General features: G+C 35.9%; 1 protein-coding gene and 4 pseudogenes across 2 annotated transcripts; 4 read left to right on the forward strand and 1 right to left on the reverse strand.

The window, feature by feature from the left end:
• Positions 1 to 16,332: 16,332 nt before the first annotated feature.
• Positions 16,333 to 17,548, reverse strand: LOC149253208 (putative receptor-like protein kinase At1g11050). Its single transcript, XM_089454402.1, has 3 exons — positions 17,100 to 17,548; positions 16,923 to 17,025; positions 16,333 to 16,548 (listed from the first exon to the last, which is right to left on the reverse strand). The coding sequence occupies exons 1-3, from the start codon at positions 17,546 to 17,548 to the stop codon at positions 16,333 to 16,335; spliced, it is 768 nt and encodes a 255-aa protein (XP_089310528.1).
• LOC149253209 (uncharacterized) lies at positions 17,489 to 19,494 on the forward strand (annotated as a pseudogene). Its single transcript, XR_016266147.1, has 2 exons — positions 17,489 to 17,627; positions 17,919 to 19,494. The product of XR_016266147.1 is annotated as an uncharacterized LOC149253209 (transcript).
• A 4,994-nt stretch (positions 19,495 to 24,488) lies between these two features.
• LOC149253210 (beta-glucosidase 22-like) lies at positions 24,489 to 29,112 on the forward strand (annotated as a pseudogene).
• A 21,096-nt stretch (positions 29,113 to 50,208) lies between these two features.
• On the forward strand, positions 50,209 to 51,084 carry LOC149253211 (pentatricopeptide repeat-containing protein At2g13600 pseudogene; annotated as a pseudogene).
• Positions 51,085 to 51,143: 59 nt separating this feature from the next.
• Positions 51,144 to 51,695, forward strand: LOC149253212 (pentatricopeptide repeat-containing protein At2g03880, mitochondrial pseudogene; annotated as a pseudogene).
• Positions 51,696 to 72,089: the final 20,394 nt, after the last annotated feature.

A 72,089-nucleotide genomic window follows, 5' to 3' on the forward strand; every position in this document is an offset into this window, starting at 1 on the left:
ACCAAATATCTCAAATAGATCCTGAAAGAGTACGGCATGGAAGATTCTAAACTAGTATGTACCCCAATGGTAACAGGATGCAGTCTTAGCTCAAATGATGAATCAGCAGCAGTACATCAACCAACTTACAGATCCATGATTGGCGGACTGTTTTATCTAACAAGTACCCAACCGGACATCATGCATGCAATGGGAATAGTTGGAAGATTCCAAGCAAATCCAAAGGATTCACACCTTCAGGCAGTCAAAAGGATTTTCAAATATCTTCAAGGAACACATAACTTTGGTTTATGGTATCCCAAAGATACAGATCTTACACTTCATGCATATACAAATGCAGATTGGGCAGGAAGTGTTGATGACAGAAAAAGCAGTAGTGGTGGTGCATTCTATATGGGTTCCAGGTTAGTGGCTTGGTTCAGCAAGAAACAAAGTTCAATTGCATTATCTACAACTGAAGCAGAATATGTGGTTGCTACATCTTACTGCACACAACTACTTTGGATGATGCAAACCTTGCAAGACATTCAGATCCTATGTACTCCACCCATATCCATTCTATGTGATAATACAAGTGCCATCAGTATTTCAAAGTATCTAGTCATACACTCCAAGACCAAGCACATACCCATCAAATATAATTTTCTACGTGAACAAGTACAAAAGGTCAAATTGGAGTATGTTCCCTCCAAAGAACAGGTTGTTGATATATTTACTAAACCACTACTTAGAGAGACATTTGAATATCTCAGGCAAAAGCTAGGAGTATTTGCTGCATCATCCTGCTGTTAAAACCTATTTTCTTCATAGAAAGGTGGTTATACGCGAGTTTCATAAAGCGTAGTCGCATACATATGCAGGTTTCTGTGGGAACAATCACGTATATGTTGGTTTAAAGAAAAGCAGTGGGATAGACTCAGGAAAAAGGGGTCTGCTATGGTTCTACCAATTATCTGTTGTGTTTGATGATGGTTTCAATCTGCTGATAACATGTGGAAATATATTGGTCCTCATAAAGTTGTTGATAACTTGATGTATATGATGCTTTGATATCTCTTACTGACATATGCAATGATCAGATCTGACAATGAATAGGTGGAATAGGAGAACATGGTTGATGATATTTTGGGAACTAATGATGGACATATACGGGTTGCTGGTTTGGAAGCTGTTGACAGATGTCGCTGATGGTGCAGATCATATGATAGTTGTTGATGACTATCAGGGTCTTGTTTCAGATATTTGGTCTCTGTTATATATGTCTTGTACATTTTTTAATGTAATGGTCATGAAAATACCTAATTTGTAACCCCACTATGCATGGGATGGATGATGTAATGTTTCTTGTTTTTGACATGTATAAACAATTGATATATCCCCACTTGGTTGGGTGGATGAGTCAAATTTGGTATATCCCCATTTGGTTGGGAGATGGATGTATGTATGAGTCATGGTGATAGGAAGGTCATTTGTGATGTATGTATAGAGTCATGTTCTTCTTTTAGAACATCTTTTTGCAGACTTTGCTTATGCTTAGGGGGAGCATGGACTTGATCATGGGAGCTCAATCAGCACACTTCAGCATATCAGAGAATTCATCATGCACTCAGGGGGAGCATGACCCTTTTCCCTCGATGACAAAGGGGGAGAGTGACTTGGTGTGGTTGTTGCCATCAAGTCCAAAGGGGGAGATTGTTGGAATTATGATGTATGTGTTGTACTTGATGGAAACCCACTTGTAGCAGAAAAAGTCACTTGTACATGGTAACTAGATGAATCTACAGGAGATATCAGATGTGACAGAATGAATGGCAGTAGTATTTATATATGTGATGAAATGTAGGTCATCTTCAAGGAATCATTTCAGAAGGCAACTCACAAAGATGACAGATCACAGTACAGCAGGTTAACAGCATAGAGTTACAGATCAGATTTCACAGAATGAAGAAAGAGAGGTATACGCAAGTTCACCATTGTCCAAGTCCCATATACACGCATGTTCACTGTATACAAGTCACGTATACATACACACACACTTTCACAAAAGGAAAAGCGTGTATACCTTGGAAAACTAAGTCTTTGGTCCGAAGTATTTGGTCCATGGTATTGGTTCAAGGTATCGGTTCTGAGGTATTGACCCTAGGTATTTGGTCCAAGGTATTGGTCCTAAGTGGTTTTGGTTCATGGTATTGAGAAAGGCCTAAAAAATATAAAAGGAGGAGAAGATCATTAGGCCAAGGTGTGCAAGTATCGAATATCTGATGAAGTGTGAGATCTAATTGCAGGTTATTGGCTTATGGTGTTGTGCTTGATCTGAACCAAGGATGAACCTTAGCGTTTGATGAAGGATAAAATCTAATGATGTATCAGGATCTGAAGGCTTGAATTGAATTATCTTTAAGTGGTTTGATCATGTATCTGAATAACTAGCACATGCTGTAGTCTATAAATATGATGATCTAGGTATGACTAAAGTCTGGAATAGTTGTAATGTTTAAATCATCATTTACAGATTTGTATGCAGGTTCACTTTAGAGAAGAAGTGTATACACGCTAGTTTTGCATATCAAAGCAGTGTATACATCATAAATTCGATCTGCAGATTTGTACACTAGTTCGCTTTGAGGAAAGCGCGTATGCACGTAGGTTCGACACATGGAAGTAGCGTATAACTTATAAAATACGTTTTAGTTACATCTGTTTGCTGTTGCAGTGTTCTGGGTTCTGGATTGGGTTTTGGTTACTGTATTTTGGTAACAACATTCTGAATGATCAGATTGATGGGTTGTCAAAATGATTGATTGATTCGGTTGTGGTTAGTTCAAAAGGAGATTGGTTGATGTAGATATATGTGATGATTGAATGATGTTGTTGATGGATCCAATCTGAAAATTTATGAAACATGGTCCCTGGAAGAAAAGAGAAGGTTGTAGCCTTCTGCAGGCCGTCACCTACGTACTAGTAAACATATCAGCTAGTACAAGAGCTAGGGGTTGTAGCTCCCTTCCAGTAGAAGCTGGAGAATGAGAGAAGGTTGTAGCCTTCTACAGGTAGAAGCCTGTGCACTGGTATAAGACTGCACCGGTACAAAAATTGTAAACAGAATTTTCTTATTATTAAAAGAACACAGAGACAATAACAGCAGGTGGTTTTCACCCACATTGGGTTTCCACCTTATATCTTGGTGTTCATGTGTGTTGCTTATGTGTGATGCTTTATTCTGGTTTTACTGCACTGTCTAATGAATTCCTGATATACTGGTTTAAGTTCACTGCATGATAATTTGGGTAAATCAAAAGATCTCTGCATATACGTTGGTTGCATTAAGTACACTTGCGTATACACGCTAGTTCACTATGCTGAAGTAGCGTATACAAATCAGTTTTGAAAATTAAATCATTGATCGGATAATACTGATTCACCCCCCCTCTTAGTATTATTTCCAACATTAATAACCAAATGAACACCCACACTAAGAAGTCTTGCCCAACATTCACCTTGGAAGAAGTGTCCCATCAACCGTTTTCCTTTATTAACTTTTATTACATGGAATTTTCACCAAGGATGTAATAAAGATACAATTTTGTGTTTATACTAAGGAAACCTTTCAAACCGGTTGATGAGAAAAGTAGGAAAAGGCGTAATTAAGATCAATGTATTTTTGCAATAAATTTATATAACTAAGTAGATGGATAAAATTACCATTTCGTTTGTCTCTAGTATTGTTTAAATTTGAGTGCATGTTTGTATAAGAATATCCCACTCCAGCCAGAGAGTCAAGAAAAAGTAAATTGGCCACTACCAATTTGTTAATTTACCCAAACATTTGGTTATGTAAACAAACAATATAACAATGTAACAAGGTGAAGATTGTTCAAGCATGAAATTCTAAATTTTATTGGATATTTTGGGAACATTTAGGATTTGATGAAAATGAGCAGAGTTAATGGTTTGACTAAGTTTTTTCTTTTACCTATTGAATTTTGAAACATTACTTTTGATTTTATCTATTTAATTTTGAAATATTCTTAAAACTTAGAAAATCTAATTATTTGATTTTGCTTTTTCTTTTGTTTTTATATATTTAGTTTTGAAATATTTCACTTTTATATATTTTGATTTTGAAATATTCCTAAAATATATGATCAAAAAATTAATCTTTCTAATACTCATCATTCCAGAAAGCACATCAATTTCCTAACGGGGTTTCAATAACTTATATATCGGGATAGCATTCATTACACACTTGGCAGATTTGCACAACAGATAGATAATCAACCTTGGAATGAAATTTTCTATGTGCTTGAAGCATGCCGCTGCTAAAACGAAAACAACCAGCTCTGTTCCCCCACCAAAATCCATTTGAACCTAGCAATGATCAAAATAAACTGGCGTAGTTGCGGCATAAGCAACGCCATTTCTTTCCATGGTATGACAAACATCCATTCCTTCTAACTTTGCTACAAATAAGTTCGTTTTGCGCACCAAAAGATAAAAACCAAGAATGTTAACAATGAAAACTCAATTTTTTCAAGTGACCAACCATTTCAAAATAGAGAGAATATACATTTTGGCGGTTACTACATTTTCCAACCAAAAGTTGAGGAACCGACAGAGATTTCCCTGCCTGCAAATATGGTTGTCACTCAATATTCAATTCAACATTGTTATAAACAACATATAATAATGAATGAACAGAACAAACCCAATTCTTTATTCAAATGTTCAAAACATTTGAAATTAAAATTAGAGAAAGGCCCTGCGCATTCCAGAAAGAAAAAGTTTGGAGTGTTTTCAGGGGCGAATAACATTTGCAGCAGGGTTACATCAAGAGACACTAGGCCCAACATCCCCAAGAGATTGTCACAAATTGTCCACCATCTTAGCAAGCATGCTACTATCAGAAAATAGATCAGAGCTAGCTAGTTGTTCACACCCTTCATTTCAACTACCTTCCATTATAGAAATTATTCCATCGTTTCCAAACTACCCATGATTCTCACTTATTTCAACATGGACCTTGTAAATACAATGCACTGAAACAACACAAAATGTGATCAAAACCCCATAGAAGTGGACAAAAAAATGTGGAACAAATCATGTGCCAAAATGAATATTTCAAAACAATGTTTTTGTCGAAAAACACCAAATGTTCCATACTCACAATGTTCAACACCACCAAGTTCACCATTTGCTCCAATTTCACAGTTCAACCCACGAGGTTCAAATCTAACTGAGGATGTTGGTTTTCCTACCCTTGAACATGAGTGAAAACCAACATCTGTTGTCAAAACATTTTGCGATAACAAAGGCAAGAGAAAAGAAAATTGCTTGATAATAATTATTTTTCCATAAACACCACAAAATGATAAAAAAGGAAAAAGCTTGAACTACTTGTGCTACTCCAACAGAGATAGTACAGAAAGATTCAGGAGTACTCACAAATTTGACAATATAATTGCTACTTGGAACACCACAAACCCACATTTCCAGTGGATTGCTCCAAATTTTCGAACATGCCAGGAACCATATCGCTATCAACAAACAGACCAAAGGTCGCAAATTGTCCATTTGCATCGGCGCATTCATCTCGAAATGTTGCATTTTATCCATTGTGTTCAGATGACTCTTCGTTGTTCGTCATATCGATGCTCTTTTACAAAATAAGAATGCGCAAAAAGAAGTCAATTTTCAAAAAAGTTTCACAGATAAATTATTTTCCACAATCAACATCAACAAAAGAAACATTCAAACAAATTATCATTCCAAATAGAATTTTGCTATTGTGATACTCACAATTATCAAACCCACCATCTCGACGATTTACTGAAGCTATTTCCGTTCGTTCGTAAGAAGCTCTTTTGCGAGAATTTATCGCCTCCTTGTTCTATTGATACCATTGTCGCTATCAACAAACAAACTAGAGGTTGTAAATTGTCCATATGCATCAGCTTTCTCATCTCGAAATGTTGCATTTTCTCCATTGTGTTAAGATGACTATTGGTTGTTCGTCATATCAACGCTCTCTTATAGAACAAGAAGGTGCAGAAAGAAGTCAATTTTCACAAAATTTTCAAAGAGATTATTTTCCACAATCAACATCAACGAAAGAAACATTCAAACAAATTATCATTCCAAATAGAATTTTTCTATTGTGATACTCACAATTGTCAACCGCACCATCTCGACAATTTACTGAAGTTATTTTCCTTCATTGGTAAGAAGCTCTTATGCGAGAATTTATAGCTTCCTTATTTTGTTGATACCATTGTTGCTGATATTCATTTGTTCTCTCACGAAAGGAAAGCAAGCGAGCTCTTTTAACTGCACACTTGCTCGTTTCCTTGATCAACATTTCTACAACCAATTAAAACTCTCGTATCTCACATTCTTTTTCATAATCCTCAACGACAGTAAACAAACCCATGTTCACAACATAACAAACCCCCAATATTTTCCAAATACAAATCTAGAAACGAAACTAACACTTCCTAAACACATAACAAATATAGGCAAAAAACTGTGAATGAGATGGAAAAAAGCAAACCATCTATAAAAAAAATTAGAAAAAAAAAGTTTGAAGGTCTTTCTTGCCAAACACATGCTTCCCATAAATGCCTTTTTCCTACAAAAGCTTTAAGAGTGATTGTAGAATATTAGAAATAGCATACAAAGTAATATTTATCTCTAAAATAAAACATTCAATGTCAACATAAATGTGTTTTAAGTAAAACATCACAATTCAAAACACAATGGTTTGAAATTCATAATTGAAAATATTGGAAAAACTGTACATTTCCAACAATGTCTAATAATGTCGTACGAATCAATTGTTTTGAGAAATCTCAACAATCGGCCCCTGCGTTTATTACTCCCTTTACAGTTCAACCTTGTTTTCTCTTATCAGATTTCCTTTGTAAAAACCTGAACACTAGTATTTCCCCTTTTTAATAGAACCGCTCTTGATTCTCCTTAGATCACAACTTAAATGATCCAACAGTCCAGATTAAATCGCATAACCGCAATCACTATAGTTTCAGGTTCTTTTTCCTTCGGAAGTGAAGTGTTGTGATGTGATGGGTCGCAATTGCATATCACAGTGTTTCCACAGTTGGGGTTCCGATAATACACAAGCCTTCTTGCAATGCGATATTTTGGCTATCGCACTTCACAACTCCTTAAGGCCTGCGGTCCGACCACACACCGATGTTTTACTGCGATGTGATATTACAGTGATCGCTCATCATAAATCTTCAAGGCCTAAGGTCTGCCCCCTTACAAACAAATATTTGTGATGCGATATAAATGATCCAACGGTCGACAAGGTTTCACACCGTTAGTTCGAACTTGGATCAACGGTTGGGATTTTAAGCGGGTGTCACGAAGTTAATAACATTAAAGCCCTGTGATTCCTATTAACTCTGTGTTTTATATCGTGAAGCATGAAAATGGAGAAACATTCAATTATGTCCCAAATATAAACAAACAACGGCCGAAATGAAATTTCATACAAAATCGGTATATAAACATACACACGGCATCAATCATTTAATATAAAAAAATGGTTACAAATTCTAGCCTTTGGCTCTATTACAGTGATTAAAAGACCTCTGCTTCAATCTAAAAATACATGCCCTAACTTGACTCTTGCTTCACTCAATCCTCTCTCTCTCTCTGCCCCCCCTCGGCCCGTCTACATTACATTTTTCTTCTTTTTATCAACTCAATCGTGTCTAACAACTCAATCCCTATTCTTGAACACTCTAACAACCAATCTCTATTTTCAAGCTCTATCACACACCTATGCTAACAACTTGTGTTTGAATCTAAAATAAGACAACTTCTACTTATTACAATAAGTGAAATACAACTCATTTCTTGAGAGATCCAACCCTCTTGGTAAAAAATGACTTTTGACCACTCAGGTCAGTGAAATTTTCACATTGCTGGCTAAGTCCAGATGTTGCTGCATCAGACTCCCAAGGAAGAAAGAAATCATCCTTCAGACTTTTAGGGCCTACTCCATACTTCTGCAACTTTGTTGTTGTTAACCAACTAGCATCCTCCGCTAGTTGTCCTTTCCATTTGACTAGATATTGGAAATAAGTTTGTCCTCTAGTTCGTTTGGATACTCTTTCCTCCAAAACAGCATCTACTTCTTTCTTAGTGGTCTTTGGCATTTGTTCTTCCTAGTTCAATGTTTGAACTTCATCTTCTATAGTTTCCTCCTATAGCTCTATTTTTGTCCCTTTGTATGGATACAAACCTGCAATATTCAAAATAGGCGATATTTCAATCCCTTCTAGTAATTCAATTTCATATGCATTAGCTGAAAACTTTCTTACAATTCTACGTGGTCCTATCTTTTTCATTTCCAGTTTATTGTAAGTCTTAGCAGGAAATATTTCTTTTCTCAAATGTACCATCATTAAATCTCCCACTTGGAATTATTTCTCTCTTCTTTTCATATCCACTCTCTACTTTTATTTATCACTGCTTTCTTGCAATCTGCCTTTGACATCTTCTTGAAGTCTTTGCATTTGCTCTGCAAACTCTTCAGCTTTTGCACTTTTTGTCTTCTGTTTACCCAAATTTCTGAGCTCATACACCCCTCTTGGATTCATTCCAAAAACAATCTGAAATTGACTCATTCCAGTACTTCGATTTGGAGTGTCATTATAAGAAAATTCAGCCTGAGCTAGTGCTAAATCCCACTGCTTAGGATTTTGATACACTAAACTTCTCAATATGTTCCCAAGCTCTTGTTTACTACTTCGGTCTATCCATCTGTTTGAGGGTGGTATTCTAAATTGAAACTGAGGTTATATCCTAGTTCCTTCCAAAGAGTTCTCCAGAAATATCCTACAAACTTTGTATCTCTACCAGACACAATACTTATAGGCAATCCATGTAATCTTACAATTTCTGAAAAAAATAGATTAACTATGTGTGTTGCATCACTAGTCTTCTTACAAGCAATGAAATGTGTCATCTTGGAAAATCTACCTACCACAACATAAATGGAATCATTACCTCTTTGAGTTTTAGGTAATCCCAAAACAAAATCCATGCTTACTACATCCCACAGTCGATCTGGTATTGGCAATGGCTGATACAATCCTATATTTTGGCTTCTCCCTTTAGCATGCTAACATATCCTACACTTCTCAACAAATCTCTTAACATTAGCTTGCATTTTTGGCAATAATAAAAAGCATTCACCTGAGCAAAGGTTTTATCTTGTCCAAAGTGACCAGATAATCCTCCACTATGTTTTTCCTTTATTATTTTTTCCGTCATAGAACATTTGGGAATACACAACTTGTTGCCTTTAAACAGTAAGCATCCTTGGATGAGATAATCTAACCACTGACTTCTGTTATGAACTATTGGATTTTGAACTGCTGTATAGATATCTTTGAAATTTGCATCATCTTTATACATTTCAATCATTTCTTCAAATCCTACAACACCAACTTTGAATTCTTGCACAATAAAACTTACCCTGCTCAACGCATCAATGACTTTATTCAACTTACCACTTGTGTGCTTTATCACAAAAGTAAAGATCTACAAAAACTCTACCCACTTGGCATGTTCCTGGTTCAATTTCGGCTGGTTATTTATGAACTGTAATGCATGATTGTCCGAACACAATATGAATTCCTTTGGCAACAAATAATGTCTCCATCTTTTCAAGGCTTGCACAATAGCGTAAAACTCTTTATCGTAAGAAGAAAACTTCTTATTTGCTTCATTCAATTTCTCGTTGAAGTACCCTATTGGTCCTTTTTCCTAACTCATAATTATGCCAACTGCAACTCCGCTAGTGTCTGTTTCGACTTGAAATACCTTTTTGAAATCAGGCAAAGCTAAAATCGGTTCCTCTGTGATTTTCCTCTTCAACAATTTAAAGTTCTTGTCTCCTGCTTCTATCCACTTGAATGGTTGATTAGTCTCCTTAATTGTTTCAAGAATTGGTGCACAAATCTGACTAAAACATCTGATAAACTTTTTGTAAAAACTTGTAAGACCATGAAAACTTCTTACCTCAAATATATTTCTAGGAATAGGTCAGTTCCAAATTGCTTGGACTTTCTCTGGATCCATTTTCAATCCCTCTTTAGAAACTACAAATCCCAAGTAAATCAATTCTTCCTTCATAAAACTACATTTCTCCATATTTATTAGTAGCTTCTCTTTCTGTAGAGTTCTTAAAACCAATTTAAGATGCTCTAGATTTTCTTCTTTACTTTTATTAAAAACTAGAATATCATCAAGATAAACAATCACAACTTACCTGCATATTCCTTCAAGACTTTTTTCATCAATCTCATGAACACGCTAGGTGCATTAATGAGTCCAAAAGGCATCACTAACCACTCATACAACCTACTGTTTGTTTTAAATGCAGTCTTCCACTCAACTCCTTCTCAAATTCTTATTTGATGATATCCACTCTTCAGATCTATTTTAGTAAAACACTTTGATCCACTCAAACAATCCATTAAATCATCCATGCATGGCAAAGGAAATATATAGCTGATTGTGATATTGTTTATGGCTATGGAATCTGTGCACATACGCCATTCATCTCTTTTCTTTGGACTGAGTACTGTTGGTACAACACATGGACTAAGACTTTCTCTAATTAGTCCTTTATCTATCAATTATTGCACTTGTGTTCCGACTTCTACATTCTCTTGAGGTGTCAACCTGTAAGCGGATTTGTTTGGCAAACTCGCTCCCAGTTTTAAGTCCATGTGATGACTGATACTTCGAACAGGTGGTAACGCGTTTGGAAACTCATCCACAACAATGTCAACAAAATCATCTAACAAAACATTAACTTCTTCAGGAAAATCATCCAAGTTCGTGGAAGTTAAAATTACCTTCGATCTCCCTATGACAACAAAATGCATTTCTTCACCTTTTCCAACCTCTTGCAACAACTCCTTTTTGCTCATCAGCGCGACGCTATTTCCAGGTGCTCCTTTGTCAGCGTCATCCTTCAATGGTAGCAATGTATGTTTAGTTCCATCTTTCTCCAGAGTATAAGTGTTTCTCCTCCCATCATGAATAGCTTTCCGATCGAACTGCCACGCTCTTCCCAGCAATACATGGCATACATCCATTGACATTACATCACATAATATTACATCCTTATACGTACCAATTTGTATCTCAACCTTGCATTGTTCTATCACAATAATCTGATGTCCTTTCTGCAACCACGACACTTTGTAAGGAGTAGGGTGCACTGTCTTCACTAATCTGAGCTTATCCACCATCTCTGTAGAAACAAGGTTATCAGTGCTTCCACTGTCAATTATTACTTTACACCACTTACCTTTGGATTTACAGGTAGTTCTGAATAAATTCTTCCTCTGTGTTGGTTCTTCAATCTCTTTCTCTGTCTTAAGAAATGTCCTTCTCAACATCATGGATTCTCCTACTTCAGGGGGTTCTTCCTTCTCCATAAGTCAAGGTGTTTCTGGCTTCGCTTCAACGACATTTGCATTCCTCTAACTTGCTAGTTTATTATGAGGACAGTGCCACAACACATGTCCCCATTCTCCACATGTGTAGCATCGAAAATCTCTTCCTCGACCTCTTCCTCTGGGCACAAATCTTCTTCTATTAAAATCTCCTCTCTACGGTGGTCTACTACTTGAACTGCTTACTTCATGTTGATGTTGTTGTCGTCTTGGTCTGGTAGTTACTCTACCTCTTAATCCACTTCTTCCTCTATTCCTCTTATTCTATTTTCTCAACATCTTCTCCTCTGCCTTCAAACTTGCTTGATAGGCATCCTCAATAGTCTTCAGATTTAACAACTTGATCTCGTCTTGTATGTCATATCGTAAGCCATTGATATATCTGGCTACCATTTCCATGTCATCTTCTACATGTCCTGCTCTAATACTTAATCTATAAAATTCTTCTGTGTACTCTTTAACAGACATTCCTTTTTGCCTTAAATTTTGCAGCTGTTTAAAAAGATTTAACTGATAATCTTTAAGCATAAATTTGGCTTTCATCTTACTTACCATTTTGTCCCATTGCTTGATCTTGGACTTTCCTTTCCTCATTCTAGATGTTTGTAGCTCGTCCCACCAAATCGTTGCATGACCCTTCAATCTAGGGACTATAAATCTCACCTTCTTGTTGTCAGCTTCCTCTTCATAGTCAAAATAGTTGTCTAATGACCTGATCCAATCCATTAGCTCTTCTGCATTGTGACTCCCTTCGTACGTAGGAATTTCCACCTTTGGTTTTCCTCCTAATTTCGCCAACATCTTAATAACTCTGGTAGTTTCATTTTCCACCTCTTCTTCATCCTCAAAAGATTCTTCTTTAGCACTGTCATCCCCTTCATCAAGTGCTCTTCTCTGAGCAATCTCAATTGTTTCCCAACTCGTACGCAGACTTCAGATATCCTCCAGCAGAACTGCATTTGCTTTCGGTCTTCCTCGACTAATGCCAACTCCTCTCCTCGGTGGCATGTTCACTGTAATCAACCTTAATCTCTATGTGCTCTGATACCACAAATGGCGCAGGAATCAATTGTTTTGAGAAATATCAACAATCGGCCCTCGTGTTTATTACTCCCTTTACAATCCAACCTTGTCTATTCTGATCAGATTTCCTTTGTAAAAGCCCGAACACTGGTATTTCCCCTTTTTAATAGAACTGCCCACGATTCTCCTTAGATCACAACTTAAATGATCCAACGGTCAAGATTAAATCGCATAATCGCAATTGCTATAGTTTCAGGCCCTTTTTCCTTTGGCAGTGAAGTGTTGCAACGCGCTGGATCACAATCGCATATCGTAGTGTTTCCACAGTTGGGGTTCCGCTAATACACAAGCCTTCTTGCGATGCGATATTTTGGCGATCGCACTTCACAACTCCTTAAGGTATGCGATCCAACCACAAACCTATGTTTTACTGCGATGCGGTATTATACTGATCGCTCATCACAAATCTTCAAGGCCTGAGGTCCGCCCCCTTACAAACAAATATTTGCGATGTGATATAAATGATCCAATAATCGAGGAGGTTTCACACCGTTGGTTCGAACTTGGATCAACAGTTGGGATTTTAAGCGGGTGTCACAAAGTTAATAACATTAAAGGCTTGCAATTCCTATTAACTCTGCATTTTATATCATGAAGCGTGAAAACATAGAAACATTCAACTCTGTCCCAAATATAAATAAACAACGGCCGAAATGAAATTTCATACAAAATTGATATATAAACATACACAAGGCATCAATCATTTATTATAAAAAAATGGTTACAAAGTCTTGCCTTTGGCTCTATTACAACAATTAAAAGACCTCTGTTTCAATCTAGAAATCCATGCTCTAACTTGACTCTCGCTTCACTCAATCCTCTCTCTCTCTACCCCCCCCCTCTGTCCACATTACATTTTTCTTTTTTTTATCAAATCAATCCTGTCTAACAACTCAATCCCCATTCTTAAGCAATCTAACAGCCAATCTCTATTTTCAAGCTCTATCACACACCTATGCTAAAAATTTATCTTTGAGTCTAAAATAAGACAGCTTCTACTTATTACAATAAATGAAATACAATTCATTTCTTGAGAGATCCAACCCTCTCGGTGAAAACTGACTTTTGACCACTCAGGTTAGTGAAATTCAATTTGTTTAGCCACAACATGTGAACAGACTTTCACATTGCTCGCTAAGTTCAGATGCTCCTACATCAAACAACAAACATCTCCAACACTCAAACGCTATATAAAGACACCCACAGTTACTGGTGGTATGTCAATAATAGAATCAACATTTGGAACAAGTGAGAATACACTTCCATTTTCGATGTATTCATTGAAACCATCAACAGATGGAACATGGAACTCTAATGTTTCCAACACAGAGACACCATCAACAATTGCTTCTATGCAGACCCCACTCACCAAATCATATACCTTTAACTGAACTTCCATGCAACACAAAAGAAGCAATTTTTCCTAGACAACACGAAAATGAAGGTACCCCAGACATTTATTGTTTATATCCACAAATATCTCTTCAAGCAATGTCCAACTAAAACCATAATCATCTTCAAAATATTGAACACTTGTTCATTCGAAGGCTGCCCAATTTCAAAATTATTTATTTCTTCCAGTGACCAAATAGACGTAGCACCATTATTCACAAAACAAAGAAGTTGGTTCGTCTAATTCCTTTTCACCATACGATGTATGTCTAAAATAGGCACACGCGTAAAACCCCAACTATTCCTTTCAAGCTCCAAACAATATATAATGTACCCATATGTAGGATAGTCACCATAATTTTTGTCCAAATATAACCAAAAAAAAATTCCTTTATAAAAGATAGCCACCTTTGATGGTGACACACCACTATAAGGAAGTATTGTTCTCTTCCAAACCATGTCATGAGTGCTAAAAAATTTAAATATGTGGCCCATCTCACAAGACACACGTTTCACTACAACCTGGTTTGTCTAGTGCCCTATTGCCATACACTGTATGTCTAAAATAGGCACAAGCGTAGAACCCCAACTATTATTTTCGAGCTCCAACTAATATATAGTGTACCCATATGTATGATAATCATCATCTTTGTCCAAATACAACAAAATTGTTTTTCCTTTATAGAAGATAGCCTCCTTCGGTGGTGACACACCACCATAAGGAAGTATTTTTCTCCTCCAAACCATGTCATCATTGCTACAAAACTAAAAAATGTAATCCATCTCATAAGACACATGTTTCAATACAACCCATACATATTTCTCAGCACTAGATTTTTGCAAAACAAATAAGAATCCTTGCTCCCCAAGATGAAGAAAACCAATCTTCCTAAACATCTTTATAAAGGGTTTCACAACAAAAAAACTCTTAAAACCCAAATAATTTAGAGGTGAACTAAATACAATCATTGATCCAACATCACATTCAATTTTGAATGCAGATTTAAGAAAATGGAAAAGCATGGAAGATATTACTCCTTTGTCACTAAGGTAAGACCCAACGAAGCAACCAGGGCCCATACGAACTTCTAAATCAATAAATCCAAACTTTTTGTCACCACAACCAGTAAGAAATACTGGGTCCTCCAACAAAAGACATCATTTTTTGCAAACTAGCTTAAATCTCATCAACACAGACAAAGGAAGCCAACGAAAAACAAGTGCAGTAATTTCAAATGGTAAAAACTCCAAAATAGTGTCATCCATGGTTACACGAAGAACTTTGTTGAAAGGAAAAAAGACACTACAAATTTTATGCCATAAAAAAACAAAAACGATGTCAATAAAATGCATACAATATTTAACATTGAAACATCTTAAAACAATCTATCAATATTTTCCAAACGATCACATATACAACACCTTAAATCTAGCTATTCTGCAATAAAAATCAACCACATCATAACTTCTCTCCACAATTGAACATTCTTAGTTTATAAATATTATAAACGGAAGGGAATAATAAACCCTAGGTATTAACGCTAAAAACGCATGGGTTTATAAATGTAAGGGAATTATATTTAACCCAAAGAATATGAACCCTTAGGAATATAACAATCTTTATAGCAATATAAACCCAACACATTGTAAATGTAAGAAAAATTAGTATCTCGATTTCTCAATTTATATGTCATTTGTCAATTGATATCATATTTTTTTCAATATATATTGTATCTTTAATATGATATTTAAATAGCTCTCTATATAATTTTTTTTAGCTAAATTTATTTATTTTTTTGTTTATTTTTTCTTAATTTAATTTTTAATATTTTTTATTCAAATTTTTCTTTTCCAATTTTTTAAGATTTCAAATTTGTAGACATTTCATATTTGATATGCCATCCTAATTTTTTTCAAACATATATATTTTTTACAATTAATTGTAATAATTTTATAAAAAAAAAAAGATCATTTTCGTTTATTTCAAGATATATTTTTCAAATTAATAAAAAATCACTATATAATATTAAAAACCACACTAATTAAAATACTAGACATTGACAAAAATTTATTACGCCGTAAGGCGTTTCCCTCTGAAATGAACTTACCTAAAATCTCCCTGTCATTGCTGTGTGCCATTAGATTATGTGTTAAACGATTAGAGTATTGTTAATCGTTCGATTAATGGAAGGTATTTGAGTGGTTGTAACGGTTCCATGACGCATAATCGGCAAAGGCTGGTCATGAATTTCAGGGATCTCTGCTTCTCCCTCCAACATCTTCACAACCTCCACCATTCCAAGTCTGAATGCCACCATAACATGCGCACATAGAATACCCACGAAAACAAATCTCTCCATCAGACGCTTTGCCGGATTCTCTCGTCTATTATTTCACTGGTTCTGCCTTCTTTCACCAGTCTCCATCCCCAATCTGTAATAAGATAGTGAGAGGCGCAGTTCGCAAAGGTGTACAAAGCCTTTTTGCCGCTCATGATCTCCAACAACACAACACCGAAACTATAGACATCGCTCTCGTCAGTAAGTTGACCATAGAGAGCGTATTCAGGAGCCAACTAGCCATGCATCCCCGCTATCCTCGTCGTCTGGTGTGATCTTCCTTCTTCCTTAGCCATGATCTTTGCTAGACCAAAATCTGCCACGCAAGCATTCATTTCATCATCCAGCAGAATGTTAGTGGGTTTGATGTCTCTATGATAAATGGTATGCTCAGTATCGTCGTGCAGATAAGCCAACCCTTTGGCAATCCCAAGGATTAGATTCTTTCGTTGCGACCAGCTCAGAGGTCGGGCTTTGGATTTTTCTCCAAAGAGTGGTCATCGAGAGTTCCATTGAGCATGTAATCGTATATCAAAAACAGCTAGTGCCCCTCCCTGTCGTTGCTGGCGACACAACAGCCTCTAAAAACCACTAGATTCTGGTGCCTAACGCTGTTGATGACCTCCACTTCGTTTAGAAATTCAGAATCACATTCCGGAGTGCAATTTCTGATTCCCTTCACCGCAACCCGCCGACCGTCTGGAAGCGTTCCCCTGTACACAGTAGCGAAGCCCCCTTGGCTTCACTGAAATGATCAGTGGCGGCCTTGATCTATTCAATGTCAAACCAAACTGCACCCGTGTTGGGTTTCACGGATGATTTCAGATGTTCCTCATTCCGCCTCGCAAATCCCCTAGGCTCAACCTTACGACTCCTCTTCCTCGCCCACAAACAATACAGAAGCCTGAGAGCGCAGATCAGGAGGGCTGTAGCAGCACCCATGACATAGTAGGCGATAACTCGGCCACGCGACGTGGTCTGGATGAAAGGTAGCCTGAGGACACACTGAGCAATGCTTTGGGTTTTGGGGCCGAATTCATTAGCCACTCCAGCAGCATATAGACAAGTGAAATAGTAGCATATCTTAGAGGTTACCACGTTTGTCAAGTTTGTGTACATTTTTACCAGCTCTCTCTCAACAAGGTCTCTGGTATCCTTGCATGCCTGACAAGCTGCCAGATCTGAGAGGTCACCTTTGCAAGCAGAGTCCAGTGGAGTGATTCCCAGTTTGTGCATCCAATCATGCTTGGTTTGTATGCCAGCACAAACATTTCAAGTTCTCAGGGTGGAATTCGACCTGTCTGTTATCCGCCAGGTTGGAATTAACTAACCCTTTATCCACATTTTTTGGATCTACAAAAAGCATTTTTAAATTTTTGTATTTCAGGCTCTAAATTGATCATGGTAGAATAATTTAGCGGTTAATTCTTCTCGGTCTTTACAGTCTGCAGCGATAGGTTTTAGGGTTTTATTTTATGAAAAACATCTAATGCATTTTATCTTTAAATACTTGAAATCTTGTGTTGCTTATATTGCTTAAGTGTTTGGAGTAGGTCTGTTCTCTATCTTATTTGTTTTACATTTCCTGTGCTAAAACATGATGCAGATTCCTTCATTTCGCGGTCTAAAACGGTGTAGAAATGGCCGACGGTCCAATGGCCGATATGTTTATAGTACAGCAGACCGCGGGTCGAGTACTGTGCTGTATGTGCGGTATTTCCATGCCACCCAACACAGCAAACATGTGTGTTAATTGTATACGAAAACAAGTGGATATCACAGAAGGTCTACAAAAGCACGTAACAGTCCTTCATTTCCCTGAATGCAATTCGTATTTACAACCCCCCAAAACATGGATAAAAGCCCAATTAGAATCCAAGGAACTCTTAACATTTTGCATTAAGAGGCTCAAGAATTTGAACAAGGTTAGGCTTGTACATGGTGAATTCATATGGACCAAACCCCATTCTAAGAGAATCAAGGTCAAGTTGTGAATACAGAAGGAAGTGCTCAATGGGACTATATTAGAACAGGCTTACGTTGTTGAATATGTTCAACAAGATCATATGTGTGAACACTGTACAAGGGTTCAGTCCAACCCAGATTAGTACGTGGCTGTTGTGCAAGTCAGGCAGCATGTTAGCCACAGGAGAACGTTCTTCTATCTAAAACAGTTGATTCTCAAGCACGGTGTAGCTGCTCAGGCAGTCAATTTTAAACAAGTGCACGAGGGTGTTGATTTTTTCTCTGCTAATAGAAGTCATGCAGTTAGGTTTGTGAGCTTTTTGGGCAATGTGGTGCCTATTTTGAATCGCAATGACAAACAGCTTGTGTCTCAGGATTCAAAGAGCAATACATACAATTATAAGTACACTTTCTCTGTTCAGATCTGCCCTATTTGCAAGGAGGATTTGATTTGCCTCCCTCCAAAGGTTGCGGCAAACTTGGGTAACTTAGGTCCCCTTGTTCTGTGCACAAAAGTGAGTACCCATATTATGCTGCTTGACCCATTTACTTCGAGGCATGCTTTTATGGACACGAATCAGTATTGGAGGGTTCCTTTTAAGCCTCTCCTTTCAAACCGGCAGTTGGCTGAATATATTGTATTGGATATTGAAGTTGAGATGGGTTTGACTACTGTGGGTGGTATCAAGTATTCATTGGCAGAGGCAATGGTAGCCCGTGTTTCAGAGTTTGGAAAGAATGACACTATTTTTACAGTGAAAACTCATTTGAGCCATCTTTTGAGTCCTGCTGATTATGCTCTTGGTTTTGATCTCTATGGTGCAAATACTAATGATGTGGATTTAGATAAATACAAAGGACTTAATCTTCCAGATGTGGTTTTGGTGAAGAAAAGTTACGAAGAGAAGCGCCAAAAGAAGCGGGGCAAGCCTAAGCCTTGGAAGCTTAAGACATTGCCCATGGAGGTTGAACCATCTTCCAGAGGGAGAATGGAGGATGCGAAGGAATGGGAGGACTATGAAAAGTTTTTGGATGAACTGGAGGAAGACCAGGAGATGCAATCCAAGATTGCATTGTACAGAAATGAAAATTATCAGCGAGTGGATACAGCGTCTATGACAGATGATGAAGATGTTCCTTCTATACCTTTGGATGAGCTTCTTGGTGATCTTACACTCGAGGATGATGAGCACGAAGATGAAGAAATGGAAGGCTAATTGTTAAAACACATTTCAAAAAATCACAGTACATTTATTACTCACTGCGAAAACCTTCATGCTCAAAATCAATATGGTATCACAGCTACACAATGGTAGAGATATCATTTCCAACAAAAATCTTCTGCAGTTGATTGTCATGATGTGCAGACCTTTTGTCAGCCTATCAGTGGCATTTATTGGAGCTAGCATATTAAAGATTGGCGCAACAACACCAGTAATGATATGTTTGAGATGTACTTTTGAGTTAAGAAGAATTGCATAGCTTAATTTATTGCAGACACTAACATTGCTTTTCCATTAAATTATTGCAGTTGTTTGTATTTTTATTGCCATTATGATGCTTGGAAATCGTACTGTCATTTTGTAAGTTGCACAGATGAATAGATTAATAGTATAACGAACAGATGAAATGATGCTTTAAGAATGTTGAGGTGACATTGCGTTTTTTATGTGCTGGATAAATTGTGTTTACTACAACTATTTTGCATCTGTTGGATACTTGTGTGGTTTTCCAATTGGTGTGGCTGCTGATTTTGTGGTTGTTCTTTGCAAAATTTTGAAGAAAAGGCTTTCCAGGTGTAGAATTTGATGATGTCACACAAAGCATTTCTCCGGATTTGAAGTTCCTTACCACTGCTATTGAATCTACCACTTCTGCTAAATTTGCTACATTTTTATGAAAACTTAAAATAACTAGGGAACCATTTTTGCTTTAGAATATGAAACATTGAAGAGACCACTCCAGAAGATGATGTTGCTGCCATCATGAAGAAGTAGTTAATGGTAATAAGAATACATTTCTGCTGAAAAAATCATCATTTTGGTTTGTTTTCTGGAGGCTTTTGTGACCAGATGCTGATTACACAAGTTCATTGTTGCTCCTATCCAATGACTACTATTGATGTTCGTTGTTATATGAAGGCAACGGGTTGTCTCTTCATATTCCAAGAATTCTTAAAACTTGATCATCAAAAAAACAAAGAGGAAAAAGTTGATGGTAGAGTTCGTTGTTGCTCCTATCCTTGGATGCTATTCATGTTTACTGCTATATGGATGCAACAGGGTGTATCTTCAGATTCAGGGTATTCTTAAAACTTTATCATCAAGAAAACAAAGAGGAAAAATATGAAGGTATCGTATATGTTATTTTCATGCTGCTGATTGGAGAAAATCATTGTTGTTTGTAGCATTGGAAGATTGTTGGTATGATAAGAGAGTAAATTTATTAAATGGAAAGTGTTGTTTGCTTTGCTGGTCACACATTGAAACCTCTGGTTGACAGGGTGAAACAGTTCATTAAATGCTCTCACAGTACAACCAACAAAAACTGGGTTTTGGTGTTTGAAGTCAGGACTAGATTCTCTTTCCTTGCTTTTCTCCAAAGAGTTGAAACCGACACACAGGGTTGAGAGTTTATTAAAACTGATATGCATCTAGGAAGGAGCAATTATGGCAAGACTTACACAAGGAGCAGTTATGGAAGAATTACGCTGTTAGGGAATAAAGGATGAAGACAGTTCATACATACCACAATTTAAGAGAGGCTTTGACGATTGTCACCCTATCAATTGCAGACGACATTATTCCCCATGTCCAGGATGTTGAGGATATCCTTCAAGATTGGGACTCTGTGTCCAAGGATGTCCCCTTTACGAAATAAATATAGGCATTATAGACTTACAAAAAGATAAATAGGTACAATGGTTGTTCTAATTCCTTGGAGAATCTTTTAACAATTCCAGAGCCCTGCAATTTACTTGTGGTTTCAGCTTTATTAAGGACTTTCTTGTAATTGCCCTTGTTCAGCAGGGGCTTCTCCATTTTCGTTTTAGCTCTGTTGTGGATCTTGAACGATTCTTATTTACCTAGTTAACTGTTTGTAGGCAACCTAACTATTTTTGAAATTTCTTATTGGTAGGTTAATTGTTATTATCCAAATTAGTTATTGTAATTGTAAGGGGTTCACGCTTGAATGTGTTCTATTTGACCTTGCAATAAGAATTCTGGGAAATATTTTGAATTCTTGCTGTTTGATTCCATTTCCATTCAACTTTACTGAGTTTCAAACCATTTATTGCTATCTATTTGGCATTGTCACCTCCAATTATGTTTTGATTTGGCAGTAGAAATACCTCTCCTGCATGCTTGATAAAACATTTAGTGTTTCGTGGCTGTCATTATTTGTAAACGCAATGTTTATGTTAATCATTAAACCACTGGAATATATTAAGCTGGGTCTATGTTATGGTCTTCTAGCAAATATAATGGTCACTTGTATAAGCAAAGGGTAGATATCCTTGGGAATTTGGTCTATGTGAGTAATAGCTGAGAATTAGTATATATTTGGTGTAAATATATGATATTATTATGATCATTGACATGCACAATTGTCTATGATCATTTGATATTGCAATCTTTTGGGTATCAAGAGTTATTCTCCTAGTATCTGAGGAGTCATAGTATAGCTTATCATTATTCTTCTTAGGAATTGTGCTCCTCATTTATATTTGACGTGTTCAGGGTTTATTATGTTCTTTTGGGTGTTTTGGATCAAAGTAGTCTACTCTGATGAAAATTCTATTGATTCCATATTAACAAAGGATCAACAAAATTGGTAGTGCTAATTCTGCCATGGCAAACCCCTTAGCTCCAGGTTGGTTGGTCTATATGAACTGTTGACATTCGTTTTTATCTCAATTCTACAGGTTACAACTCTGCAAGTTAAAATAGTATAGAATCATAGATCCATATTAGCTTTCGTATATATATATGGAAGAGGGTTTAAACAGGTTGAAGGAATGTACGGCTAGTGCAGGGTTCCAGCAATTGAATGATGAGGCGACACAAGTAACACAGAGTATATTTATCTGAAATTCTTTGTGTCTATCCCTCTGATTATTGGTTACAAATAAGATTGGCTCAATAAATGGGGAATTTATTTGATTTTAAAAATTTCATGCAACGATGTGAAGTGATATACATCCTCCATTCTTGTAGCTTTAAGTTCAGTTTTCTTCTTTTTTCTTTTTTATCTGATAGCAAGCGTCTTACGAATATGGAGCGCCAGTAATCATTTAGAAAGAGGTTAACCATGCAACATCTGCCTTTCTTTAAGCCGAGAATTTCAGTTATTCCTCAGTCTAGAAAATTCGGTGGTAGATTTGTGAGTAGTGGGTATTGGGTAGTAAAATGAAGAATCTGAGCATTTATCTTGATTAGATTCTCTGCATCCATGGTTAGGTGGCAGCAAAGTTAGATCCCTCATTGCACAGCAATCGAGAGAAACAGGGCCTGCCAATATCACTGTTCGAAATGGTGCAAAAGTAAATTCAACCATCAGCTACATGGATTTTGTTATGGTCTCTTAGGAAAATTTGATTATAATGGTATTTTGTTATGGTATTTTAGGTGAATTTGATTAATGATGGTTTCTTCAAAATTAGAGGATGAATTTTGAATTATTTCTTCTATTCCAGAAGCATTGACAACAGTGCAAGGACGAGAGAGCAGTAGAAAATGCTTGGTAGACTGTGCCCTTGAACTTGGCAAGGATGCCTTTAGAGGTATTTATCTATTGATCAAACCATGTCAGTCCTAATGCTACAGATATTATGTGAAGACTATTTGACCTCACTGTTATGAGAACATATGAAGCAATTTGAACAACTAGAGCTACAACGTCAACAATAATGTTTCAGCCTTGCTTAATTCAATGCAGCACAATCAAACTTTCCAAAAGCAGAACTTCCTAAGCGCATTGAATGATAGTCAACAGAATTTCAAACTTCCCTACATTCAGAACATGCATTGGACCACCTAAGAAACTGCTCATCCGAGAGATTTTGAATTCTTTTCAACAGGACTAAGATTGGTATACGTCAAAATTTTCTGGATACTAACTCAAAATAGATTGTTCTTTCTACAACTGATCTGTATAATAGTTTCTATGGTATACATGAAAATTTTCATAATTTGTGCATGGAACGAACAGTAGCAGCTTGTTATATTCTGTGTATAGCAATAGGTATATACAATTAGTGTATCAGGTTCAAAGAAACTTTCTATGGCTTCAAGCCTTTATTCATTAGACCATTGTAGCATTTCACTATGGTATATTATTGTTTATAGAGGAGTAGACAAGTTGTTCATACAAAAGCCTTCCTAAAGATGAGAAGGCTTATACTTCCAATTTCTGCCTAAGAGCAGAAACTTGTATGATAATATTCCTATATTCAATCATAAGGTTTGCAGTTAAAATCTCCATAGTATTCATGGGATGCATAGCTATAACAATCATCAAATCAGAATGTTTGCAAGAGATCGGGAGACCCATATCTACAATTAAGTTTCTGTATCAAACCATACTAAAGCAACACTATCAAATAAGGAGGAGACATTCCATAAGAAAGTCTCCAAGACTTGCTAATATTGCTTGTCATGGTATGAAAAATCTGGTTTACCTCTGTATCAGATCTGTAAAGATATTAGAATGAGATCCAGACATATTAATGTGAAAATTTCTGTGTATATTAGATATAAAAGATTTGAGTTTTGGTTTATCAAAGCTATAAATTGAGAACTACATGGATTGCTTGATAGGATGGCTGGTTCGATTTGTATATCAGGATTGCTAGCTTCTTTGTGGTGGTAGTGTGAGATCAATTGGGAATTTCTACTCGTTTCATACTTCAAGAGGGAAATGAATTTCCTAATGATGGTGGTGATGAAGGAACCCAGCAAAAGCACAGAGAATAGCATAACTGATTGAATAAAAAAATCAATTGTGTAAATACAAATAACACACCCTACAAAGTGATGTCTTCTTTTTCTATAAGGTTACCATTTTATCAGTATTTATAGAACATAAACAGTTAGCAAAGCTACAAATGTGAAATCTTAATTGGTCTCTGTTAGTCAATTCCAGTTTGTGCCCATATGGAATACTGTTCAGCGTGTTTCTTTGCAAAATAACAATTGGTTTTCTGCAGTATGAAGGAGTTGCAATAGAAGATGGCCGGAAGCCAAGCATCTTTGACACTTTCACTCACAAGGAAGGTCTGTTTCATCACATATCTTCATTCATCCCTTCATTTGCATTCTACCCAGTTCCTTTACTTTGGGACTTTCAAGGCCAAGGCTGGAAGTGAGTTGTTGTTTGTTTTAACTATATTGTCAGGGATTACTGTGGATGGAGGTAAGGGAGATGTAGTTGTTGATCAATACCATCGTTACAAGGTATTATTATCTACAAATCTAAGAACAATAAATGTCACTAGGATAACCTATATGCAGTGGCTACTTGTAAGCCATCCTCAAGCTTTATGTGCATGTCCAACCCCATTATTGTTTTTTTCATACTAATGTATCAATAGTTAAACTGCTAGATGATTTGGGTATCAACCTAATGCAAAATTTCATGTGGGTTTTGAAGGAGGATATTGATCTAATGTCTGCGATGGGAGTAGATGCCTTTAGATTTTTAATCTCATGGCCCAGGCTTATTCCTGGTATATTTTTGTTTGAGCTCTGACCACATGTTTAATCCTGAGAATTTAGTAAACACTCAATGGACAATGGTAGGAAATAACTATTTCACATATATTGATGCAGATGGCGAAGGACCCATCAACCCAAAAGGCGTTGAGTACTATAATAACCTCATAAATGAGCTTTTGTCCCATGGTAGTATTTATTGACAAACTTGTCTCTCTACTTTGTTTTTATTCCTGTGACTATCATCCTCAAAACTGTTAATCATTTCACAATGCATGTCTCAGGCATTCAACCACATGTGACATTGTACCACTTTGATCTGCCCCAAGCTCTGTAAGATTCCTATGGAGGTTTCTTAAATCCACAGATTGTGTAAACATCTTATGTCATCTCCTGTTCTTGTTTTTCTTCCCATGTGGGTTGACACACAAGTCAAAGCATCAATTTATTGGTGCATTAATAATCTTATGGTTAGAGAAGCAGAGTTCTATAATCTACTTCGATCTTATGCAGGGAGGATTTTAAAGGATATGCAGATGTGTGTTTTAGATAGTTTGGTGATCGAGTGAAATATTGGTCCACTTTCAATGAGCCCAATGTTTTCGGCACTACAGGATATGATGACGGCGTTTTCCCACCTCAAAGATGTTCCCAACCATTTGGAGATTTTACTACTGGAAACTCAATTGTTGAGCCATATATTGTTGGTCACCATGTTTTTCTATCACATATAGCTACTGTGGAGCTGTATAGGAAAACCTATCGGGTTCTTTTCCTCTCTGATCTATGTTCATCTCCATTCATTCTATGAGATTTTATAAATTTCTCGATGAATGCAGGAAAAGCAAAAGGGTTGGATTGGATTAGTAATTTTAGTACATTGGATGATACCTCTTACCAATACATCCACAGATGTGGCTGCTACTCAAAGAGCAAATGATTTTATGGTGGGCTGGTGAGTGATTTCTTTAACAATGATTTTTCAAGTTAACTTATGTTTCCAAAACCTTGAGTACCATAGAGCAGTCTCACCAATTGTTATTTCTCCTCTTTTTCAGTTGGGGTTTTCGTAGTAATTTTCATACATTGGATGATACCTCTTACCAATAAATCCACAGATGTGGCTGCTACTCAAAGAGCAAATGATTTTATGGTGGGCTGGTGAGTGATTTCTTTAACAATGAATTTTCAAGTTAACTTATGTTTCCAGAACCTTGAGTACCATAGAGCAGTCTCACCAATTGTTATTTCTCCTCTTTTTCAGTTCGGGTTTTCATAGTGATACAAATAATTAATAGCTATATTGTTGAAGTGGATGCAAATAGGTGTACTTTTGTTTGGTTGAGGGCAGACAACCACCCTGAATTAATTTCTTTTTCCAAAATCCAGGCTTTTAGACCCATTTGTTTCTGGAGACTATCCAGGGAGCATGAGGAATATAGTGGGTTCTCGATTACCTTCATTTACAAAGGAACAAGCTCAAAAGTTACAAGGGTCATTTGACTTCATTGGTGTCAATCACTATGTTACCAGGTATTGTTTTGATGTTCCAAGAAAGGGTGAACTTATGTCAAGAGACTATGCTCAAGATATGTCCATTGGAACTGCAGGTACGAGAGTCATTCTCACAAATAGATCTAACTCAATAAATCTCATCTTCTAACAGCCTTTCAACTTGGCCTCCTTAAATCTATGAAGAATAACATTGCTGTCTTCAAATCATAAAGGAAAATGGTTTTGATCCATTGAAGTTTTATGTTATTTTAAATTCAAAAGTGATACATTGCAAGAACATTGGTATTAAGAACATTTTATGGTTGTTTTGTACTGCTTGATGAATGCAGTGGAACGAGATGGAATTCCCATCAGCGTCAATGTAAGAAGACTTTGAAGAATCACATGTCCTATTATAATCATATGTTTTCTTTTTCTTTTTAGCGGGAGCTTTTTATAAATATGAGTACGTAGATTTTTATAGTTCGATAGAAATTTTGGATTTAAACTATGGCTTAGTTTAGAAACATAATTCTAAACTGAGAGACAAATAGAATCCAAAAATTCGACTAAACTTTTTATAAATTTTAAACAGTATGTTCTAAGTATGTTTATTGCCTGACAAAAAAATATTTACCTCATGCTGAAATTTGTGGCAGAGATCATTTTTGGGTATGCCAGTTGTACCACAAAGCATGTACGCAGTGCTTGAATATATTGAGGACCGTTCCCATAATATTCCTATTATTGTGCATGAAAATGGTGGGCACTCTTCTAATGTTATTCCTCTACGACAAGTTAGGTTTTTATGTCCTCAATGAGAGCTCTATGTACACTTAAGATTTATGCAGGTTCAAGAAAACATACGCATATTAGTGCTACACTTTTTGATCATTGACCGTCTAATTATCTGTTTTGGACTTATGTTTCCAGAACCTTGAGTACCATAGAGCAGTCTCACCAATTGTTATTTCTCCTCTTTTTCAGTTGGGGTTTTCGTAGTGATTCAAATAATTAATAGCTATATTGTTGAAGTTGATGCAAATAGGTGTACTTTTGTTTGGTTGAGGGCAGACAACCACCCTGAATTAATTTCTTTTTCCAAAATCCAAGCTTTTAGACCCATTTGTTTCTAGAGACTATCCAGGGAGCATGAGGAATATAGTGGGTTCTCGATTACCTTCATTTACAAAGGAACAGGCTCAAAAGTTACAAGGGTCATTGGACTTCATTGGTGTCAATCACTATGTTACCAGGTATTGTTTTGATATTCCAAGAAAAGGTGAACTTATGTCAAGAGACTATGCTCAAGATATGTCCATTAGAACTGCAAGTACAAGAGTCATTCTCACAAATAGATTTAACTCAATAAATCTCATCTTCTAACAACCTTTCAACTTGGCCTCCTTAAATCTATGAAGAATAACATTATTGTCTTATAATCATAAAGGAAAACGGTTTTGATCCGTTGAAGTTTTATGTTATTTTAAATTAAAAAATGATACAATGCAAGAACATTGGTATTAAGAACATTTTATGGCTATTTTGTACTGCTTGATGAATGCAGTGGAACGAGATGGAATTCTCATCAGCGTCGATGTAAGAAGATTTCGAAGAATCACATGTCCTATTATAATCATATGTTTTCTTTTTCTTTTTAGCGAGAAATTTTTATACATATGAGTATGTAGATTTTTACAGTTCGATAGAAATTTTGGATTTAAACTATGCCTTAGTTTAGAAACATAATTCTAAACTGAGAGACAAATAGAATCCAAAAATTCGACTAAACTTTTTATAAATTTTAAATAGTATGTTCTAAGTATGTTTATATCTTGACAAAAAAATATTTACCTCATGTTGAAATTTGTGGCAGAGATCATTTTTGGGTATGCCATTTGTACCACTAAGCATGCAGGCAGTGCTTGAATATATTGAGGACCGTTCCCATAATATTCCTATTATTGTGCATGAAAATGGTGGGCACTCTTCTTATGTTATTCCTCTACCACAAGTTAGGTTTTCAGGTCCTCAATGAGAGCTCTCTATACACTTAAGATTTATGCAGGTTCAAGAAAATATAAGCAAATTGGTGCTACACTTTTTGATCATTGACCATCTAATTATCTGTTTTGGACTTACAATATCAGCTTTCATGTCTGGACAGGATTTTCAGAGCCTAATTATTCTTCGATTCCCCTTTCTGAGGCTTTGAATGACCAATTCAGGATGGATCTCCATCAAGAGGTCCTTCAGTATGTGCTTGCAACAATAAGGTATACCATTTCTGAAACATAAAACGTTTATTCATTGTGGCAGGAATTTGTGAAATGATGAATATCTCTCAGACATAAAACGTTTATTCATTGTGGCAGGAATGGGTCAGACATCCGTGGATACTTTATATGGTCTTTCCTAGATGACTTTGAAGTTTTGAGTGGTTACACTTTGCGTTTTGGTCTTCATTATGTGGACTTAAATGACTTTGAAGTTTTGAGTAGTTACACTTGGCGTTTTGGTCTTCATTATGTGGACTTTAATGACAATCTGAAGCGTCATCCCAAAACTATCTGCTCATTGGTACAAGAGTTTTCTGCAGAGGTGGGAAAGCAAGGAATCAATACTTGAATCTCAAATTCTACTCAACGCCTACACTCCTATGAACATCTCATAGAACCAAGAATTGAAACTCAATTTTATGAAAACAATGCGGTATATTTTAGGCATGATTTTCTTATACAAATTTGATATTTATGTTTATATTCACTTCCAAAAATGCTTTATAGCATTTAATATATGATGTTTATGGTAGGAAACAATGTATTAAAAAATCTCACTTATTTTTTTATTTTTATTTTTTAAGTTAGGATAGATCATATAAGTGTTAATGGATGTTCTTTTTTTCATTATCTTTATCATCATCACCATATTGGAATTTTCTAAAATTTCACTAGCTATCTCCAAATTGTTCTTTGGACCCTTACAAATTGTTCAATATTATATTTTTTTATTCTAGAGGCATCCTAGTCTTAAAGTGATATTTGAAACAAACTTTATGAGTTGTATACTTCAAAATACGAGCTTTTGTGCTTCATGTTTGCCACAAGCAAAATCGCGGCAGCTTAAATTATGAAATATTGAATGACAATCTTGGTTTTCTTAGAAGATATGACTCTAGTGCTCGCTAGCTGGTTTATTATTTTTCAATAGTCGTTGTTGGTGTGCCTAATGAGTATTCCTCATTATCTACACATATGTGCCTTGTCTATTATTGTGGAGGTTGTTGAATCTTAGTTGGATATGAGAGATTCTCTCCAACAAGATTTTCTCCTAGAATAGATGTGGAGTTAAGTTGTTGTTGGCTTGAAGTCTCAATGGAATAGTATATTTATCTTTAGTCGAAAACCTCCATGTCTAAATTCACATTGAACTAGACGGAATAAACAATTCAATGTGTTTATATGTGTTATGATTGTATTTTTGTGAATTATTGTGTTTCTTATTCAATTCTTTTGAAGTAAATTTGTTACAATAGTTTAGTCATTTTGAGAGCTAATCCTTGAAATAATTGAAGAAACCACAAAAGAGGAACTCTGTACATACATGTTTCCTATCATGCTAGAAACTCTATACATAAAGTAACTGCCATTTATTTGGAACAACTTGCTCTTTTTTTCCTTCTCAAATTCTTGAAGGATCTCTTAAAGTACATAATTGTTTTATAAGCTTCCTAAGAACCTTAATATGTTCCTGGTTGGAAAACTAAAATGGTATTTTATTATTAAATAAGGTCATTCTATGTAGGGTTGAAATTTGATATCCTACCTCACAAGTTAAGAATTTTTTATGAGAAGTTCTAATTTAAATACTCATTTCATCTAATGTTCAAATTTTAATTCTTTAGTTGATCTCTTAATGTACACAATTGTTCCTTCTCAAATTCTTTAGTCATCCTTTTCAAATTCTTCAATAATCCTTTATTGTATACAACTATTTTATCAAGCTTCCTAAAGCTTTAGTATATTCCTAGAATACAAAACTAAAATGATATCTTGTTCTTTAACAATTCATTTTATGCATGCTTGAGAGAAAAATGCATATTACGCTAATTGAGGAATGTTTTTCGCTTGTCGAACTTATAGTATTGAATTTAACACACTAACACTTTACAACAATGAACTAACAATATTCATGATGAAAATAGCAATATGGAAGATTTATCTGCATAATGATGAAGGCAATATGGGAGATTCCAATCACGTTCCAAGGCATTTTTTAAAATGTGGATGTGACAAAAGGTTGTTATGGAAGGTGTTGTTTGTATATGGGAAATTTCTTGATCATTGTGTATAATTCTAATGTTGATAGATATGTCTACTAAGTGGTTCCAGTTAATGGGGCATTGATTTGAGCATTCAATATATTTTTATTCTTTATCAAAATATGCTTTTGTTGTATTTGTGTTCTTCAATTTATGCTTTACGGCATTTCCTTTGCAACATCTGGTGCAAATGCTAGTTAAATTTAAATATTAGAAATATATATGTATATATATATATATATATATATATTTCAAATTTGTTTATAAACATTTCATATTTGATATGCCATTCTAAATATTTTTCAACACATATATATATATATATATATATTCTTATTTAGTTTTAATAATTTTACAAAAAATCATTTTTTTTAGAATATTAAAAACCACAATAATTAAATTAAATATCACAATAATTAAATTCCAATAAATAAATATAAAAAATTAAATATTTTCACTCAATTTTTAAAAAACACATTTTAAATATTATTTATATTGATGTTTTTGGATAGAAAGGTTCCCTCGCTAGTCCATCCATCTACATGTACCTTCGTGCACATCCATTGTCCACCTGTCCTCCCTCTCATCCAACGGTCTCCACTTCCTTGCGTAGATTGACCTTCCTACCATCCTCGCCCTCCCCACCGCCTTCTCCCATTTGCGACGTTTGCATGAGCGAACAAAGTACCTCATCCAGCAGAGGGACAGGGGCTCCCTGCATGCAGCCCCATACTGTTGTTGAGATTTGTCGACCCGGGGAACTGCCTTCACATGAGACGACCAGAGTTTTTTCACTCCTCACGAAACAACCTCGTTATTTCGCCTACTGCTTCCATTGTTCCAACGCTGAGTACAAACTAGGTAAAAACGTCGCAGGAGCCCTATTTTTTGAAGGTTTTTTCCTCGTGGATCCTTTCTGTCCACTACATTAAATTTAATATCTCAATTTTTCATATTTAACTTATTTTTAAATATTTCGTATTTAACATGTAAATTTTTTATAATAAATCATTTTGCATATTTAATGTATTTTTTACAATTTCCCATATATATTTTTCTCAATAAACATTAATATTAACTTTATGAATATTTAAATGCTCTTAATGTTTATTGACATTTAAAGGATTTAAATCTTTATTAATATTAAATGCTTAAATCTTCGATACCTACTATTAATTATTAATATTACATGCTTAAGATTAAGATTACATATTTAATATACTTAATGTTTAATATCAATGTTACATGTTTAATATTGAAATGCTTTATATTCTTAGTATTCCACCCTCTGCCCACTCTGCTTACTCCGGCTCACTCCATTGTCTTCGAGATGGCAACAATGCCACCCAACTGGCACGGGGTCATTTATCCGGCTCAACCATCTATATTCAACTCATATGGAGCATATTTGTTGGGGCTCAATCACGGTTGTCCATATTTTAAAATTATATTTAAAAAATAGGTCAAATCGATACATCCATATAGGGTTTATATAGAAGGATCTATCTACGAATAAAAAAGAAAATTAAGAAAAATATACCAACCAAAATATTTATAATAAAATTTGGAGCAATTCAATTTGATTTTACTTTAAGATAACTTGTATTTATGAGTGACAAAAATTTTTAGAGCAACATGTTTCTTATCACAATTACTACACTTAACATTATATTTATGCTCAAGTTCGAAAAAAAATCAAAAAAATTGTACTTTAAGATAACTTATGTTATGAGTGACCAAACTTTTTACATCAACATGTTTCTTATCACAATTACTACACTTAACATGATATTTATGCTCAAGTTCGAAAAAAAAATAAAAAAAAATTGTACTTTAAGATAACTTATGTTATGAGTGACAAAACTTTTTACAGCAACATGTTTCTTATCACAATTACTACACTTAACATTATATTTATGCTCAAGTTCAAAAAAAAATCAAATAAATTTTAAAGCTACCACTTACCATGCAAGTTTTTCCTTTTTACATGTGTAAATTTTCTTTGGTGCACTCTCATTATGCATGCATAGTTCTCCTCTCTCCTCACTATACATACTTTTGTGCTTTTATTCACTTGTGCATAGTTCTCATCTCTCCCCACTATATATACTTTTGTGTTTTTATTCACTTATTCCCACCATAAATATGTTAGGATATTTCGACACATAAGAAATAGTTAAGTATAACTTGGTCTAGTGTAGAGTTAGGTAAAGTGTGTTTCTTTACTATGTACATTTGTGACTTACAATCTGATAGTCACGATATGTTCTAGACATGAAGTGATCCGACGGTTCATTCTCTCCTTCGTATTACCAACACTGAATCTGTGGCTTAACACCCGATTGGTCCATGATCTCTATTTAAAGAGCATAGAAGGTCATTTATAGGGTAACCACTCATGAGAGAAGCTTATGTAAATTTTATTTATTTTATTAATATATTACCTGAAGTGGCCACATTGGCTCAGGTGGATTGTTTTCCTTCTTGAGAGTTTTAAACACATCAAGGATACTGGTGTACTGATCTGTGATCTGTTTGTGAGCAGTGTGCTTTGGTGTTCTATCTAAAAAAATTACCCTGTAAATTCCTACATGGTATCAGAGCTATTTGAGGGCCGCATCTGTTGGTGATCCAAATCTGAAGTCAGTACAACTGCATCTGACTGTCGTTTCCTAGATCTATTGTTTGTAACTGCTTTCGGGCCAATAGAACTGCTCTATTGTGTTAGGAGCATATATTCTAGTGAGGAACCCCTTTCGTTTCATGCGAAAAGATTTCTAGTAGCCCTAGCTACGTCATTTTAAGGATCTGGAGGTATACAGTCTTTATTTGCAGTTCTAGCTATTCATCTCTCTGTTTAATTCGGTTTATTTAGCTCTCTGTTTTTTATTATCAGATCTATATATTTCATTTCTATGTATCCTCTTTGCCCCGCGACTCTGTGCGATCTGGGCAAATCAGAAACAAAGAAGAAGGATTTTTCTCATGCGTATGTTCTTTTCTGCCGCGCCTTAGTGTGATATCGGAAAATTAGAAACATTGAGGAAAATATTTAATTTCTGGCTAAAGTTAACTTCAAGCTGTAAGGATTTTTTTTTTGTATGTCCGTGTTGCGTTTTTGTTTTGTAGGCAAAAAAAAAGCGTTGTCAAGTAAGCACGCACCCCAAAGCTTGAGTGACTGAAAAAATAAAAACCCCTTCCTCTTTTCCAAAAATTACTAACCTTTTAAACTAGCTCACTTGGTCTAGAGTTACTTTATGAGAATAGAGGTCTCGAGTTCAAGTCTTTCTTTTTGTTGAGTTACTTTTTCAAAAATCATATGTAACTTATGTTTTAAAGTTACTTTATGTAAAACTGTTCTCACCCATTATAAAAAGTGAATCACTTATAATTCTAAAGTCTCTTTATCTTTTATTTAAGTTACAATTTAGTGGGTAGCTCATAAAGTACCAATGTAAAAGTGACTTTCACTTATTTATAAAAGTGAGTCACATAAAAAAAATAAAAAAAATTGAGCTAATTAGATTAAGTTTGAAAATGGGGGGATTTTTTTTTTAAATATAACATTATCATTCATTTTCGCACATTCACGCACTTTGTCGACATCTTCAACAAATTTTCTTCAAAAAACCATAACTTCTTCATCCGAAAGTCGTTTTTTTTTAATTAGCCTAACTTTTCGAGATCTTTCCATTGAAACACTTAGTTTCAACATCTGCATCTTCAGTTTCTGTTAAAATGGAAAATCCATGCCAAGTTATTCTTGACAACACCAACTACTTCTATTGGTGGTCCTACATTGTGGATTTACTTAGAAATAAAGGTCTTTACAGAATAGCTTCAGGCCAAGAAACCAAACCTCAAGATGAAGATAAGGTAGCCAAATGGGAAAATAGGCAAGATCAAGCACATGGGTTGATAAGGATGTCTAATTATCCAGACCTTAGATTCCATATCGCAAAACTTGATAGTCGTAATGAAGCAATAAAAAGCTCACCAAAGTTTTTAGAATTAAAAATGAAATTGGAGCCCATCAACTCGAAAATGAGTTGCTTACATTGGACCCCAATAATTTTTCTTTCATTCAAGATTTTTTGTCCAAGTTCAAGACCCTTAGACTTCTCTTGGAATGTGTTAAGGTTAAGAACAAAGACGGTAGCCTTATCTATTCTATTCTTACTAAGTTGAGACCAGCCTACTCTATGTTTATTTCCACCTTCCATTCTACTAGAGAAGCCTTTATTTCTCAAGGACAAGACTACAAGTCCCCCTCTTTTGATGTCTTTTGTGATTCATTAATAAGAGAACAAGAAAAGCTCTTATATCTTGGTCTTCTTAATCTTGGAAACTCTTCTAAAAAAGCCTTAGCCGCCCAAGAGCAACCAAATTCAAAGAATCCTAAGAAGCAGTACCCTAAAAAAAACGGTCATAAACCAAACAAGGGTCCTAAGCAATTTCAGTCTCAAAATGATAAAGCAAATAAAAACAAAGGGAAAAAGACTTATAGAAATTACCACTTTTGTAATCGAGATGGCCACTTAGAATCCAAATGCTTTAAATAGATGGAAGCCTTGGAAGCAGCAATGAAAAAGCATAACATCCATTTTGAGCACTCTTCAACATCAAATTCATCTTCAGGGATAGCACTATCTGCATGTGGTTGTCAAGCATCTCAGTCTAGTTATGCACTAAATGTATCTTCTTCTTCTCATTCTCGTGACTGGCTCATTGATTCTAGAGCTTCTTATCACAAGGCCAAAAACAAAGCCATGTTCTTTTCTTTAAATGATTGTAACACCAAAAATATATATGTTGGCGATGATAGATCTCTTAGTGTTGTGGGGACTGGAACGGTTCATCTAGACAATGGTCAATTTAATTATGTATTATATGTTCCAACCTTATCCTGAAACCTCTTATTTGTATATCAAATAACTCATTCAGAGGAAGGTAAAATCATTGAATTTTCACCTCGCGATGTTGTAATTAAGGACCTAAGAGATCCTAGACAGATTTTAACTACTTGCATTGCTGATGATTTTACAAAGTTGTATAAGTTTAACAACTTTGGATCATAAAATCTTCCCTCGGTATTTGCTGCTCATAATGATGAAGTGAGCGAACTTTGGCATGAACGATTTGGTCACCTAAACTATCGCTCCCTTCAGAATCTATGTAAAGAAAATATGGTGACGGCTTCCAATGGTATCTTGCAGAGATGGTGTTTGTTCTGGATGTGTACTTGGAAAACATCATCGGGATAATTTTGAAAAATGTGCCTCTTGGCACGCCTCAACCCCTTTACAGCTTGTGCATAGTGATTTATGTGGTCCACTTCTAGTTGTTTCATTCTCTGGCTACAAGTATTTCTTAACTTTCATTGATGATTTCTCCAGACACACTTGGGTATACTTCTTAAAACTCAAGAGTGAAGTATTTAACATGTTCTTGGCCTTTAAGGCCTTTGTTGAAAAAAAATCTGGACATCAAATTCTTAAGTTAAGATTTAGTAATGGCAAGGAATATGTTAACAACAAATTCATCAACTTTTGCACTGAGAATGGAATTCAAATGCAACATATTGTTCCATATACTCCACAACAAAATGGTGTAGCTAAAAAGAAGAATCGCACCTTAAATGAAATGGCTAATTGTATGCTTCAATCTAAAAGACTTAGTCTTAATTTTTGGGCAAAAGAAATTAATTGTGCAAATTACATAGTAAATCACACTCCTACTAAGGTTTTAAATAATATCACTTCAGAAAAATCATGGAGCTCAATTAAACCAAATGTAAGTCACTTTCATGTTTTTGGAAGTGAAACATGGGCCCATATTACAGATGAGAATCATAAAGTTTTAGTACCTAAGAGTGAAAAATGTATTTTTGTTGGATATTATGAAGATGTCAAAGGATATAAACTTATTCCACTTAAGTCCAAAAATGTTATCATTAGAAAAGATGTAAAGTTTGCTAAAAATATATTGGCATACGAGCCTAGTTCGGCGGATATGTCACCTCTCTCTATCCCTTTTACTTCTGAAAATATTTCTTCTTCAGGTGATGACATCGAGGATGACAATCCTCCCCCACCTTCTCAATATCCTCCTTTAGCTCCTCAGCTTCCAAAATGGGTCTGTGCTACTCGGGATGCAACAGGTGCTCTTGCAGGTGATCTTACATATCAACGACGTACACGTTCTCAGTTCGATAGAGCCTCTTCTCTACTAACTCAAGATTTAGCGAATTATAATCCTAACACCTTCAGGCCATCCAGATTGGGACACAGCTATGAATGAAAAATATCGTTCATCATTGGCAAATGATACATGGAATCTTGTTCCTCTTCCAAAGGGACGAGAACTTGTTAGATGCAAATTGGTTTACAGAACCAAGTATAGACCAGATGGAAAAGTTGATAAACATAAAGCTCGTCTTGTTGCTAAGGGTTATTCACAAGTTGAAGGCATTGACTATACTAAAACCTTCTCCCCTCTGGTCACAATATGTTCTATACATGAAGTGATCTGATGGTTCATTCTCTCCTCGGTATTACCGACACTTGATCCGTGGCTTAACACCTGATTGGTTCATGATCTCTATTTAAAGATCATGGAGGGTCATTTGTAAGGTAATTGTTCATGAGAGAAGCTTATGTTTTTATTTTTTTTATTAATAAATTGTCTAAAGTGGTCGCGTTGGCTCAAGTCGTGGACTATTTTCTTCTTTGAGGGTTTTAACCACGTCAAGAATACTGGTGTATTGATCTATGATCTGTTTGTGAGCGATGTCCTTTGGTGTTCTGTCTGATAAACTTACCCTGTAAATTTCTACAAAATAAATAAAAAAATTATATATATATATATATATATATATATATATATATATATATATATATGGGAGCAACTTGCTAATAAAATTCTCATTTTTAAATGTTAGTATTGAAGTGGTAAAAAGGCTCAAATCTTTATTTATTTCTGAAAATTTTATTATAAGACATGTATACTATATTTTAAAACTTTAGTCTTTTTATCAAATTAAATTATATAATATATATATATATATATATATATATATATATACTCTTCATGTACATAACAAAGTCTGGCATGTAGGGTAACCGTTAATGAGAAAAACTTATGTAAATTTTATTTCTTTTATTAATAAATTGTCTGAAGTGGTCGCGTTGGCTCAAGTCATGGACTGTTTCTCTCTTTGAGGGTTTTAACCACGTCAAAAATATTGGTGTATTGATCTGTGATCTATTTGTAAGCGGTGTCATTTGATATTTTCTCTGATGAACCCTGTAAATTCCTACAAAATAAATAAAAGAATTATATATATATATATATATATATATATATATATATATATATATATATGTATTGAAGTGGCAAAGGCTCAAATATTTATTTATTTTTGAAAATTTTATTATAAAACATGTATACTATACTTTAAAACTTTAGTCTTTTTTTATCATATATTAAAAATTAACATATATATATATATATATATATATACTCTTCATGTACATGACAAAGTCTCGCATGGTAACAATAGGTTCTAGTAACGATACATTGGTCTGTGCATACACCATCAAGTAACATATAAATAGATAAGTAACTTAACTTGCATCATTCATATATATATATATATATATATATATATATATATATATATATATACTCTTCATGTACATGACAAAGTCTGGCATGGTACCGATAAGTTCTGGTAATGATAGGTTGGTTTGTGCCTACACCATCTAGTAACATATAAATAGATAAGTAACTTAACTTGCATCAAGTGAAATATAAATATAAGTAACTTCGCTTGCAAATTTGATAATTTGTAAATAAATAAATAAATCCATTCTAACTAATTTATCAAAAGTTATATAACATAGATAGAATATAACAACATCAAATCCACATCATGAACTTAAAACTCAATGAAGACATTATATATAAAAATCCAAATTCATGTATTTGTATTCAAAATTGGTTAAGCTATACATTTTTATTTTTAACAAAATGGAACTTCATTCCCAATTAAATAATGAAAGTTCATGCCCATAGATAACATAATGGAAAAATGACATCATGACGAATCTAAAAAACGGGTTTACAAGTCACCCTCCCCACTCTTGGCCCTCCCAAATGCATGTCCAAATTGAAATTGCTGCAAAAATATCATGGGTATCCTTATTTTGGCTACAAACCCAATAATCATTGTTACTTAAATTACATTACACCAAATATCATGGGTATTACAAACTGAATAATTGTTACTCAAATTACATTACACCAAATACCATGGGTAGTTTTATTTTGGCTACAAAATCAATGATCATTGTTACTCCAAAATGCATGTCCAAATTGAAATTGCTACAAATTACAACACCAAATATCATAGGTATCTTTATTTTGGCTAGAAACTCCATAATCATTGTTTTTGTTTTTTACATAATTGGTTGTTGTTTATATTCCAAAAAAAGATTGAGGAGGCTAAGTTCCTCAATTACAAGGCATTATGCCTAGGAAGCAAAGCAGGAAAACACTATAAGGGAGATAAAATTCCTCTTCGCTCCTGTCATTTCTAACTTTCTGAAAACCTGGACAAGTATAGATTCTAATGAACTGGAATAACAAAAAGCAAAATTTGCAGTGCATGCTTAATTCTGCAGCATTCCTTAGGCTTGAAGAGCTCGTGTTGGGAGCATTTCTTTTCTCCATCATAAACTTCAAAATGTTGATGGATTCCTGGGCATGGTTGCATCTGTGGGAGAGATCGTTAAACTGTTCCTGAAGTGAAGAAACTCGATGGAGGAAAAGGTTGATGTCTGCCTCGTGCTTCTCGCTGGAGATCCATGTATGAATGTCCATTTTAGCATCCAACATCTTCTGGTGAGCACGGATTTGTTCCAACTCTGCTTGCAGATCGGCGTAGTAGAGACGGTCTTCGCTTCTTACCATTGCGAGAACACAAGCTATGAGGAGGGCTCTGCGAAGGTGTAGATTTGACGAGCCTGGGCGAAGTGAGCTTGGGGGATGAGAGAAGAAGAGGAGGGAAGGGGGTCGATGGTTCAGCGCAGAAGAGCAGGAAGCTACCAACGAGAGGAGCCAGGAAGAAGGGAAGATGTGGGAATGAGGGGAGGAGAGAGCGAATAAGAAGGCGGGATCGAACGAGGCACAGATGGAGAGTAGAGAAGAAATCACGAGAAAAACACGGGGAGGGTCACAGGGGAGGAAAGGACTGGGCAGAGCAGCATGGGCGATGGGACTGAAATGAGAAAAGCGGATCGAGTTCAGAGATTCAGCTGAGTGGTCATGATTCTGATGGCTGGCAAGGCGCATTTTTGCAAAGTTCAGGGCCTGACATTTCTTGAAGACGGTGAGGGAGTCTGAGCCAATTGATTTGCCATTGTCCATTCTGAGCATTGAAATGAATTTGATCAAGGTAGATAATGTTGGGATTCGACAGTATTGCAAAGGAGATCTCCTATGGGTCTACTGCATGCTCGATTGGCACAAATGTCAGCGTCCTTGTTAAGAGTTCGAAGAACATGGAAGAATCAAAGATCAGACATTTGATAAGCGAGAGCTTCACACCAGTTGATGGTTTGTTGGAGAAGCACATTGGAGGCATTTCAGTTGTGGACCATAACACTGATGATGGTTGTTGAGCCACCGAAGATCATTCCTTTGTTAATTCCCAGTTTTTGAAGTTGGATGAGCCCTTGATAAAGAGCTAGAGCTTCTACCCTATTGTTGGAGAGAGGGCCAAGCCCCCATTCATAAGTGACTCTGATATCTCCGTTAGTACTATAGATGACTCCACCTGCCCTTGTTGTTCCAGGGTTAGATTTGGAGGCTCCATTGAAGAAGAGATGTGGGAGTTGCTGTTGCTGAGCCAAGTTGAGAACTCCTCTTCTTTCAATCTTACTTTCCACCTATGTTTAGAAGTGTTGATCTGGCTACTGATGTTACTTCCACTATGGTTGCTACTGCTTTTATCCAACAAAGAACCTATGAAGTTCCTTTCTTCAACACAAAGACCATTGATATCAATTTGCTTTTGATTTTTAGCTGAGATGGTTTCTAAAGTAAGACTCTTTGCCTTGTTACAAAGCTTCCTTGTGATGGTTTCTTTATCTTTGAACACCATGCGATTTCTTGCCAACCAAATGTTCCATAGGAGAGAGTAGGGAAGAGTATCCCAAAGCCTTTTGATTGTGTTGTTCTTCTTTTGTTGCCATGGGTAGCTCTTCTTCCAAAGGTGCAGAACTTCTCCAATGGAGTTATGGGGATCCCAGGGGAGAAGGTCATTGAAGGATATTTCTCTCCAACAGGAAGTGGCGAAGGGGCAGGCAATAAAGAGATGTTGGATGGATTCTTCAGCAACTTGGCAGTTTGGGCATCGGGAGGGACCAATTATGCCTCTTTTTTTTCAAGTTGTCAGAAGTAAGGATTTTCCCTTTTAGAAGAGCCAAAACGAAGAATTTAATTTTTGGGATGGCCTCAGACTTCCAAACAGTTTTCCAATGATTTCAAATGGGAGTGGGTTGTTCGTTATTACAAATATACTGATGGGCAGCTTGAATTGTGTAATTGGACCCCGAAGGATCCCATTGAAAGCTGTCGATGTCATTTTTTTTTTAATAGGAGCGATGTTATGGAGGTGAGCTTGGAGAATAGCGAAGCTCGCCTTGAGGTCTATGGAAATGGCTGGAAAAGTCCATCCCTTCCAAATCTGAGATTGGGTATCCCATTGGGAGATCTGATCCAGATAATGAAGCCCTATGTTCTCAAAGAAGGAGAAAATTTGATCAGTTCTAGGTTGGCTGCTGATAAGCTGCTGTCCCATAATTTTGTCTACTCTGATTTTGATATTGGTGCCGCCCCTAGGAACTTTAGAGATGTTTTGGGCCAGAAAGGGGATTGCTTTCTTGCACAATCCCCATATTTTGGAGCAACCTCTGTTGGTGATATCGCTGTCCAAAAGGTACTGTCTTAGAAAATTTAGATATTTGGCCTCCAACACTCTTTTCCACCAAGCTGAATGGCCACTGATGAATCTCCAAATGATCTTGCCACCAAAAGCCAGATTTAGGAACTTGGGAGATCTGATTCCTAGTGCTCCATGATCGTGGGTTTGAATGACCTGCTTCCAACTAACAAGATTGAACTTCCTTTTTTCATTTTTCCCCCCTTGCCAGAGGAAAAATGGCAGAGAATGATTTCCATTTTATGATGGAAAATGGCAGGTGCTTGCAGAAGCGTAAATTGGTATAAGGGTAGAGAAGATAGCCCTGTTTTCAGAAGAACAAGGCGACCTACTGGATTGAGCCATGTGGAACCCCATTGCTGCACTTTCCTTTTCATTTTATCTATGATGGTATCCCACACTTCAATTTTCAGAGGACCAGCACTCATTGGCATGCCCAGATAAGTGAAGTGCTCCCAATCTAAATTGCAAGGGACCCCAAAGGTGTTGGTGATGTTATGAAGGACTTGAGTTGTTGTGTTCCAGCCATAGATGCAACTTTTGAGTTGATTAACCATACCTCCTGAGTAGCTCATGTATTTTTCCAAGAGGGCTTTGAAGCGGCGGGCTATAATGTTGGAAGCTCCTCCTATTAACAAAGTATCATCAGCAAATTGAGAGTCATTTATGTTTTTGACCCCATTCTCGAATTTAATGCCAGTAATGAGACCGACCCTCCGATTGTCGCCCAAAGCTTTACTAAACGATTCAGCCATAAAAATGAACATATAAGGAGAGAGGGGGCAACCTTGTCTTAGCCCTCGAGAAGATTGGAAGGAAGGTCCAGGTCTGTCGTTAACAAGAGGAGAAATCCAAGGGCCAAAAATGCAAGCTTTGATGAAATCAAGGAAGGGCGCAGCAAATCCCATTTTCGTTAGAACAACGATGAGGAAGGAATGCTTGACTCTCTCAAAGGCATTGGCCAGGTCTAATTTTAGAATAAAACCTTTTTCATTTCTAGATTGTCTGGAATGAATAGCTTCTAGAACGAGGAGGATAGAGTCGAGTATTTGCCTGTTGGCCAGGAATCCTCCTTGGTTTTCATAGATGATCGAAGGGAGAAAATGTTTGAGGCGAGTGGCAAGGATTTTGGTAAGGATTTTGTAAGAGTAATTGCAAAGAGAAATGGGTCGAAATCGGGAGAAAGATGAAGGGCGGTTCTCTTTGGGAAGAAGGGCAAGATGGGTGGCATTGGTGAAACCTCCAATTTTTCCCTTACACTGAATCCATTTTATCATTTTGACTAGATCTCTTTTAATTGTTCCCCAGTAAGCTCTGTAAAAGCATATTGGGAAGCCATCTAGTCCAGGAGCTTTTTCCGGTCAGAGAGTCCAGATAGCTTCTCTTATTTCTTCTTCTTCAATCTCCTTGACCAAGCTATCATTTATTTTCTTGATGATCCCAATAGGGAGATATTGCAGCAAATCTGAATAATCTTCCTCCTCTTTCGTTTCTGTTAGGAAAGCGCTTTAATGATCTGAAGCTGCCTTTCTAATAGCACCTTGATTGGTTTGAAAATTGCCTTCTCCATCAATGATAGATGTAACATTGTTCCTAATTTTCTGAACCATAGCCTACTTATGAAAGAAAGCAGAGTTTTTATCTCCTCCTTGCAGCCATAGCTGCCTAGATTTTATTCTCCATTTCTGCTCCTCCTCTCTATTGGCATGATAAAGCTGGAAATAGAGTTCACTTTCACGGTCCTTGTCTTCCTGCAGAAGTCCTCGTTCCTCTATTATAATGTGAATGTTTTCCACTTTGGTTTTTATTTCTTGTTTTTCTTTCTCAGGCTCTGTGTAGCAGTTTTTTGCCCAATTATTTAAGGCGTATTTAGTCCTTTTTAGCTTATTTTCCCAGATGTACCCCAACGATCCTTCTATTTGCTGACACCAAGCTCTTTGAATGATTTCTTTGGCAGCTGGGATGCTGTTCCATAGGGGTCCGTATTTGAAGGGGATGGGCCCTAAGGGGCAGTGGGCTTCGAGGACAAGAGTAGTAGGATAGTGATCAGAAGCAGAGAAGGGAAGGATGGTGGCGTAGGTAGTAGAAAAGGAGGAGAGAAACGTGACATTCACCATAATTCTATCTAGCCTCTCCATGATATTGCCTTTGCCCAACCTGCGATTGCTCCAGGTGAACCTTCAATTTTTTGGGACAATGTCAATAAGATCGTGATCCTGCATGATGGTCTCCAACTGCATTCTATAGGGATCTGGATTGAAGCAACCTCCTCTTTTCTCATTTGAATGTAGAATGAGATTGGGGTCTCCCCTCAGAATAACACTGTTGTTTTTTTCTTCATCTATATTTGCTTTGAGGGCAGCCCAACACTATTTATCTCTATAATGGTTTGGTGCATAAATGTTATAAATGACTATACTTTGGTTGTCTCTAATGTTCTCTAGAACGGTCTTTATCCAATGTTGGCTGACTGTGTCTGTTATGAGATTCCATATGTTGTGTTTCCATAGGGTTATGATTCCCCCGAAAGCGCCCTGTGATTCGCAAATGCTGCCATTGTACTAGTTGTTTTGACCAATGATTCCTTTCATTTCTTGTTGTCCTTGTTTTGTTTCTTGTACCAAAAGAATTCTAGGTTTCTCATGATTTATAAGATCTTTTAAGGAAACTAGTTTGGAGGGGTGCCCTAGTCCCCTACTATTCCAGGAGAGAACTTTCATCATTTAGTATGAGGGGTACGAAGAGTTGCTCGCCCTCCTTGCTCCTTATATACTGTTTCTTTTTCGTATTGTCCCAAGATATATGACTCTATGGGGTTCTGAGTGCCCATGGCGATATCATCTGAGCATTTTCATCTCTGCTGCTTGGCAGACTTCCTTCGTGGCCCATGCTTTTTTTGCGTGTTCAAAGCTACTCCATGCTCTTTTGAAGTACTCCTGATAAGTCTGGATGAGGGAGGATCTTGGGATAGGGAAGAGGAGATAAGCAGGGGAGGATCAAATGCATGAGCTTGGGGCAAGGGGGGGGATTATCTTTAGAGGGGAGAGGACAGAGAAGGGATTAGAAGATGGAGAAGGAGGAGGATGGGGTGAGGGAAGGGAGGAGTTAGAGGGGGAAGAGGAGGAGGGAAAAGAAGGATTATGAATGGGAGGATCAGAAACAGGGGGTGTTTTGGAGATGGGGGTTGTCTTCCTTTTCTTGACTATTTCCCATTGCTCATCGTGTGAAACATTCTCTACAACAACTAATTTAGTACAGTGGTTGGCAAAGTGGCCGTATTCTGACATACCTTGCATTTGATCGGGATCTGTTCATAGTCCAATTGTTGGATATGAGTCCAATCATCCACTTTGAGCTTGATGGCCTCAGGAAGGCCTTTTCCCTAGATCAACTTCTACGCATATGCGAGCACAGGCTTGCATATTATCTTTCGGCTCACTATGATCAATGAATCCTCCAACAAGATTCCCAATAGCTCGAACTGATTCGTCTCCCCAATAGTGGAGGGGAAGGTGAGGGAGCCTAACCCAAACTGGAACAACACTCGGAACATCCAGCTCGGGATCGAAATCCAGAGTCCATTTGTTAAGGTATAGGTCTCTGGAGTCCATAAAATATGGACCATTTCTGAAGATTAGATCTTTGTCTTCTCTTGACTCTAAATAGAAGGTGAAATACCCTTTCCCACAGAATCGAATGGAGATTTTTCCTTGAATTTTATCAGCCCAGTTTCATTTTACCCATCTTTGCATTGTCTTCGGAGATGGCCAGAGACTAGTAAATTGTCCAATGAGACCTCGATCAGCTAAAGAAAGGGCGACCATGCGAGGTAGAGCTAGAGGCAGATTGACTTCTTGTAGGACGTCGAGCTTCTTCACAAATTTGGAGATTGTTGGACATGGTCGTTGAGGAGGTAATGACTTAACCAGCGCAAAGATGGCCTACTGGGCGGCGGCCGGTGAAGCTTCCGGAGGGGCCATCGCTGAGAGTCAAAGGCCAAGGCAAGTTTAGAGACGGCTTGACCTAGTGAGAGCAGGGCGCGCGTCAACCCCTTTGTTGGAATTCTACAAACTCAATAATCATTGTTACTCTTTTCATCAGGCACACAATCTTCATTTGAGATTTGGTTAGCTCTACAATTGAATGAATTCGATTGTTTCCTTATTTATCTAGGTTGTACGAAACCAATTTCTTATAAACATTGCATATGATTGTAATACAATACAAACCTTTGTCAACAACACAAATTAACCAATCAACTTGTCTATGACATGCATTGTTCTTCTCACTTAGGTATCTTTCTTTGAAATACCATTAATAAAGTTCAATTGCATTGTTTGTATCTTGATTGGAGTGTGGAAAACATTTGTACATTTTTCCTCGTTTTTTGCCTCATATCTGTAGAGTAAACAAAAAAAACAAAAAAAAACAAAAAAAACAAAATTATGCAATAACTATACATGACATGCAATATAGAGTCACTAAAGCCACTTACAAGAAACTTACATATGAGATTTGGTTAGCTCTACAATTGAATGAATTCGATTGTTTCTCAATTTATCTAGGTTGTACAAAACCAATTTCCTATAAACATTGCATATGATTGTAATACAATACAAACCTTTGTCAACAAAACAAATTAACCAATCAACTCGTCTATGACATGCATTCTTCTTCTCACTTAGGTATCTTTTTTGAAATACCATTTATAAGATTCATTTGCATTGTTTGTATCTTGATTGGAGTGTGTAAAACCTTTGTACATTTTTCCCTGTTTTTTCCCACATATCTGTAGAAAAGAAAAGAAAAAAATATATATATTATTTATGCATTAACTATACATGACATGCAAAATAGAGTCACTAAAGCCAATTACAAGAAATTTACATATTTTATTGTTTGTTAACCAAGTGGCTTTAAAATGTTCCAAAAACTTTTTATGCTCATTAAATTCTTAAAAGAAATTTTCAACTACATTTCTTACATATTCATCATTTTGACATATGTGTATGATTTTTCTTAAAGCACAAAAAATGTAAATTTGGTTTTCCCTTGAAATTTATTTCCAACATTCTCCAACAATGCATGACAAACATGCCACACACATAATAATATTGTACATTTGAATATATATTAACAACATCTTTTTCTGTCTCTTGTAAAAGAAAATACACATCACCTTGTACACTTGAATATATATTAACAATATTTTTTCTCTTGTAAAAAAAAAATACACATCACCTTAACCCTTCAATTTCAACAGTGATGACGGCTTTGAACATGCCAATCTAATCGCTCTTTTTTGCAATGGAAAATAAGGTCAACATCCATTTAGAAATATTAGCTATAATATTATGTGATGATAAATCAAAAATAATATCTTATTCATGAGTAGAAAGGTTAAATTTCGTCTTTATATGATAAGTTAGAGACAATGGCGCTAAATCTAAGGGATGATTGGGGGATAAAGCATTGGGATTAATATCTTTTTCTTTGTTTGGGTAAAAGTTGTCATCACTTCAACAACTTATAAATGAACCCATTCACTTAGTTGAGTGAATGAATGGCATTGACCCCCAACTCAACCAACATATATTCACTTCTTAACCATCCAATTAACATTCAATTGCTTTATACGATGAATGGGATGAATGAGATCAAGCCCGTCAACTAGTTTTTTGAGGTCAGAGAAGTTTTCTAGTGAAATGAAGAAGGTCAAAGAAGGTAAAACCAATAGGAGTTTTCGTAAAGTGCATAAATATGAGGGAACAACAAGCAAATCTAGTCAAGGCATCTTAAGAGGGATTGATCTCTCATGACTCTTGATTAAGTAAGAAATTCTCAACGAGAAACATTATTTTTTAACCCATCCAACTAACCACATTAGTTAACCTTTATTTGAGAGGATTAGAAAGAAATTAAAAGACCCACACAATACCATCCTTATTTGTCAATTTTATTAAAAGAGCAATATTTTGAGGCATCCTTCATTTAAGAACAATTTCAATCAAGATGGTAATAAGAACTGAATATTTTAAAGAAAGAGAGGAGTAAAAAAAATTAAAAGACTCGCACAATACCATCCTTATTTGTCTATTTTATTAAAAGAGCAATAGGTTGAGACATCCTCCATTTAAAAACAACTTCCATCAAGATGGTAATAACTCAAAATATTTTAAAGAGGGAAGAATCTCAACGATTTTGTTGGTCATTTGTGATAGCAACAATAGACCCCTTGCCCACACTCAATTGTTGTCATTCTTGTGTCATAGCTTCCAAACAAATCAATGTACTTGACCAATGAAAATGAATACCTATATAAATACTAACCACTAAAAACACTACATTTTTATGATACAACTTATAAATTTCCTTTTTAATTACTCCTTATGAATAAACATTCTAATACCATTAAAAATGTAAATTTCAAAATCATCAAAATTGTTTATTACAACCACAGAACCTATACCTTCATTTTCCTTTCTCTAAGGAACAAGCCATTTATAATCATCCTTATAAGAGGACCAACCAAAGTTACCGACGATCCAATAAAACACAATACCAACTTTGAAAATGATTGACTAGAAACAAAAAACCTTACCTAACTGAATTGGTCCTGACCTAGGACCAACCGAATAAGGTAACTCTGTCTGACTTTAAGATTGAAAAAAATTTAGCTATAGTCCCTTTTTTCCATTATTTTTATATAATTTTTTTTTTCCAAATGCAACTTATTTGGTTAACAAAAGCGATACTTACTTCAGTTAATTCATATGCAATGTGATTCATTTGCCACAAATGTTGAATACTACATTGCGTGAGGCATATATTGCCTACAAAACTATGGATGGTAATGGATGGAGTGAATCTCACCCCTTGTAATCCATTTTTCTTACAGTTTGCCTTTCAATTCTACCCATTCCATACAGCTATGTCCTGTAGGGTTTCCAATATTTTCACCTCGGCTACCTGTACAACGATAATAAATATTTATTGCACAAAAACCCAACAAAACAGCTAATATAGAAGAAAACACTCGAGGTGTCTTTACCTGTATTCCAGAAGCACCTGGTACAACCTGCCATGGCGCCATGGATTTCAGAAATGGAACGGTGAAAATATTTTATATGGAAACGTTGTTGATGCCGATTCAAATGATATAACACGAGTGAAATTAAGAGACAGTTTTAGACAGAAAGATATAGAGGGTAGGGTGTCACCAGTATTACCCCAACGCTCTGAAAACTTACAGGCGTGCGTTTCACGCCACTGCAGCGTCGCACCACGGGGTGTCCTTCAAACCGGCGACGTCATGGATATGGCTTGGCCTCATGACTTATATCGATATTCTACCCCAAATTTTAATAACATATCAGGTTAGGGCAGATAAACGTCAGTCTCATCAGTCCCAAACCGAACACTATGAACACTTGAAGTCTGGCAATAGAATACATTGTACAGTCACATCAAATCATGTCATAAAACTGAGTACAGTGCCAGCATTAAATATTTACGCTGTAAGGCGTTTCCCTCTGAAATGAACTCCCCCAAATGCCTTTCTGTCCTAATCGTAGCCGTTAGATCTTTTGTTAGACGATTGAACAAAAATTAGCCGTCTAATTTAATAAAAAAATGTTTAAAACATTAAAATACCCTTAAAAAAACTCTGCTCGACATCTGTGTGCTTTTTACAGAGGAGTTACAGGTAGAGTCCATTTGAATTCTTAGTGGAGTTTATGGCAATGAACCATGCTCTCCGCTCCACATCTGTGTGCTTTTTACGCAGCAGTAACATATTTTTCATTTGATCAGTGTCGTTTTCGTCGTTCTCGAATTTGAAATAAATCCGCTTATATTCGGCAGATTTATGGAGCAGGGATGCCATAGATTTGAACTTTAACATATTCAGATGAACAGGTTGCTGAGGAGACAGCGATTAAGAAACCCGAAAAAGAAGAAGACTGTAATGCTCGTTCGGTTCGTGCTTAATCTTCAAGTTAGGCAGTCTGCCACAAGAGCTAACACAAACACTCCGTCTGTACAGAATGGGGTAACACTGCGTGAAGTGGGCCTGCTAAAAGATGCCCTCGGCTTCTTGCATGCTACCGACAACGTTGTAGAGAGAAGTGCATGTGTTTCTCTCCCACAGGGCTGCGTTAAGCTTAAGGCCTTATCGGGCGGCAAAATATTCCACGCCCAAATGCATCAGAGGGGTTTTGTCGGAGATAGATTCTTACTTAACACTCTTATCACTCTGTATGCTACGTGCGGGAGCCCGGAGGATTCTCGGCGAGTGTTCGACCAGATGACAACACGAGACGCCTTTTCATGGAATGCCATGATTTCAGCATATGCCAGACATGGATTTTCCCAGTAAGCTTTGGTTCTGTTTCGTCAAATGAAAAAACAAAGTGAAATTCAACCCGATCAATTCACCTTTACCGGTGTTCTTCCTGCATGTAACACCTTGGAAACACTCGAGGAATTTCATGAGGCCATAAGCAGACGAGGGTTTCAGTATGATGTTTTTGTAGGCACTACCCTCTTGGACATGTATGCAAAATGTGGTATTATTGAAAAAGCACGCGATGTGTTTGACAAAATGCCTGAACGAAATATTGTTTCCTGGAACGCCATGATTACAGGATACCTGCACAATGGATACATAGATGAGGCATTGAAGCTTTTCAGAGAAATACCCCAACGTAATGTAGTCTCCTGGACTGTGATGATTGTTGGGTATGTGCAGAATGGACTCAGTTTGGAAGCCATGGAGATGTTTAGGCAAATGCATCTGGCAGGCGTTGAGCGGGACACAAAAACTTTTGCCAGTGTTCTCCCAATGTGTGCGAACTTGGGAACTATGCAGCAGGGTATAGAGATACATGGAGAAGTAATCAAAAGTGGGTTGGAATCTAGTGTCTTTGTGGGAACTACCCTTGTAGACATGTATGGAAAATGTGAGAGAATAGACATTGCACGCAAAATGTTTGACAAAATGCCTCAACGAAATGTTGCATCCTGGACCGCCATTATTGCAGGTTATGCACAGAATGGGCACAACATGGAAGCTTTGGAGATTTTTCGACAGATGCAACAAGCAGCAGTGCAGCCATATTCGAAAACCTTTGCCAGTGTTCTCCCAGCATGCGCTAATTTGGCAGCTCTGGAACAGGGCATGGAAATCCATGAAGAAATAATTAGAAGTGGTTTTCAGTGCAATGTATTTCTGTGTAACGCGCTTCTGACATGTGTGCAAAATGTGGAAGCATAGACAAGGCAAATGAAGTTTTCGACAAAATACATGGAAAAGATGTGGTTTCATGGAATTCAATGATTGCAGGATATGCAATGCATGGATGTGGCAAGGAGGCCCTGAAACTATTTCAAGAAATGCAACAATCTGCTATGAAACCGGACAGTGTTACCTTCGTCAATGTTTTGTCGGCATGCTGTCATGCAGGCCTAGTGGATGAGGGCCGAAAGTACTTTAATTCTATGAGTCAATGTTACCAGATCACACCTGTGATAGAACACTATGGCTGCATGGTTGACCTTGTTGGCCGTGCTGGGCACCTGGAAGAGGTTAAAGACTTGATAAGCAAAATGCTAATAACCCCTGATGCTACAGCCTGTGGGTGTTTGCTTGGAGCCTGTATCATACATAACAATACAGAGTTAGGAGAATACGCTGCAGAACACCTTTTTGAGTTGGATTGGAAAAATGCAGCAACTTATGTTGTGCTCTCAAATATCTATGCTTCAGTGGGCCGGCGGGATGGTATTGAAAAGCTGAGAAAAACCATGAAAGATAGGGGGATTAAACCAACGGCTGGACGCAGTTGGATTGAAGTCAACAAGCACGTGCATGCTTTCCTCGCATGAAATGGGTTGCACCCGCTATAACATAAAAAGCTGGAACTCATCCATGGTCACAAAATAATTTTAAGCAGCTCATTGCAGCATGATTTGTCCAGCATGCTGTGGAGAATCAGAGATGAAGTTTAAAGGGCAGGGTATTCCTTTTTATGGAAAAGGCTTTGCCATTGGGAAGAAGTTAACCTGTTAGCTCGAAAAATCAATAATAATACTCACAGTCCAAAAAGTGAAAATAAAACCAATATCTCCTAGCAATTGGAGTAAAATTCAAATGCAGCTTTTCTAATGGAGGGGAAATACTCATGATTGATCTATGAAGAACGAAATGATAGTTGGAGGTTATTGAAGTCTTCAAATTCAATCCTCGAGGAGCTAAATCAACAAATTCTTTTTGCAGCGAGATTTAAGCATATCTGGCTTTTAACTAACAACACTTGGGGACAGGATGTTGGGGATCTAATAAGGAAGAGAGCTCCCTTATTTGCACTACAAATGAAATTGTTCATTACGTGCAAAAGATGGCCACCATTTTTAGCATGGATGATATCTTTTTGAACTAAAGGGCATTCAAAATAACAAGCAGTAATCAAAAGGCTAGGAAATGTTTGCCATGTATGTACTTTAAGTGATGTGCTATTCGCTAGAATCTAAGCATTTTCTTCCCTTTTCTAACTCCTATTAGATGGCATTATAAATGATGCGCTATTCAGAAGAATCTAAATAAAATCTTTTTCCTTTTGTAACTTCAGAGTGCAAGCCCTTGAAGAAGAATGAAAAGTTGCAACCAGTACACCATGTTGATGGGATCCAAAAAGATGAGTTGTTGTCGATAACTTGATTAGCTCCAGAGATAACCTCTCATCATTGCAAAGAGGGCACCTTTACCAGACTACCAGTACACCATGTAAATGTCATATACAAGTTGTCTATGGAGCCCGATAGGTGAGATTAATAAATGATTTTACCTTGATATACTTGTAATTTCTATTGATTTGAGTGGCTGGTTTCATTGAACATCATCAAGTACATTAGTGCACAGGAAACCCAAAAAGATGAGATGTTCATTGTCGTTGAGTACATCATTACAATACATTTGGTGGAACTTTCACTTTGTGGGACAGTCTTTTCGTTGCTTAAGAGGCCCACACCAACCCTCATCTACAAGATGTCAGGGTTTGTCTGAGTAAAAACGTGAATTGTGTGTTTGACCTTTCCATATTGGTAGGTAATTGATGTTTTGATAGATAGAAGATGGACGCAGAAACATTTTGTTTTTTTTTTCCCTTTGTAATTTGGCGATATGATTTTTTTCATGAGACACTGATGGGCTTTTATTTAAATTGTATGTTTTAATCCTAAAATGAATTTAGTGTCTTTTTTGTAAATTTATAACATAAAACTATAATTTTCTGATTTGTAAAATAGATTAAATATAAATAAATTTACTCTAAAAATAACAAAAAAAAAATATGTAAGCAGAATACAAAATATATAATACTGAATATATTTGAATGTGGATGCAAATATATTTGAATTATCAGTCATTTGCACAAAACCGAGGGACATATTATGTAAGCTGAATATATAATATATAATACTGAATATATTTGAATGTGGATGCAAATATATTTGAATACAACTCGAATTATCAGTCATATGCACAAAACCGAGGGACATAGTGCGAAGGAGTCGATAAATCATTCTTAAAATTTATGTTTAATATTTTTTATTTTATAAAATTTTTATTATTATATTAAATAAAAACTTATTATAATATATATATATATATATATATATATATATATATATATATATATATATATATATATATATATATATATATATATATACGCCGTAAGGCATTTCCATCTTAAATGAACTCCCCAAAATGCCCTTCTGTCCTAATCGTAGCTTTTAGATCTTTTGTTAGACGATTGAACAAAAATCAACTGTCTAATTTAATAAAAAATGTTTTAAAACATTAAAATACCCTTAAAAAAACTCCGCTCGACATCTGTGCGCTTTTTACGGAGGAGTTACAGGTAGAGTCCATTTGAATTCTTAGTGGAGTTTATGGCAATGAACAATGCTCTCCGCTCCACATCTGTGTGCTTTTTACACAGGAGTTCCAGGTAGAGTCCGTTTGAATTCTTCATGGAGGTTATGGCGATGAACAATGACGACACTACAATGCTCACAAGGAGAGAATTGCAACGAAAGGAGCTCAGAGCAATGTGGTGCTAGCGGCCTAAGGTCAATGGGAGCAGGCCCAGGGCTGTGGTGTTGCAGAGCTTCAAACCACCAATGTCGGAATGCTAGAGACATCAATTTCAGCAACAACAACAGTCCAAGGCCACTGCGAGCATCAGAGGCCAGGGTAGGAAGCGGGGCATGCCGAGGACTGGGGATTGCGAGAAAATTGCTGCAGCAACAACCCAAGGCCACTGGGAGCTCCAGATGCCAAGGCAGAAAGCGGGGCAGGAAGCCCCGCGTTGTGGCCTGTGGAATTGCAGTGCTTAAACCCACTAATGTACCAATGTCAGAATGCGAGAAACATCAAATGTAGTAGCAACAAGAGTCCAAGGCCACTGCGAGCACCAGAGGCCAGGGTAAGAAGCGGGACAGGAAGCCCCAGACTGTGTTACATGAGGGCATTGATGGTGGTGTGAAGAAGAGAGGGCGGAAACGCAAGGTCAAAGAGGAGCAGGAAGAAATTGGGGCAGAATTTGGGGTTTTGAAATTAATGAATGCGGGTAACGAAGATGATGTTAATTGACGAGGATCACAATAAGGAAGCAACCAATGGCTTTTTGAAGTACAGTGCATCGGTTTCGAACACAGAGCCTAAACGACCTGCGCCACTAAATTTAAGCAACGAGGGGTTAAATATTACCCCAACTCCTGATGTTTTCAAGGTTAAGAATACCAAGAATTTTGTCAGAAAAATGCAGATGGGGGTGGATAGTATATTCCAGCATAGGAGAATAAAATGAAGGCAACATCACAATATTCCAGCATAGGGGAATAAAATTAAGGCAACATCACAAAACACTGAGAATACGAATTTCCATCACTGTAAAAGAAATGACAAAGGCAGAGTGGTCTATTGTTCCAAATGTCCAAAGAAGTACTGTCTTATCTGCATTCGAAAATAATACTAAGGAGCAAGTATATACATATTTTTTTGTTCTTTCTAATGGTTTTTCTTTCCATTTCTATACATGTACAGAGGGCCATTGTGCCTACTTACGGTAACTAATATTTTGCCTGTTATGGCAGGTCAAGCCTTGTGTTTCCAAGCCACCACAGATGAGAAAGTTGTCCTCTGGCATAATTCAATGCCCTTTCCGATTTGCTACCCACTAATTCCTTTAAGCTTAATATGGGTTTTTAATGGATTTGATATTTGTACAGGTGGGTACTCAACTCCTTCTAAGCTCAACTTTATCTGCCGCAAATGCTATCGAGGATGAGCGCCCCAACCAACAACTGACTTCCAGGTTCTGCTGCTTCCACGTTATTGAATCTTGGTCCATCTCATGCAGGGTTCTGCTTGTAGGTTTTCCGCTAGGTTACATTAAGTTGTTTTTACTGTTGGATAAGGCATGTTGATCAGGTGAGAAATTCATCCGCCTTTTTTGTACAATTTGAGTGGACTTGAACACCCATTTTAAGGTTCTATGTACAATTTGAGTGACCTTGAACACCCATTTTAAGGAAGCTTTCTGCATTTAGAATACTTCTGTTTATTGAAAACTAAATAAAAGGCTGGATTTTATTGATATTAAATGTCAGATAGAGTTCCACATAAAGTAAAGCCGTGTGTTGTAGATATTAAGTTTTAGGATTAGTCACTTCCAATTATGGTAATCGTTCTAGCCAAGGATCTAATTTCTAGCACTGTTGGGGGAACAACACAACTGATATCTGGGCATCCCTTTGACACAATTGAGGTGAAGCCCCAGAGTCAACCATTGCTTCTTCCTGGCCAGCATCTTCGCTATGTCGGTGCAATGGATGTTGTCAAGCAGACCATTGCCAAAGAAGGCCTCACAGGGATGTACAAAGGAATGGGAGCCCCTTTGTCCACTGTCACAGCTTGCAATGCAGTTGTGTTTAGTGCAAGAGGTCAGATGGAAGCCCTATTTAGGGTTGAGCTTGGTTTGCCACTGTAGGGCAGCAGGTGGTGTGTGGAGAAGGGGCAGGGATTGCTTATCTTTCTTGACTTACCCAACTAAGCTTATCAAATGTAGATTGCAAGCTCAGAGTGCTTTGGCTACCGCTTCAGTTGCAACTTTAGGGGTAACAAGAGTGATAGCTTCTATTAAACACAATGGCCTAGTTGATGTAGCTAAGCATGTCTTAAGATCCGAATGAGCCACAAAATTGTTTAAGGGCTTTATCCTACTTTATTAAGGGATGTATCTGTAAATGGCATTGCATATGGCATGTATAAGGCTCTGAAGCCATTCATGGCACGACGACATGATGCATCTCAATTGGGCATGGGTACCCTGCTTGTTTCTAGTGGGATTTCTGGCGCTTCTAGCTGGACACTTGTATATCCAACTAATGCTTTGAAGAGTTGAAGAGTGTCATTCAGATTGATGAATTTCACCATCCAAAGTATGTTGGTACAATTAATGTCATCAAGAAACTTGTTTCTTTAGAAGGGCTTAAAGGCTTGTCTAAAAGGCTTGGTCAAAGCCATGGCCATAAGTGTTCCTGCCAATGTTGCCTGCTTCCTTGCTTATGAGATTACCAGGTCGAGCTTGGGATGATGGGAACTTCAAATCAACTTGTGTCTAGTTACAGGAGTTCAAAAGAAACAAAGCAAATTGGGAAATGGCATGTTCGTTATTTGAAAGTTGTTTAGGGCTCATTTTTTATTCTCCATTCTTGGTTTGGGTGAGCTCTGTCGTCTTTGATTTTATTCTGCTGCGTAAATTTCTAACGGGTTTCCATCTTCCTCTCTCATCAGGCATAATAGCTAGACGTTCAATGTTCTCTTTGGTGCCTCTGAACAATTTACAGTCGTACCTCTATTCGGTTTATACACGATTGAATCGAAAATAAAAAGCATGAGGGGCCTTCTTCTCAGAAGCGAGGAATTCTGAGAGTGAAGTGCATCTGGTTAATCAAGTATGTATCCATAAGATCGCTCGCTTTTCTCTTTGAATTAGTATAATCTATTATATATTTGCAAGTTCATTTTCCCAGGTGGTTAGATATAGTAGCTTGTAATTGGACAATTTAATGGAAAATGCAAACACATGCGACATCATTTCTTCTTTACAAGTTAGAATAGTTCACTTTCCCACATAGCTACAAGTTAGAATAGTTGACTTTCTTGTGTGGCTACAAGTTAGAATATATCACTTTACCGTGTGGCTAGATATTATAGCTTGTAATTGGACAATTTAATGGAAAATGCAAATGCATACACCATCATTTCTTTACAAGTTATGTACTCTAATACTGGGATGTCAAAATTGTAATGCAATAATTTCTTTTTATTAAAAAATAAAAATAAAATAAAATAAAATAACAAAAATAAAATATTCATGAATATAGGATACACTTAGAGGCTCACTTCTTTAATTGAAGTTGGGTTGTGAAAAGTGTGTGATGTTTTTTTATTTATTTTTAATAAAACTATATAAAAAATAGATAAAACTGGATAGTCTAAATGCTTTATATAAACAACTTCATTTTCTTATTTTTAATATTTGTTCAAAATTTCACCAATTATTCTGAAGTCATATATCTCATATATTTATGAAGAAATTTAATGGTATTACAATTTTGTTGAATTATCAAAACTTTAAAACATAGTGCTACCTTAAATTTTCATATTCAACTACTTGAAAATAAGACCTTTACAAAATTAAGTAAATTAAGTAACTGTGATGACCATTGGACTCCCACGATAGTGCATGCTAGATGGAGAAGACATTATGCTTTATTTTATAGGTAGGTAGGAGTTTGGGTTTGAACGAGACACTTTGTTTTATTTCATAATTATGAAGTCAGAGTGAGTTTCAAGTCAAATTCAAATTAAATTCAATATGGAAAAAAAAATATAGTATATATATATATATATATATATATATATATATATATATATATATATATATATATATATATATATATAATCCAATTCTCAACCATTATTATCTAATTAAAAAAAAATCCAATTTACTATCTAGGAGGGTGAAAAAGGAAAAATCCTTAAATAAATTCAAATAAAAGTTTGGAACACAAGGAACCAAAGTTAATATTCTATGGTAAATGCTTTGGAATTTTTGTCCTTGGAATATCAATTGTATTTCAGACTGAAGATGGATCAAGGCTTTAAAGGCATGACATGATAAGGTTTGTGTGGATGCATTCTACAATGCGACTTAGACTACTTTTGAAGGAATTTTCCTTACCATTGAAGACAGAAATACACATGATAGTGATTTTCATATTGTGGCAATTTAATCACGGGTTCCAAGACATCCTTCCACTGGAAAAATATCGTTTGATATTTCACAACATCCAAGACTAGTCGAGCTTTTTCTAAATAGTCCAAAAATTGCTTCAGATGTGTTACATGAGATATCATGGGAAAAGCTTGGTTGTTACATTTCAGAAACAACAATTGGATCAATGGATCAATTTATCTCTGGAGATATTGACCAAAACAAATTTGTGCATGAGTTCAAGCCATCTTTCGTGGAGGATTAAGAGAAATGATGAAGTTGCAACCATTCATATTCAAACTTCACCATAAATTGGATGTTTTGATAAATACATTTCTAAGAAAATATCTTCTAGGGGATGACAAGAAAGAAGATTCTAAGGCCACTAAATTAGGTCACATGCACTCATCATTTCAATTTTTTTCTTTCCAGTGATTCTTAATCCTCTTCACTCAATATTACCAGTAGTCTCCACATGAACACAAGCCGAGAGATAAATGTGGCCTATATGACTACTAATAAATCTGTTTCGCTGAAACCACACCTAGAATCCAACACCCCATTAGTGCAATGTGTTGTTTATTGAATTTATAGGGTTGATTTGTGAACTACATTGCTCATTCATAGGTTTTAGAGCTGCTGAGTGCATATTTTTTTTTCCAATAAGAAAAAACCCACATATTTTCATTATCAAAAATTAGTTACATATTCAATATTTTTTGTGTCATCCCCATACATCTTTCATCCCTTTATTATGCCCCTCAAAATTATATCTTATTTCATCATTACATATAAATAATATATAAATTCAAAAGATCTACCTTTCCATCTTTATCGATCTTCCTAATCTATCTTACCTTGGTTGATCCTATTTAAAATATCTAAAAGTTTTCTTCACAAAAAGAGAGAATAATCTTTTTAAGTATCAACAATATCAAAGAGTTGTTTATAGAAATTGTCTACAAAGATCCTTTAGATTTTTATACTTCTAATCTTTGAAATGTTTCATTATCAAAAGCAGAGTAATTAATCATACGCAATAATCCACAACATCCATCCTTAGATAGAAGATTTTCCACACACTTTTTCTCCTTATAGATGAGTGAGAAGGATAATCCCTAAAAAGACTTGATTAATGTTCTAATCCATTCCATCCAATGAGTAAGTTATGGAAAAAAGAAATTAGTCAGCAAAATGAACATGTTAGCATTGCTTTGAAAAACAATCATGCAGGGCTTGTGTCTGATTCTCTACAAAGTGTCTCTACAGATGCATGAACACCATTTCCTACAATCAAGTTGAGTATAAGAAGAAAATATACGAGTGAAAAAAGAATAGACCAAGGTGCACTTGATCTAAAACATGACAAAAGTGCTGGAAATATCTGTGAGATTTTGGAAGAATTATTTGACATAACAAAGATTACCAGTGAAGAGGATGGTGAAGAAGTGGGTAAATGGGTTCTCTTTTCCACCATGAGACATATTTCCAAAGGGCTTATGGCAGAAGAATAAAAAACACTCTACATCTTGCTCAAGTTGGACATATTGTCGAACTATGGGATATAATCAATTGCAACATATTACACACTATCAACAAGGTTGTTTTTCAAAATGACTTGAAATGGAAGCATCTTGAAACTGTAATTAAGTCATGCATCCCACGCCTTCAGTCACTTATCAACAAAACAATTGTTGAAATCATACCAGAATCAAGTCACCTCAGAAAGCTGATTGTTATATATGTTGGAAGACAACTAGAGATTTGTCAGGCTTTCGACTAGATATTCAAAGCCCACCCCAATGGAGTGCGCCTAGGTGGGGAGTACACTGTCTTTGTTGGATTAGAAGAGCATATACGTCTCGTTGCAATTTTCAAATTTAAAGAGGAGGAACATTGTCTTTGTTGGATTAGAAGAGCATATACGTCTCGTTGCAATTTTCAAATTTAAAGAGGAGGAAATTGATCTCCTACGCACATTCTTTCCCACATGTGAGGACAAATTCTTTAGTTATCCGTGAGAACATAATTGTTTAGTCATTGAGATATATGCAATACTATAGATTTCCATTGTTTTTTCTAAGATACCCCTTCAGAGAGTCGATGGCTCAATTGCAGTTTTACAATTATTGGAAACACCCTTTGTGAATTTGATCAATTATGCATCATTGGTTTCTACATATGCCGTAAGGCATAGGTGTGTTGCTTCGGAATTTTAAGCTTTTTTTCTGGACTCCACCATGTTCAAGGCCCTGTTGGAGTGATCAATGCATCAAAATATTGTTACCTAGAAGGATTTGATGCAATCAACAATGTTGATGTTGGGAAATGATTTGGAATACCTCTTTGAGGGACACACTGTCGCGATTTTGTCAGGTTATTCATGGGACCTGATGAAATCACAGACAGGGCACTTCCTAGATTTGATGGCATGGGTGTTGACACTATGTTACAAAAGACTGTTGTCGACTTTTTGTCATTGACGGGACTTCATTTTTTCTTTTACTTTAAAGAAAATGTACGGGGCTATTAGGCAGCAGTTAACATGAAATTACTGGAAAATACCTTCATTCTACCCAAGAGACAGTAATTAATGGATCAAATGCAACAAATCTTCAGGCTATCTCCTGTGGCGAGTTTGGTTCACCTCAAGATGAGTCAATTGATATTATCGTGAATGGGCATCCAAAAGGACATGGAGAGAGACTCCATGATTCAAGAAAGAAAAAATCCTTAAATAAATTCAAATAAAAGTTTGGAACAGAAGGAACCAAAGTTAATATTCTATGGTAAATGCTCTGGAATTTTTGTCCTTGGAATATCAATTGTATTTCAGACTGGAGATGGATCAATGCTTTAAAGGCATGATATGATAAGGTTCGTGTGGATGCATTCTACAATGCGACTGAGACTACTTTTGAAGGAATTTTCCTTACCATTGAAGACAAAAATACACATGATAGTGATTTTCATATTGTGGCAATTTAATCAGGGGTTCCAGGACATCCTTCCACTGGAAAAATATCGTTTGATATTTCACAGCATCCAAGACTAGTCGAACTTTTTCTAAATAGTCCAGAAATTGCTTCAAATTTGTTACATGAGATATCAGGGGAAAAGCTTGGTTGTTACATTTTAGAAACAACAATTGGATCAATGGATCAATTTATCTATGGAGATATTGACCAAAACAAATTTGTGCATGAGTTCAAGCTAGCTTTCATGGAGGATCAAGAGAAATGATGAAGTTGCAACCATTCATATTCGAACTTCACCATAAATTGGATGTTTTGATAAATAAATTTCTAAGAAAATATCTTCCAGGGGATGACGAGAAAGAAGATTCTAGGGCCACTAAATTAGGTCACTTGCACTCATCATTTCAATTATTTTCTTTCCAGTTAAATGTTGTAGGTAAAGAATGCTTGAAAATGGGGAAAACACAAAACCACAAGATCTTGCATATAATAGTGGTATAGGTTTACAAGACTTTCTCAGTATCCATTCTCAAAATCACCTTATAAGGATAACTTAGAAATGTCACCATTTTTCCAGGACAACTATCATGGAAAATATCCAAAAGGAAATAGTGATTCATGTCACAGTATATCCTTGACAGTTAAATTGAAATATTTGAACAAGATTTCAAAGCTTGATAGTGAACACATTTTGGAAAAGATGGCTTTGCTCTCTTAGGCTGTTGGCTCAGAGCGGCCATCACATGTTACAGAATATTTTTTATTGGTGGATCTTGGCTTCAAGGTCTATAACTACATTACAGTTTCTGGATGTCACTCATGTTCTATGCTTTTGTGCTAATCAATTTGGTCAATCAGAAGCACAATATCGAGACCTTTTTTAGTATAAAAAAATTGGGATGTATAATGTTGATGATGCAAATATTAGCTATATTTTTCAAGATGCATCTAATTTCATAGAGAAGGTTGAAAAGATGGGGGATTTGATTATTGATTCCATATGGCAGTGGGTGAAAAATAGATTGATTTTCCTAGAGTTGATCGACATTTTCCAATTGGGAAATTTATTCCACGAAGAAACAACAATTTTGATATTGCCTTGTTTTCCTTATCATCCGACATATAGGAAGAGGCCCTTGTACACTGAAGATGGTGAGCGTGCTTGATCATTTGAATTCAAGGAACTATAGATCTCACATGTGTGATAGGTTTTAATATGATAACAAATTCTTAGTTTGTAATTATATCAGGCTTGGATTGTCAGTAAGTGAAATCATATTAGTGCTGTAGATGGTTTTTTTGTGGGCCTGCAGCCCTTCATAATGATCTTTAGTGGAAATCTCTATTTCAGGGGAGCCAATTTTGGAGTTTATAGCTACATTGGTTTTTAATTGGTGAAGACTGCATTCTGTTTAGCAAAGCATTTGTGACTGCTTGTGTCAATTTCATAGAGTTTGATCTGTATGGAAATAGACACAATTTGTATTGTCCAAACATCTTCATTCTATTGTTTTGAATACACTTCGTCAAACTGCTAACAGTTTTAAGGTGAACAAAAATCAAAGCACTCCAGGTTGCTTAGTATGCCTAGCATAGTAGTTTTCTTTGTTTACATGTATTTCCATGATTTGGCAGACATTTATGTTGCACTGGTTGTGAGTTGTTAATGGTTTCGTATGTGGATTATGATTAAATAGCTCTTCGAGGAAATGTAATGGTATGCTAGATTGCATTTGAAATATTTGTCTGGTGAGGCTTAGTTTGATGTTGAATTTGTGTATCTTTGGATCTCAAAATCTGGAACTATCTTATGTTAGGTTTGTATTATAAACAATGACTAGAAAACTTCATTCACCTCTTTTTTATGCATGTCATGACGTGGTGTCGTTTCGTATTGTGTTATGATCCATGACTCGTATAATGTGCTAACCAGGGGTTGCTTTAGCATGATAAATGTGTGGTTGACACATACAATGCTTGCTATTTTGTTTTGACTATTTTACTTGTCCTCTGGAAGGAACTTGCAAAAGAAGAATGGAGATCAAGATGGGAAGACCAACTATACAATTTAAAGCAGAGAGCTAATGTTAGAGATGTGGGTCAAGCATCATCTTGGGGTGCTAGGATGTGCTAGCAGAACTATTCGACTTCCAGCTTTTCTAGATGTACTTACCATACAACGGACAAAGTGAAGAGAGGCTCTGTAACGAGGAGAAGTTGCATCAGCTTCAGACCTTTTCTGTTGTGGCCTGCCTTGTTTATACTTACCCTGTTGCACTGTATGCTTGTAGATATGCAAGTTAATAACTGATAATACTTTGAAATCGGTTTCAAAGTACGAGTTTAGTGAATTTCATGTTCTAAAGCTTATTGTGTCCATTCTATTTAGAGATATCTGAGGCTAAGGATGTGTTGACACTTTAGCCTTTAGGTGAAGGCTTATCATCCAAAGATCATATTGTATCTACACTTTCTTTGTATCATAAATATGTGGTTTCACTAAGATCAATAATTTTCATAGTGGAGCAATGCCAACGGCTTTAGGACTTTATAACCTGAATTTTAGTAATTACCTTTGCTGATTTGATATGTCGGGTCTTAGGCCATCCAAACCAACTTAAAATTTTAGTTATAACTTTACAATTTTCCTTGGAATGTAAATGAATGGAATGTCAACTAAAGCAGGAGGCTTATGGGACTGTACTAAAGTTTTCTTGGTTGCTTCCTTAAAGACTATATGTTATATAAGAATCACAAATTGACAGAATGAGTTCAACCAGACAAGGAGGCTTGCAGTACTGCATTGAACTTTTATGTTTGCGTCATTTTAACCCTAAGTATTTTATAACATTTTAACAAGCGTTTGTAACTTTTTTTTGAAGTGTTTATTTAAAGAATTTACTAGATTGTTATAAACCCTAAACCGTAAGCATTTTATTACAATTTAGCAAGTGTTTTGTAACATTTTAAACCCATAAACCTTAAAAATTCTATAACATTTTAATCATGATGGCTCCAACAATTTTTCATGCATTTTCAAATATGGAACGACGACCATGATGTTGTTCACAATGTCGTATCGTTTCTTTCACCTCTTCCATTACAATATAATAGTATTTTCTAATAACACCATAAATAGGTAGGATATGGAAAAATTAAATCTTGTCGGGCAAAAAAAAAAACACCTTTAAAATAATGTACAAAAACAAGCATGACCCTTATAAGACCCTTCAAGACTCGCAGGTCTGTAACAGGTGGCAACGGAAGGCTAAGCTGACAGGTAGGCAGATTATAAACGGGCGGCAGCGAAAGGATCGACGACAAGTAAACTTGTTAGGAATTCAGAGCGCAAGGGGAGGAAAGGTGGTGGAGATCCGCTACAGAGAGAATTTGTGCCGAAACCCCACTGAGGACACTATGGAAACCAGGAAGAGAACAAGGGCTGTAGAGGAACTGGAAGCCACGGAGCGCAAAGACAGGGACAGAAAGGGCAAGGCGTTAGCGAAGGAAGAAACAGTGGAAGAGATATATGAAATATATGACGACTCTGAGGATGAGGAGGACCTGCAAGAACAAGGCAGACAAGGCAAGGAACGAGGTGGAACTATAGGAGGCTGGGATACCCAGCAAACCAGTGAAGAGCAGCAAGGACAACGGGAGGGAAAGGTAAGGTAACGCGGCAGACAGAGGGGAGGAAGAGGCAAGGGTAGCAGGTGGGAACCGGGTAGCAGGAGAGGCAGAGGACTGCACTAAAACAGAGGAGAAAGGGGAGGAAGACAGGGGCAGAGAGGGAGACCTGGAAAAAGAACAAGTCGATCGTTAGATAAGAAAATTCAACAAGCAGAAAGGGCTTACAATCAGAACACTAACCCAAGAATCAGGAGAATTATCCAGAATATGGAAGAAGATGCGCTTTAGGCTCAGTCTGACTCAGAGATGGAAGATTGGGAGTTTTTACTCCATGACCCTGGCAATACTAGAGGTAGAATGTCTCTATTTAAGCAGTCCCTGCATATCTACTGGGTGATGAAGAGATTGTTGGCTAAAGCCTTGGAACAAGCTGCAACAGAGATGGCAGAACTGGCACAAGGAGTCCCCAACCTAAGGAGGGAGCTGAGGATTATTCAGATTACATTGGAGATGCAAGAAAAGAAGCTTGAGGAGATTCAGCAAATGATAAGGGAAGGACAACAGGGTGCAAACAGGGAGACAAACCAGCGACCAGCGGCAGAAGCTGTTTGAGTATAGATATGTATTAATTTTGATGAAGCTGCATAGTATAGATAATTATAGTTTGCTTCAAGTATTAGAAGAGGAAAATCGATATATACATACAAGTAGAATTAGAAATCTGCAAAACTATTTAGTTTATTTAGCATGGATAATCAGAATCTGGAACTTCTATTTTTGGTTGGCTATTAAGAACTTTAGGTGGTTGAAAAACTCGGTTTCCCCAAGAGGGCGAGTTGAAGTCAACCATATATATACTATTTTGTTTTTTATTTAAAGTAATAGAAAAATAAGAGCAACACCGCAGCTTACAAAAAAAAAATGTACAAAAACATGTTCACATAAACAAAAACAACTACATGGATAATGGATAACCTCTACATGACATTACTATTATTTACCAAATAGCCATATTCGAATACACATAACTAATCATTTCAGGTATAACTCATTATCATCCACCCTAGCTTTCATCAATGTCCATTCACATGTTGCTATTTTTCTACACACTACTATTATTTACAAAATATCCATATTCAAAATACACATAACTAATACTTTCAACTCTAACTCATTATCATCCACCCTTTCTTTCAACAATGTCCATTCACATGTCACTATTCTTTCACAAACAATTATTATTTGCAAAATATCCATTTCCAAAATACACATAACTAACTATTGCAATTGTAACTCATTATCATCCACCCTTGCTTTCAACAATTTCCATTCCCATGTCCCTATTATTCCCCACTCTATGTTATTCTTCCCCACTCTATACATGTCCCTATTCTTCACCACTCTATGCTATTCTTCACCACTCTATGCCTTACAGCGTTTCCTTTGCAACATAAGGTGCAAATGCTAGTTTAAAGTCGCCACAGATTCCGGACTTAATGGGGACGATATAGCATTATACAATATGTGGATTAGGCGCTAAATTTGACAGCTGACCTTACCTGTCCGAGAATTTTTTTTAAATGATGGTTTTATTTTTAAATTGCCTATCGTATGATTTTTAATATTTTTTTGTACAAGTTTCATTTAATTTTTGTAATTTGTAAAATTTCTATGATGTGTTGTACCAATCAACTCAAGTGTCATATCTACACTTTCATTTCAAATTAGTTGATAAAAATTTTGTGATTTTTAGAGATAGTTGAAATATTCATTTTTTAGTGGTAGCTGATAATTATATATTTTAGAATAATTGAATTATATATTTCCAAAATTCAATCAATATAAACAAATCAAACAGTGGAATTTTGAAATATCAATAAATTGACTTCTCTTATATTTATAAAAAATAGTAAATCTAGTTAAATCTGCAAAGATGACAAATTTATATTCATTGATTATTAAATCTAATTCTAGAGGTTTTCAATCACCTCTACTCACTCTCTTAGAATAGATCTTTAGTCTATGATGGTACGAAACACACATTATCTCCCACTCTAATGCAGCGATGTGATGCCTATAAAGATTACACACTATAGGATAAATTGACTCATTGTTTTTCATCTAAATAATGAATTCATTTTCATTGAAAAAAATTAAGAGAAACATAGACTTTCTTGAAATTTGAATAAATTTTTTTTTATCAATTTGGGAATTTCAAAACAGATCCACTTATTAAATATCACAAGTTTTCACACTTGACTAACCCATATTCACAATTTCAAAGAAAAATTTTTACGATTTTATAAAAAAAATAATTATATTTGACTAGAAAAGCACCTAATTTCGTCTTTGTTTATGACCTCTTTACACTAATCCAACTAATTATGAAACCTGCATGTAGAAATTTAGAATGTAACTATTGTCAATGACAGTGGAAGAAAAACAGGCAAAACACTTCAAAGTCTTGTGGACTCAAAATTTATTGAACATTTCAGACCCCAAGTAACTCAAGTCATCAATACAAATTATGTGATATAAGTGTTTACTAAAAAAAACCACTGTTGACCTTGATTTTGCACTAATTTTCGCATTGTTTCCGGCTACCAAAAAATACCAAGATGGACGATGTGAAGGCTTCAATGGAAAACAACGTGTTAATTGTCATTGTACCCAAGCCGCGTGAGCCTAAACCTGAAGTTAGGGCATCGAAATCTCTGGTTAACTGAACGGAAAATGTTTGTAAATGGCGGTTGTGTGTATAGGTTTACCTTTTATTTAGAGAGTTCTTTTTTTTTCGATTTTTGGGTTTTGAGATGGTATTGTAGAGCCTTTGTGGCAAAGACATGGTAGTCCTAAATGTAAATGGTTGACGGTTTATAATTGTGAAAATAATGAAATAGATGGCCATTTTTACCCTCTTTGATTGTAATCGATTGGATTGCTTTTGCTTGTATGTAATGATCAGGGTGAAATCTCTCTAGTTTTGGTTTTTGATGGATCAATTAGTTGTATTGCTTTTGCTTGTATGTAATGATTAGAGCTTTTGATGGATCATAAATTATGGCCATTAGTTACAATTCTACCACTGCCCTATCGTTTTAATCTGGTGCACTGATTATTGTTGTAGGTTTCTAATTAAAATTTGTTTCAGAAATTTGTATTTCTGAATTGGGTTTTAAAAAGTTGTATTTCTGAATTGAGTTTTTGGTTGTTTTAAGTTTATTTTTGGGTGATGAATGTGTAATACTGATATATGAATTGGAAAAATCCATTATTTACTGAAATAAAATGTATAGAAAATATCCCTTTGAATAGAAAGCCAAGCAAACAAGTTAATTTTTCCTACGACCTTGAATTTTATAGATTGATTTTTACTTCTAATCAATAATCCTTCATTTACAATTGTAAAAACCATTTTCTTTTGGTGCAATCAATCTTGGCACTAGCATGCATATTTCTTCTCTGTATTCTCACCATACATGATTTTTGTGCTCTTATTCTCTTATTGCCACCATAGATAAGTAAAGGAATTGTTAAAATATATAAAACAAAAAGAAAAAAGAAAAAAATATCTTAAGTAACACTCGAGCAACTTGCCAATAAAGTTTTCAGCTTTACATGTTAGTATTGAAATGGTAAAGATTAATCTTTATCTATTTTTGCAAATTTTATTATAAGACATGTATACTGTAATTTAAAACTTTAGTATTCTTCTTCATAAATTTAAAATCAAAATAACTCTAAATCCATATATATATATATATATATATATATATATATATATATATATATATATATATGCTCTCTTCATGTACATGATACATCTATTATTATAATTAATCAAAGTTCCATGGTAATGATATGTTTGTCCATGCATGTAACATTGAGTAAGATATAAATATATAAGTAACTTAACTTGCAAATTTGATCATTTGTAAATAATAAAAAAAAAAAAATCCATTCTAACTACATATATCAAAAGTATCGTAATATTGATAGAATATAACACCAAATCCACATCATGAATTTAAAAGTCAATGAAGACATTGTCATATACACAAGTCCATATTCATATATTTGTATTCAAAATTAGTTCATCTATATATGTGTGTGTGTGTGTGTGTGTGTGTGTGTGTGTGTATGTGTGTTTTACAAAATGGAACTTCATTCCCAACATAGATAATGGAAGTTCATGCCCATAGATGACATAATGGAAAATTGGCACCATGAATGATCTAGAAAACGGGTCTATAAGTCACCCTTGCCACTCTTAGCAATCGCAAGTGCATTGCCAAATTGAAATTTTTGCAAAAATTACAACAATACTTTAGTTGTAAAAACCAAAATGCATAGAATCAATTCCATTAATTCATGATACGATTTTGATCAACTACTCATTCTCACCGTGAATATCTAAGGCAATGGAGAAGGCTGCCCTTCTTAGGTAAATGATGGAGCATTTAGTGTTTGATATATGCGTGGTTCAAGGGTGATGGATAATGGCATTGTGGAAGTGAAATAGGAAAGCGGTATTTGGCGTGGGTAGTGATACACCCCCAATGAGTTGTACGATAGTGGGAATCACCCTACAGTGGGGTATCACCCTAAGGGGGAAATTGCAATGTTAAGGGTGGATGATTGGAACAATGAGAAGGGCGAAGGTGGGGGGTGGAAATGAGAAGGGCGAAGGTGGGGGTGGGAAATGAGAAGGGCGAAGGGTGGGGGTGGGCAATGATACATCCTCATCAATTTTAAAATAGGCTGAAGCACCCTCAAGGAGGAAATTGGGATGCTAATGCCTAGAGTAGTGTTCCCAATGCTAAAGTTTTTCTCAGCAACATGCTCATTAAATAATCGAATTTGAAAATTTGGAACTTTGTGAGATGTGGGTCCCTCAACTGTAACAATAAAAAAGTTCATATAGTTATGCAAATGCATTGAAAATGATAATATATCGCATTTCACGTAAAACAATGCATAGTATCAAATTTCCATACCAATTTTGTGTATAATAGAATGTTTCACTAACTCAGGCATGTGGTCCACATTTCTTTATTTTTGAGAAGATAACTCCAATTTTTCATCCATGCCTTTTTTTTTCACAAACTCATCCAACCCTTTCAAATTGTAGTTTATCTTTCCCTGATTTTGACTTGTGACCACATCACATTTTCTTATTGAAGACCTGGAATAACATAATTTTTAGAGAGAATATACATTAAAAATATGTTTTGTCTCTTAAAAAAGAATAAACACATCACCTTAACACTTCAATTTCAGCAATAGCATCACCCATGACGAAGGCTTGAACATGCCAATACGTTGGTTGAATTAAGTACAGTTGCGTATACATGCTAGTTCACTAAGCTGAAGTAGCGTATACAAATCAGTTTTGAAAATTAAATCATTGATTTGATAATACTGATTCACTTCCCCTCTCAATATTATTTCCAACTATTGGTATCAGAGCAGGTCCTTTAGAATAAGCTTGATCACTTGAAGGAAGATCCATCATCATGAGTAATCAAGAAAGCGGGGGATCCATCAAACCGCCAATCTTTGATGGGAGCAACTTTGTTTATTGGAAGGTAAGAACCACAACCTATCTTCAATCACTTGGAACAGATGTATGGGAAATCATGGAAGGATGATATACATTTCCATCAGCAATTCCTACAAATACGGCAGGTAAAAAGAAATATGAAACCAATGCGAAGGATGTCAATACGTTGTTGGAAGTCTGTCACAATCAGAGTTTGTCAAAATTATGCAGCTCAAATCCGCCAAAGAAATATGGGACAAAATCATTCTAAACTACAAAGGAGACTCTTAGATAAAACGTGCTAAACTGCAAACTCTAAGAATTCAATATGAAACTCTCAAGATGCACAATGATGAAAGTATAACTAGTTATTTCTTACGTATAGATGAGGTTGTTAATTGCATGAAGAATCTGGGTGAAGAGATAAAGGAAGTTACCTTAGTTGAAAATTTTAAGATCCGTGTCTGCTAAGTTTGAATCAAAAGTATCTGCCATAGAAGAAAAGCAGGATCTACAAACTATTACTATGACACAGTTGCACGGAATCTTAACTCCCTTTGAGATGAGAAAATGAGGTCCATCAGATATGAGAGAAGCCGCATTTAAAGCTTCAGCAAAAGGAAAAGGATAACTCAACGAATTATGGCATCTTTTAGAAGAAGAAGAGGAAGTAAACTTTGTCAAAAAGCTTCAACGAGGTTCCAGAAGATTCAGAGGTAAACTACCTTTCAAATGTTTTGCCTATGGTAGAGTCGGTCATTATGCTACCAAATGTCCTCATAAAGATAAATATGATAAAGGGAAAGAATCTGCAAAATGGAATAGAAAACAAAGTGTAAGTAAAAAGAACTACTATACTCATGAAGATAGCGATGGTTTATCAAATAGTGATGAAGATGAAAATAGTAATGACTATAGACTTCTGATGGCTTATGAAGATGATGATTTTTTGGATGCTTTAGATGAAGATGACCTTTATGAAGAAATTTCTAAACTCAAATTTTTTTTAGAAGAAAAGAATATGATTATAGGTACCTTGACATACCAACTTGCTGAAAGGAAAAACACAATGAAAATCTAGAATGTAAAATTGTGGGTCTAAGAAAGCATCTTGAGAAAACAAAAGCTCCCAATCTTAGATTTGCTAAAGGATCAGAAACCTTAAATGAAATTATCAAAGTGCAACGTTCTCCTCTGATAAAGACAATTCTTGGATATACTGAAGAAGCATCTCAAGCACAGAAGCCATCAACCTCCACTAAAAGCTATCTTGATGCAGCAAAGAGAAGTGAACAGTTTGACAATCGTCAGCAAAGGGATAAAAAAGACCACTAGGTAAATCAGGCTCAATTTACTTCAAGGATGAACAGAAGCCACAACCAACCTCAAGTAAATCGTACTCATTTTGCTTCAAAGATGAATATCAATAGAAACTACAATCACCAGATCAATAGATTTGATAATCGCAGGAACTTCTTTAATGGTCAATGTTTCTCATGTCATAATTTTTGACACAAAGTTGCTCAATGTGTTGCTTACAAAACCATCATGACTAGAGAAGCACGAAATCAAAGGAATGTGACAGGGATCAAGAAAAGTTCCTATAATAACTTTACTCTTCTTGAAAATGAGATAGAATGCTCAATCTGTAACAACTTTAGCCATGAAAAATCTGAATGCAAGAGTAAATTTCGGCAAATATCTCAAAAGGAGAAAACTCCATTAAATCCCAAAATATGGAGAAAGAAAGAACCGCAAACAGAAAGATGTGGTATAGCCTTGT

This window comes from Pinus tabuliformis, chromosome 7 (assembly GCF_031772625.1).
Source record: "Pinus tabuliformis cultivar Carrire ecotype Pingquan chromosome 7, CPIR1, whole genome shotgun sequence".
NCBI lineage: Eukaryota > Viridiplantae > Streptophyta > Pinopsida > Pinales > Pinaceae > Pinus > Pinus tabuliformis.

Excerpts from the sequence above, each read along its gene's own strand:
- LOC149253208 (XM_089454402.1), bottom strand. The coding sequence starts at position 17,548 with ATGCACAAACTGGGAATCACTCCACTGGACTCTGCTTGCAAAGGTGAC. Across the intron at positions 17,026-17,099 it reads CCCAACACGGGTGCAGTTTG|GGGAACGCTTCCAGACGGTC; the intron begins GTTTGACATTGA and ends TACTGTGTACAG. Across the intron at positions 16,549-16,922 it reads AAGTGGAGGTCATCAACAGC|TTGGCTCCTGAATACGCTCT; the intron begins GTTAGGCACCAG and ends ATGCATGGCTAG.